Below are 72089 nucleotides of genomic sequence, written 5' to 3' on the forward strand. Positions count from 1 at the left end.
TGACACTGCGTTTGAGCAGATATGAATTGACTCAGTACCAATTGCTAAAGAACCCGATTGCGAAACTAAATTTTCTGAAACTGTTCGTCCACGTCCCCGAAAAACACATTTCAATTACGAGGCTGCAGGCGAGCCTCTGTTAGACCCGAAACAAAATTTTAAAGTTAACTTCTATTATTATTTATTGGACATTGACATTAATTGAAAAATTGGCAAAATTAAGTAACATATTTGAAATGTTGAGGGAACATAATCATAATTTTTCGTTCTTGGAAAATATACTGAGTTGGAGAAACTCAGAAGAAAACTAAAAAAACACACAATGTTTGAATTTACAAAAAAACTAGCGCATGGAAATAGATCTGATATAGGTAGATGATGAAGATCTATTCGGTGAGTTAGAATTGTTACCAATATTTTTATAAATAAAGACACAACTCCACTCGATATTTTAAGTTATAGAGGGTGTTTGGTAAAGAATGGGCCACAGCTTAACCTTAGATTCCTGAGCTTAAAATAGGTCGATTTAAGCTAACATACCTTAGTAGGTACGAAAGTTGATAATATCCAAAATACAGGGTGCCAAAGTTAAACTTTTGTTTTATTTATTCTTGAATATTTCCTGACGAGCATGAGCTATTAAAACAAAATTTGGTAAGCGGGGGTTTTGTTAGAGAAGAAATCTAAATTCGCTACCAAAAATGATGTGGCTGACAGAGGCCGCCACATATAGCTTTCAGCGCTCATTTAATATGTTCAATTTTTTTTATCCCCCACTCTACATACTTTTTGAATAAAATTTTTTATTCTCTTAATATTTTTACTTAAAAGGGATATACTACATTTATCTCGCTAAACTTAACCGTTTTCGAAATAAACGTATTTTAAATCTGCGATGCAACATAATTATTTGCATAATATCATTGTAGTTACATCCGAAAAAGAAACTTAAATACAGAATAATTTCCAAAAAGATATCTCAAATTTTTTCTAATGGAATTGGCGATGCAATAACAAAAATATGAGAACTTGCACAATAATTATGGTTCTAAGTTTATTTTTCGGGTGTAACTACAATGATAGTATGCAAAAAATTAAGTTGCATCGCAGATTTAAAATGTGTTTATTTCGAAAACGGTTAAGTTTAGCGAGAGTTTAGTATATCGTTTTTAAGTAAAAATATTAAGAGAATAAAAATTTTGATTCAAAATGTAAGTAGAGTGGGGGTTTAAAAAAACTGAACGTATTAAATGAGCACTGAAAGACGTATATGGCGCCCTCTGGGTAATACATCATTTTTGGTGACGAATTTAGATTTCTCGTCCCAAAAAACCACCGCTTACCAAATTTTGGGTTGTTATCTCATGCCTGTCAGGAAATATTCAAGAATAAATAAAATAAAAGTTTACCTTTGACACCCTGTATTTCAGTTATTATGAACTTTCGTACTAAGGTAAGTTAGCTTACATCGACCTTTTTAAGTTCAGAAATCTAAGGTTAAGCTATGGCCCATTTTTTACCAAACATCCTGTATAATCTATAGTAACAGTAACAGTAGCTGAAGGTGAAAAAAGGTCTTTTTCTAAACTTAAATTAATCAAAAATTATCTGCGCTCAACAATGGACCAAGACAGATGAACAAACCTGGCTTTAATAAGTATAGAAAAGCAAGTAAAAAGTATCACTGAAGAAATAAAAACTTTTGCCAACTTAAAAGCTAGAAAAGTTGACTTTGATATAATAGTGTTACAAGATTGATCTTTTTTGAATACTCAAACCATGTTCTTTTAAAATATAAATAAAGAAAGCAAACATAATTATTTTAATTTTTGCGTACCTATAACCTATGGCGAAAAGATGAGTCTCGCACCCCGGCGCCGTGTATGCTTACGACGGCCCTGGACACAACGAATAGTCTTCGTCGGTCAATTAACGACGTTGTTGTTTCAATGAATAGTGTTCGTTGGCTCAGTGAACAGTGTTCGTAATATTAATAAATGGATGTTCATCTATTCAATAAACGTAATACATTGGATCAACTAACGAACATAATGAATTGATGAACATCGCTTTGTTGTTCCAATAAAACCAAGAATTGGACAAATTTTAAGTATTGCTTTTGTTGTCTGAATTAACATTTTTATTAATATTACGTACCTTTTTCGTTGAGTGTAAATATGCAGAAAGAAGAAGGATTATACAGAAAGACCAGGGGCCTGATTCTAATTCATTTCGACAGTCGCAATTTCATTTCGACACCGCGCGATTCTTGGGGATATTAACCTTATTATGTTGAGACTGCTCAGAATTTGGGTTGGCGCTTCGGTTTCTTGGATTTTGTTGATAGTCTGGGAAAATTATCGAAAAAATACCATTTTTGGGAAAAATTATTTACCAGCTATTTTATTGCTAAAATCGAATCTTAAGATTGCATATATTAGTAATATGGGGTATGACAAGTCCGCAGAAAGTGTGTTATTTTATTTATAAACAAATTAGCACTCCTAAATCTTCTTTTTTTTTTTCAATTAGTGGTCTGTAACTCCTATATTTTTTCCTTTGAGCCAAAAACACTCAAATAAAAATTCACCGTAATTTAGTTCTGCACAAAGTTATTTTTTTCCGATTTCCTTCAACAAAAATTTTACTCAGAAAATCCGAGTTTTCCCAAAAAATCTGCCATTTTCAATTAAAATTTTAGGGAAGTACCTAATTATTTATCAATAATTAAATAATTGAAGACATGAAAGATTTATTATAGTAGATTATACAGAGGGGCTAAATTATGGAATAAATTCATTTCTTTAAAACGGACGATTTTGGAGCAAAATCCCGAAAGAGGTCGATTTTTATTTTTAAATTACAATTTTTTGGCATATATTTCATACTAGTGACGTCATCCATCTGAGCGTGATGACGTAATCGATAATTTTGTTAATGGGAATAGGGGTCGTGTGGTAGGTCATTTGAAAGGGCGTTTAATTCTCTATTCAGTAATATAAACATTAATATCATTAGGTATTTATACATGGTTGCCAAAAAAAAATTTTGAATTAAATTAATTGGCGCAAAAAGAAGAATGTATGTAATTTATTTAACTCAAAATACATTGTACTGCTGTCAGAAAATAGAAAAAAAGGTTTATTTCACAAATAAACATTTCTTTTCGCTTAAATTAAATCACAAACAGACTCCCTCCTACCTATTGGCAGTTTGAACTTTTAATTTAAGCTAAAAGCAATGTTTATTTGCAAAATAAACATTTTTTTCTATTTTCTGACAGCAATACAATGTATTTTGAGTTAAATAAATTACATGCATTCTTCTTCTTGCGTCAATTAATTTAATTCAAAATTTTTCTTGGCCTCCCTGTATAAATAATGAAACTTATGTTTATAATACTGAATAGAGAATTGAACGCCTTTGTAAATGAGCTACAACACGAACCCATATTCCTATTTAAAAAAATAATTACGTCATCACGCTCGGATGGATGACGTCACTAGTTTGAAATATATGCCAAGAAATTTAATTTAAAAATAAAAATCGACCTGTTTCGGGATTTTTCTCTAAAATCGTCCATTTTAGAGAAAATGAATTTATTCCATAATTTAGCCCCTCTCTGTATATCAGGAGACCGGCGACAATCTAACCAATAGTTTAGCAATAATTAAAATGTTAATTAAAAAATTTCGGTCGAAATAATAACCAGAAAGATTATGATACACCAGAATAACTATGATTTTCATATAAAAAAGCACTATACCTATTCAACGTACCTTACAGGATTGAAATTGGACCATTTGAGCGGTCTCGGGAATGTTATAAAGAAACAATTTTTTGGCTTATAAACAAATAGAACCCCTCAGAAAATATTAGATTAAATTAAATTAAGTTAACGCTGTTGAAAAGAGCACGGCTTCTGTGTCCTTTTCGAAGAAAAACAAATTGAATTGCGAGGAGTGATTCCAGGTATAACCGGTCAAATTTGACCGGCATTTGCGACAGAGTTATAAACAACAGGATTTTAATCTTTGAACCATTAGATACCTTTTAATTCCGGTCTTCTTTGTACATACAAATTTTCATATCTTCAAGACACTCATAACAAAAAAGATTTATGTCACTGTCACCAAATTATTTAATTATTGATAAATAATTACTTCCCTCAAATTTTAGTTGAAAATTAAAGATTTTGTTTGGAAAACCCGAATTTTCCGAAGAAAATTTCCGTCGAAGGAAATTGGAATAAATTATTAATGTGCAGAATTAAATTACTGTCAATTTTTATGTGAGTGTTTTGGTTTAAAGTTAAAATTTTCGGAGTTTTAGAGCAATAATAAAAAAAAAGATTTCGGAGCGCTAATTTGTTTATAAACAAAATAGCACACTTTCTGTGGACTTTGCACAGCTATATTACTAATATAGGAAATCTTGAAGATTTTATTTCAGCATGTCCAGCAATAAAATAGCTGGTAATTAATTTTCCTTGTTTTTTACTAATTTTCCCAGATTATTACCTCACATCTTTCATTGAGTTGATGATTCATGTTGTGGACATTCTCAATTATTATATTTCTAATTTAATACTATTCTATCTAATTCCTCAAAACAAGCAAATTTCAATTAAACCCAGCTATATTATAATACCTTTTGATTTAGTTTTCCTTGCAAGAAATAAACAAAACACATCTAAACTAAACCTAACCTCGCTTTTGGCCATTCATTCATCTCCGTGTCAAATAATTTCGACAGTCGCCATCGCCATATTGAAAGCGACTTGTTTAGTGTCGAAATTTGATTTAGAATCAGGGCCCAGTTTGGATTCTGAAAGGAAAGAGATTGTGAGCTGCAACTTACTTTCTGTTTTTTTGTCATCTCGTACTCATTATCAAATCTCTGTTTTCTTTTTTCCCTCCGGCTTTTACCCAATATTTCAACCGATTTCTGCAATGTAATTGCATTAAAAGTGTTAGAAGAACAAAATCTTGAAAATTGCGACACCTACGCGCAGATTGTTCTGTCTATCGTAGATTTATTTAACGTTTATAGGGCTTTCTATTCTATGTATTGTACCGTTCCACCATCACCAAACTGTATAAATATACAGAAAGAAGAAGGATTATACAGGAAGATAAATTTGTAACGGGTAGCTCTTTCAGGACGACAGACTCAGTAAAACACAGGTTAAAAACAAAGTAAATATATTTAAGGTAATTATATACAGTTTAAAACAAAAAAAAATAAAATATAATTCCGTCTTCTGCAAAGGGAAAACAATATTATACTTTATTACAGTCATAATAGCAACATTAAAATGATACTATAAACAATACAATATAATACAATAACAACCTCGCTACGTTAAATCAACATAGCCATATATTCTGATCCGGAGATACCGCATTTCACTTCAATTCGGCACGGCGACACGCAGTTACTCATTCCTTGCTACTACCGCCCACTGCGATAACGGTCATGGCAAGACTCCACTTCACCACGGTGGCGTCCGCCTAGGCATAGTTCCACCTCAAGATACGGTGCATCTTTGTCAATCGAGCTATTGCTATTTCAACACGCTAGCAACAGCTATCGAGCCATTGCTAGTTCAACACGCTAGCAACGACTGATTTTCTCATTCTCCTGGCTCGCCTTAAATATACTCTCGATGCCACTACTCCTTTTATTTCCCCCAGTGGTGCCATGCGCCACACGGATGCTCCTATGGTTGTCTCTGGTCGACCGGTCCATCGCTTCGCTCTAGCATCATATCGTTACAAATTTGGATTCAGCAAAGCAAGAAATTGTGACATGCGACTCATTGAGTAGAAGAAGAGGAACATCTTCTTCTTCTTCTTCTAATGGCGCTACAGCCCTTTGTGAGTCTTGGCCTGCTTAACAATGTTCTTCCATCCTGCCCTGTCGGATACTTTCATGGTTTTAAGATCCCCGTCTACGTCGTCTATCCATCTTTTACCTGGGCCTTCCTCTTGTTCTATTTCCTTGGGGCTTCCATCTCTGGATTACTTTTACAGCTCGATTATCTGGCATTCTTTCTAAGTGACCAAGCCAATTTAGTCTTTGAGTCTTTACACATCTAACAATATCTGCGCTCTGCATTAGTTCATCCAGCTCGTGGTTCATTTTAATTCTCCACCAACCATCGCTTCAATGTGTTGGTCCAAATATCTTCCTTTCCAAATATTCTCAGTTGATTTAAATCGGTAGTTGAGAGGGTCCACGTTTCACATCCATATGTGACCACTGTTCTTAAGATTCTAAGCTTAGGCTCACGATTCAGTAACTTACTACTTATTTTTCATTAAGTCTTTGTATGAATAAAAACACTTATGGACCAGTACGGATCTGTTTTTAGGTGGATGTGAGAGGTGGCATTCGGATTTTTGCGGATAAAGTTAGGTGATAACTTCGTTAATAATAATTGACTTATGCTCCTTCTCAAATATGCCCGGAACATTAATAAAAAAAAAATAAAATATTTAAAAATTTCAAAAAATTTCGTTTTTTTTCTCTTTCCTTTGCTTATAACTTTAAAATCATTTTCATATAGGAATAAAAGGAAAATTTCGTGTAGGAATAAAACAAAGATAATTAAATTTTCTATTAGATACGATTGGTTAAAAATGTATTAATTTAACATCCTTGCTGCAAAATAGCAATAAATATAAAATAAGGGGGCAAAACAAGCATGTCCTTATTCAATGTTTTTCCATCAATTAGGTTACACTTGGAACCTTCCTGATTCGCTTAGAAAATTTTTGTAATGTGCTAAAACCGTCCACCAAATTTCATTAAAATTGACTTACTAGATTTTGCATAATAATTTCGCAATCTACACTTTTTTTTTAAATTAAAATTTTTAAAAATCTTGCACAACAAAAACTAGAACATACAAAGATTTGTCAATTTTTTTTACATAATATAAAGAAGCACTCCACCTATCTAATGCACTTTACAGAATTGAAATCGGATTATTTAAGCAGCCTCAGCAATGTTTTAAAGTTATAAACAATTTTTTGGCTTATAAACAAATTAGTGCTGTGTCCAGGAGGGGGGCTACGGTCTTCTTTATTTAGATGGACTTACCCAAGTTTTTTATGTATTTTGACCCGTAGAACACGAATTTTTTGGGTAACAGTTGATCCGGATGTCGATGTCGATAAGATTATTATAAACAAAGAACTTGAGGAATTACATAACATCGATTTTTGGCAAAATAAAACATTTTTTTGTATATCTTGGGTAATTATAAGCAAAAAATGTTTTTACAAGTTTTTTCGTAGGATGCATAGTTTTCGAGATAAACGCAGTGAAACATTAAAAAAATCGAAAAATTGGAATTTTTGAACGAGAATAACTTTTGATTAAAAAATAAAATAGTAATTCTGCTGACAGCATTTGAAAGTTTAAGTCAAATTATACCGGTTTTAATTATTTGCATTGCTAAAAATTAATTTTTTTTTATTATTAAACAAAGCTATTTGTTTATAAGCCAAAAATTGTTTATAATTTTAAAACATTGCTGAGGCCCCTTAAATAATCCGATTTTAATTATGTAAAGTGTATTAGATAGGTAGAAAACCTCTTTATATGTAAAAAAATTAGCCAACTTCTAAATGGTCTACTTTTTGTTCAGAAAGATTTTAAAAAAATATGAACTTTTTTAAAAACATTTACATTGCAAATTTATTATGAAAAATCTATTAGGTCGATTTTAATGAAATTTGGTAGATCATTTAAGTAAGCTATAAGAATTTTCTAAGCGAATTGTTAGGGCATATTTGAGAAGGATCATAAGTCAATTATTATTACTGAAGGTGTCACCTAACTTTATCTGCAAAAATCCGAATACCACCTCTCACATCCAAAAATACACGTTTTTTACAGATTAGTCCTGGTCTATTATTACTGCTAAACTAAGAATACGTGCTTGTATTTCTTGACTGGTGTTGTTGTTGTCATTTATTATTGAGCCTAAGTAGGGAAAATTGGAGACATATTCGTAGGTATGTCTCCTTCCTAGTCTACCTTCAGATTTTCTATGTTGATTCGACTTTGTGCACTCCATATATTTTGTTTGTTTTATTCTCATTTATATATAGACCAAACGTAGCAGCTCGCATTTCTCTCGTTTCGCGTAGCAGAAGAAGAGGAACATATTAGACATAAAAATCCTACAACACAATTTGGGAAAATCCCTAATCTTCAACATGGGGAGAACAAGACTATTACTGCTCTTAACGTGCCAAAAATCTGATCTGCCTGGGCCTGGTCCAATTTTTGTTTATTTTATTAAATTTTATTAAAATCAAATTTTGAATGGGTTGCAAATGTGAGTTCATTATAAATGAAAATAAAAGAAAATAAAAGAGTCGTCTCTTTTATTTTCATTTATTAAAATCACTTTGTAAATGATTTACATTGTTATAAGTACATACTTCCTCACGAAATTATTTTGTTGGTTGTGCCAATAAAATCACCGTTATATTGTTACCACCCAGTGTAATCCTTACCTAAATATTCTGTGCTTTATCGTTTTATGACTATTTGGCGAATCTTCTGTATAAGTTCCCGTTATGTTTCGATTAACTTGCCGTTAGTTTTTGTTTGCAAATACATATACCTAGAAGCTAATCCCTTAAAAGGTTCTACCGAAAAATATGCTGTTAGGTAAGATCCTGTACATTCACGTTTTGTTTCCAAATATTCAAACAACCCGCAAAATCAATTAATAGTTATTTAACCAACAAGTGTATTAATAAGGGCGATTAACAATTGAGATATTTTAATGTCTCTCTGAAATTTTAATGTAATGTTAATGTTCGAGATTGTTAATCGCCATTTTAATTCACGAGTTCGTTACAAAACTTTTCCGTCGACCGTACTTTTCAGAAATAAAGATATATCCTTCTTTTGATTTTTCAAATACACAGAATTTTAAACAATAAAATAAATAATGACATACATTGACAGATAGAACTAACAGCGGCTACTCGATTTTAAATTTTTTAGTGGGAATATAAATAGGTATATGTTTGGTTGCCTACACCACAGGTCACTCGTCACTGTCAATCACGGAGCGTTTAATTAATTTATGCAACCAATGTATGTTGTGTTGCCTATAATGAAATTGTTCATTAATAGAAAATCATTCATTAATAGGGGTCATTAATCAATGATTTTGAGGGTGTTAAAATTGATCATAAATGGGCGGTCGACAGAAAATAATTTTAATGAATAATAATGTCAATTTTTCACAATTTCTGTTTGTTGCCATCTCGCACTCATTACCAAATATCTGTTTTCTTTTTTTGCTCCTGCTTTTATCCAATATTTCAACTGATTTCCGTAATACAATATCTTGTATTTTTATCCATAGCTGGTTAATATCTTTTTCAAGAGTTTTCGAAATCAATTTTGTGACCTCTGTAAGTGTTTAAATAAAAAAAGTGAAACTTATTCTTCCAACGGAACTTTATTGAACCTCCGTCTCGTCGAGTCCCCCATTGTTAACGAAATCCAGCTATTATATAATCAAAAGTGACTCCTAAATTCATTAATAATATAAAAGAAAGACTTTGTTCACTAATTCCGTGGTCGATGATATCACATCGTGTGATTGTACGGGCAATGTAATTTGTCTTGTCGAGTGTCGACTGCTTGGGAATGTACGTGTACGTTCAGTTTCGGTTCATTCAAATTTTCATACATGAACGTTTCTGCTGTTTTAAATTTTGTAAAATACCTCATGGAATTTAAATATTCTATAATATAAGAATTATACAGTGTGGGCCAAAGAAAACAGTCCACCTCGATATTTGGCAGTATTTATTGTATTTTAAGGAAATGACGAAACAGATCGATTTTTGATCTAAGGGGGCCACATCATAAGGGGGACAATCCATTCCACTTTCCCCGCTTATTTTTAAATAGAGAATAGGGGCCGTGTGCTAGCTCATTTGAAAGGTTATTCAATTCTCTATTTAGTAATATAAACATTAACGTAATTATTTATACAGGCTGTGCAAAAAAATATTTTAATTAAATTAATTGACACAAAAAGAAGAATGTATGTAATTTATTTAATTCAAATTACATTCTACTACTGTCACAAAACAGAAAAAAATGATTTTCGATAAATAAACATTGCTTTTCGCTTAATTTCAATGTTCAAGCTGCCACCCATCTGCCTCTTGGTAGGTTGAATATTGAATTTAAGCAACAAACAATGTTTATTTATCAAATAAACATTTTTTTCTATTTTCTGTCAGCACTAGAATGTATTCTGAGTTAAATAAATTACATACGTTCTTCTTTTTGTGTCAATTAATTTAACTCAAAATAATTTTTCTTGGACACCCTGTACAAATAATAATATCAATGTTAATATTACTAAATAGAGAATTGAATAACCTTTCAAATGAGCTAGCACACGACCCCTATTCCCCATTTAAAAATAAGGGTGGGGAAGTGGAAGGGAGGGTTTGACAAATGACAAATGTATGTACCTACCGTAAAAATTAGTCCCCCTTAGATCAAAAATCGACCTATTTCTTCATTTCCTTAAAATCTAATAAATATTGCCAAATATCGAGGTGGACTGTTTTCTTTGGCCCACACTGTATAGTAATCGCATAGAAAGAAACACATATAAATATGTAAAGAATTAAGAGAGATGAAAGACAAAGGTTTATTTTTTTTTGTTTTTTTTTAAATTATTTATTCGAACGCTATAATACACAAGTACCTCTAACTTAAATATGCCCAAAGTTATTCTGATCCTGAAACTGAAGTTTTATATGAATACACAAAAGCTATCAAACGCTATCACGGGCCGACTGAAGCCAGTTAGGATGGATCACTTCCATGGTATGGAGCTAATCTCTCGATATGAACTACCTTGGGTTTTCTTTTAGTCTAAAACTGGATTATGTAGGTTAGCCCTGGATTACTGGCCCTCCCAGTATTATCGTTGAAGTTTCGGTTAAAGTCACCTCTTTCGAAAGATTTCCCGGAAGAATGCATGTCAAGTCTGGCCTTCGCTGTATCAGTTTGAATCTTCAAACTTTTACGAGCAAATTCGTAGACTTTTTCCAATTTTTCTTTTAAATTTTCGATGTATATCACTGATGGACTAACTTATTAGCAGATGAATTGTTACATGTCGCGCAAGGTTGAGCACCTCTTGGTACCCACGTCTAAAATAAGCACGGTACTCAAAGAAAAATAGATAGAACTTATGGAACCTATACATACAGCCAATAGAAGAATGGAGGGCGATTCATTAAGCCCTATGCTATTCAATCTAATCATGAGGATACAGGAGCACAAAGGATACGTGAAGTCAGAAAGAGCGTTATTAAAGGAAGAGGATACAGAATGGATAACAACAAAAATAAAATTCTCTGTACGCAGACGATGTAATATTGATAGCATAAAATGAAGATAGTGTTCAAGGACTAGTTCACAGATTGAATACAAGAGCAAAACAATTTAACATGGCGATTTGAACTCAGAAAACAAAAACAATAGTAATCAGTCAAGAACCAATAAAGTGTAGAATGGAAGTCGATTGATTTAGTGTTAAACAAGTAATGGAACTAGTAAGTAAGAGATCAAGTACAAAGAGCAAATAAATTAATGACACTATGTAAACGGCGTAGCTAAGGCATTGACTGTGAGAAGAAATACTTACTTATTTTCCGTGTCCGGAACACCAACAACTTTAAATTCTATGTTTCCAATGGTTGGCCACATAGATGGCCCTGTCATTTGCTAAAATTAGTTCTTTTTCTGTGCAGGTCTCGCTCATCTCTGTGCATGATAGTAGATGTCGACTGGTCTGGACCGCCCTACAGTCGCAGGTACCGTCCTCCTGGTATCCCCATTTTTTTCAGGTTACTAGCACAACGTGAAACGCCGGTTCTTAGTCTGTTTAGCGCTTTCCAAGTCAGATACGGTAAATTGTATCCAGCAGCCATTTCCTCTGAGGGATGAAAATGTGTTGCGGTAGCTGACGCTTGCCATAGGTGTATTCGGCGTATCTTTGGCGCTTCGGGGATGGATCTTGATGTTTTCAGAAAGCTTTTCCGAGATCTAAGTCTTCTTGGCTGAGTTTGGTGGTCATATAAGGGGTGTGTTCGGTCCGTCTCCTGATTTTTTCGTTCTACCTCTGACGTGATATACTTCCTGATAAGTGGTGGAGCAATCCCAGCTATGGGGTATACCTCTTCGATAGGTATCGGTTTCAGGCAACCCGATATTATACGAACCGTTTCATTTAGAGCCACGTTAACGTTCTTTGCGTGAGCAGAGTTTGCCCATACCGGTGCTCCAAACTCCGCGGCCGAAAAATAGAGAAGACATAAAAAATTTATAACGTCAGTAAGTTTAAGACCAACAATGACGTTTTCATCAGAAACAAAACCCAACACTAGGGATGGCGGTTGTTGACAAAATACCGGTTTTCGGTTATTCCGGTTTTTTTACCTATGGTTTAACCTGCCGGTTATCACCGGTCAAAAAACCGGTTGTTCCAAAAACCGGTGTTCGGAATTTTTGGTCATGGCCAATACCCGATAGGTTACATTTACATTGCGCTTTAGGTTGCGATACTCCATTCGAATGGGTATCAGTCCATATCAGTATAACAATTAGTCATCAGTGTTGTGAAATCGGTTTCAGTCAGCTTAAAATTTCTCATTTACGCGCGGGACGAAAAATTTTCCCATTTTTTCTCTGAATTCAGTATTTTTTCCACTTATCCGGTTTTCACCGGTTATTACTTTAAAAATAAAAAACCGGTTATAACCGGGACAAAAAAACAGGGCAGTGTCTATCTCGGCCCAAGAAATAGGTAGGTTTTTTAAAAATGTCCCAAGTCGGTGCAAAGATTAAAACTGCCCGATATAAAATATACCAGCTCGGCTAATGGCATATTAATTGTTACTATCAAATAATTTTACATCTCAATGGAAAAATAATTATTTATGAAACAGTTCGTGAAGTATGTTTTTGCGAACGCACGCGATATTTAGAGCACGAGCGACAACGGAGCGAGCATACATCGCGTATGTTCGCAAAAAGTACTTCACACACAGTTTCATAGAATACTTTATCTACTCTTCGATAAGCAAATAAAAAAACTGTAACTCTTCGTCACTGGAATTGATTTCTATTCTACAATTTTTAGAACTTTGACATTTAAAAATCCTAGCTACTTTCAAACCATAAAACTGTCAAAAATGTTGTTGTAAGTCATTGCTCATATTGTCATCACCATGACAACGCGAAAGTTAAGGATATTTGATTATATGAAAGTGTGCCAAAAAACCCATTGAAAGTGTGCGAAAAAGTAAATCCCATTTAAATTACATTGTTACTTCACGCACACTGTAAACTATTCACGCACTGCTATCTATAATGACAGTTTTCACAAACAAAAAACTGATACATAATATGACATAGAGTAGATAAAATACATTTATAGAATAACTTTATTAAATAGATATAATTATCTATATGTATAATTATCCATAGCCCCAAAAGAAATAAAAACTAATTGTCGTAATGTGTTTTGTAATTGTAATATTTTTTCCAAAAGTTTTGCTGAAAGCTTTGAAATTATCCCTTACACATCTCCACTTTGTTTCACCTGAAGCTAATTTTCGTTTTTGTTCTTTAAATTTATAACGTTCACACATCAATAATAATTTTCCTCTTTGGAGGATGTCATTATACTCTATTTTGTCTGAATACTGAAGGAGTAGTTAATTGAAAGGTAAATTGATTCCACTACGAGGTGTCTAGCGAGTAACATCGTTCTATATTTTGTCGTGCTTTGTAGAACATAGTGCAAAAACAGTGAAATTGGTGTCCCTTCAACTAGAAATAATTGTTTTTGACAGTGTCGTAGCAGATAGGTACCTAAACAGTCAATATGTCTCAAACATCTAACCAAGCTTTATCCTATGTATCAGTAGCGAAATCGATTCCAGGGCCAACATTTCCAACCAAGAGAAACTGTTTCTTAAATTCGCAAAGAACCCAAAATTTCTGTAAAATATTGAAGAAAGAGGTATTGAGGGTAGATTTTCCATAATCTATAATTCCAAGATAAAAATATTATTATACCTACTAATGGGACTAAGCCCAACCTGTTAAACTTCGAGCCGACCTGGGACGTTTTTAAAATGTACCTGGGATTTAATAAAGGACTAAAGGATTGTAGTGAGAGATGGGAAGGGCGGAGGTAAATTCCTCACCAACCAGTAGAACCATATAATCCGACAGGTATTTTCCTCACCAAGTTTAAGGGTTCGTATTAATCCGGTAGGTATTTTCCTCACCAACTCACTCAGGTAATAAAATAAAAAATATAGATGTAATTTAAGAATGGTTATTATGAAAGCATCCGAAATCCGAATAAAAGACATTCATTTCCTTACGTTGTAATAATAGTTTATAATATAGATAATGTGCAAAACGTATAACTTATTATTTATTATTTACTATAATAAGAAACACACTTTACAAAATCCATTACAGTCATTTGATTAGACTGATAACTTATTATAGTTATTAAGGTACCAAGGGAATTATAAGGATAATAACGCTTGAGGTATATACGTTGACCGAAAGTGTTTGTATTTTATTATTATAATACCCGTGATGCCTTCAACGTTTAATGTCAGACTAAATTATTCTTTATATGCAAACAACTTGAATTAATTTTGAATTAATTAGTTTTCGAATAAGTACATTTACCAGAAATAGTCGTAACGTAATTGTGGTAACCATAGTTTTACTTAGAGTTTTATTTGTCAACTTGACAGTATTTAACTTGTTATTTAATTTAATAGGCCCTAGGGCGTTATTTTTCTATAACACCCCCTTGGGCGTTATATCGTACTTAATAGACTTCGAAATAATGTCATTACTTGTCAAATAATAGACCAGTCGTACGTAAATTTTCTACATTTTTCTCAGCTTACTTGCAGACTGCAGTAATAAAAAAAATTTATTTTATAGTTTACATGACATTAAATCAAACACAAAACAATCTGATACGTCTTCCGGTTTTATATTATAATGTAAGGCCAAAAGTATGTTTGAGCCTACTTCAGAATCATTTGTATATTCTGATGTTAAATCAAGAGACTGAATTTTCTATACCAAGTTTGGTGTACTTAGGTGAAATCTTCAATCATGTATTTCAGTGTTTGGACACATTTGAATGTTTGCATTATGTATAAATATAGCCTTTTCAAAATCTACACAAACTTTACTAGGATTAAACTCAATTTCGAGAGCTTTAAAAATTTCTGATTTTAACAAATAGAAAAGATTGTTTTAAGTTTCTGTTTTTTTTTTGTTTGACAGTAAACAGTATAATAAAGAAATATAATGCCCATTAATTGGCCCATGAATAGTGAATAATTGCAAATAATATCTGGTACGGTAATTGTGCCATACATATAATATACGAGAGGGACAAACTTATGGAATAAATTAATTTTCTCTAAAACGGACGATTTTGGAGAAAAACCCCGAAACAGGTCGATTTTTATTTTTAAATTACAATTTTTTGGCCTATATTTTCATAGTAGTAACGTCATCTAACTGTGCGTGATCACGTAATCAATGATTTTTTTAAATGGGAATAGGGGTCGTGTGGTAGCTTATTTGAAAGGGTGTTATATTCTCTATTCAGTAATATAAACATTAACGTAATTATTGATTGATTGATTGATGACGTCACTAATATGAAATATAGATATGCCAAAAAATTGTGATTTAAAAATAAAAATCGACGTGGTTCGGGGTTTTTGTCCAAAATCGTCCATTTTAGAGAAAATGAATATATTCCATAATTTTGCCCCTCTCTGTATAAAATTCAATGTTGCTAAAAATCTTATATTTGTTTCATATTCACAACTAAATACAGTTATCTTACTTTTGACACAGTTTATAAAGAGAAATTTTTCCTCCTTGGTTGTTTTTTGAGCACAGCTCTTCACAAATTCTTGAACCTCATCAATATTGGAAGGAAGTCGACCAGGCATTATTTTCGTCGATAATTATATATATTTTTTCTTATGTAACAGACATCAATCGTAGTAATTGTTTCAGGCAAATTAGCTGCAAGCTCTTGGCGAATGATTTTTGGCGGTTTTTCAGTATATTCTCTTCGGCTTTACGTTTACAAGAGTTAGAAACAATTTTTCGATCTATCTTCTGCAGATCTGGTTCATGATTATGTTGTAGGCTACTTCTAGTTATTGTAAAATTTGTCCCATTAGTATTCAATTTCGCACTAAAAGTTATTTTATTGCCTCCAGAACACTTCTTCACTTTCTAAAACTTTCACCTTATAAAAAATAAAATTTTCAAATACCGCGATTACTTTCTATTAAACATGCCATTTTTGTCAAAATTCCAATTATGACTAAAAATAAAATACTATTAAATTAATTAATAAATTATTATAGGTACCTACTGTAATTTTATAGTAGATCAATAATTTACTTGAATGCCTTTTAGTAAAATCTACCTGAAACAACCATTTCAGTTTTGGTGAGGAAAATACCTGTCGGATTATGACATACCCTTCCAAACTCAGGTATAAGATTATTTTGGTGAGGAAATTACACTCGCCGGATGGGAATACCCCAAAAAAACAACAGGAAAAACCGATTGTTGCTGAGGAAAAAAACCGGTTTTAGGTTATAACGGGTAGGTTTTTCCCATCCCTACCCAACACGGCCAAAACACAGAGAGTGGTGGAAACTAGAATTACCTACAGGAAACACGCTGAGAGACCGCATAAAAAGTGACAAAATTAAAACAAAATTTAATTTACAGAATATAAGCGAGTGGACGCTAAATAGAAAAAAGAATGGAACATTCACATCAGCTGAATGGTGAATAAAACAGAATACCAAGGGACAAATCGACCAAGTGGTAGAAGAATTATCAGCCGACCGTGCACGAGGTGGAGTAACAATTTTTCATAGTGGTAAACAAGCCGTTTAAAATGAACAAGAAAAATTGTTGATATAGAGGAAGAAGAAGAAGAAGCACAGTGATATTTCTTAAAACCCTATTTTCACTTATTTTGGATAATACTACAAATCCTTGTAGAATTGACTATTATTCATTTCAGCTATGTACAATTTGAGCCGATCTATCCGTACTAATGTTGACATCGGCATTTGTATGTTTGCCAAAGAAAGTGAATGCCAAAGAATGCAGTGACTACCGAACCATAAGCTTAATGTCACATACCTTGAAAATTCTATTGGAAATCATCCACGCCAGAATACACTCTAAACTGGAGCTGGATATTAGTGACACTCAATATGGGTTCCGCAATGGTACGGGTACCAGAGAGGCATTATTCTCCTTCAACGTGCTGACACAGAGATGTTTGGTTGTTAACCGACCTCTTTGCGTCTGTTTTATAGACTACAATAAAGCGTTTGATAAAGTAAAACATGATCGACTCATGGAAATTCTATAAAATAAAAACCTAGATGAAAGAGAAACATCTGAAGAGATGGCAATAAAGAGAGGAGTCAGGCAAGACTGCATACTATCACCTCTATTAATTAACGCTTATTCTGAAGAGGTAATGCGAGAAACTCTGGAAGATGAAACAGTCTGCATAAGAATAAATGAAGTCTTAGTTAACAACATCAGATATACAGATGATACAGTAATAATTTCCGATAGTTTACAAGACCTGCAAAGACTCATGAGTAAAATAGTAAGGTGCAGTAGGGAGTACGGACTCTCTCTCTCAATATCAAAAAGACGAAGTTTATGAAAATTAGTAAAGACAACCATAATACTAACGAGGACCTGATAGTAGAGGGCCAGCAGATCGAAAAAGTAAAAAAGTACACTTAGCTAGGAACACTTATAACAGAAAATAATGACTACACCGCAGAAATCAGTCAGAATCGAAAAAGCACGTTCTAATTTTGTAAAAATGAAAAAGGTCCTATATGTAGCAAAGATTTAACATTAAGTCTTAAAGTACGCCTAACAAAATGTTACGTATACAGTGTACTTACTATGGAGTGGAATCATGGACGTTAAATGTAGAGACAATGAGACGACTTAACGCCTTTGAAATGTGGACCTATAGAAGAATTATGAGGGTTTCCTGGGTAGATAGAGTTACGAACAACGAAGTACTAAGAAGAATAGGTAAAGAGAAGGAAGTTGAACTTACAATTAAAGAAAGAAAGCTACAGTATCTCGGACATGTGATGCGGGGCGAGAAGTATAGCATCCTACGACTAATAATGCAAGAAAAAATAGATGGCAGAAGAAGCATCGGAAGAAGACGAATTTCATGGCTGAAGAACCTGAGAGAATGGTTTGGATGCAGCTCAAAACAACTATTTAGAGCTACTGCCTCAAAAATTAAAATAGTTATGATGATTGTTAACCTCCGTAGCGGAGATGGCACCTGAAGAAGAAGAATCCGTACTAAATCCAAAACGGTCACAAATCTGTTTCTCTTATTCTACCTATCTGTCTATGATCGTAAATCTGTGACTAAAAAGTCTTATGTAACTGTAAAACAAACTAAATCTTACAAATCTCTTCTAACAGCGACCATTTTTTATATGCACGGAATTCTAATCCACGTTTCGAAGCAATTCTCTTAAAATTATGTAAATATCTGGGCAATAACTGTCAAAAAATGGAATTTTAATTGTTAGGAGAGGTGATATGTTAGATTTCGCTAAATCGTCTACGTCTATAATATTTCCTGTTCTTTATAGAACTTTTATGCTAAACTGTATAAATCTATGAGAAAAATCAGAAATTGAATCGTTTTAAGCAATGCATGAGTTTTCAGTGGTGTAGGGCAGGGGTCACCAATTATATTTCCTGAGGGTCCGTTTCGAAAACATACGACACTTCCGGGGTCCGGAGTTAACACTACCTGTCTGGTTGTTCCAATTCGGTAAACAAATCAGAAGGGTGCAGTGCGACATTTTTAGGCAGAAATTGTTTTTAACAGTTTTTAATAAATCCAAAACATTACCTTTTTGCTCCAGAAAATATAATTTTTAGGGGAGTGCATTTAGATTTTCACTTCGGAAAAAATCAAACAAGATAAAACTTTTTGTAATTTCATTAAGAAATGTTTAATAAACAATATATCAAAAAGTTCTACTCGAGAAGTGGGTGCTTCATTTTTTATTAAACAAATGAACAGCGAAGTTAGATGTTTTTTTAAATAACTCCGAAAATATAATCTTTAGAAAAAAACTGACTTGACCATTGAAAAATTCAGAAAATTTTCATTCAGGAAATTCACAAAAAAAACCTTATATAAAGATTTTTCTAAAATTAAATCTCTAGCTTCTGTAATTTTTTATTTATAACGCTAAAGTCACCCTTCTCACACACATTGGCGCACTGTAAACTAGCGTTGGAAGAAGTGCACGGTTGAGTTTTTTTAACGTAATTCTTTAACTAATGGATCAAAAGAAATTTTACAAATTGGACATGAAAGAAGATGAAATAAGCTATCTTATGGTTGCAATAAAAAGAAATAAAATATATGGACATAAGTACGGTGTGGGCAGAAAATGAGCCTTACATGAATTTTGTTTAAAAATGATTTAAAAATGTGTAACTAATACAATTTTACTTATAAAACTCTCAAATTTGCATAACTTACCTCTAAATCATCTGACTAAACGATGTTTCATTCAAAAAAAATCTAAAAAATTTAATTCAAATAATACGATGTCTCAAAAAATGTAATTTTTGAAAACTTCGTAGTTTTACAGAATTCCCACCAATTTAAGACGGTATTACTCAAGTTTGAATAAATCTAATACAATTTTTTTGATATTTTTTTAAAGCTTAGGATGTAATCTTAAAAAAAACTGAATTATTTTAGTTTAAAAATGAAATAAACAATTTCTTTTTGAGAAAACTAAGAAAGATAACAAAAATGTAATACAAAAACCGAAAATTACCAGCTGAAAAAATGTATATACAGAGTGATCAAAACTTTTTTCTGTAAAACTTACCTAAAATACATTTAATAATAAGCTTCAACAATAATAAATGTTCAACAAAAAATTTTTTTTTAGCTCTTATACAGTATGTCTGCGTAACTTGGAACTTATTGATAACTTTTTTAATATCAGTTTTACGAAAAAAAGTTATTCTTTATACAATACTCTGCATCGTATATAACATAAGATGCAACCATCAAATATCAATTTTTGTTAATTTTGTACGAGGTTTGTCAAAAAATATGAATTTCACTCAAGAGTAAAGTACCTTTATATTTCACAATATCGAAAATTTTTATAAAGAAAAGTTGTTTGGAATTAAAAACTATGTTCCAATATGTAATTATATCCTTCTAATCGAAAATTTGTTTTTTTTAATATTGTTTCAAATTAATTATACCCAACATCATTAAATTTTCACTTATTATTTATGATAATTGTTTTATTATTAATTTTATGAAGAAAGTCATTCGTCATAAATAGCTGTGCATGGTCTAACACTTAATGTGCAAATATAAAATATTATATTTTATCAATATTATTCTCATTGTTTCGGACAAGACTGTTTGAATTGTCCCGTTTTAAATGAACAAGAAATTGAAGAAAGCGAAGATGTCAGCGTAGTTGGAGGTGATATTGAAGAGATAGATTTTGAATAATTTGTTCTTTCTTTCTAATACATTTTAATTTTTAATATTATTGTGAAAATTATTTGTTTATCTTTTTTTTAAGAATGAAATTCCATATTTGTTTGATTGGATTCTACTTGTTTTTCATTTAAATATCCGCCATTTTGGATCCGCCATTTTGAAATTTAAATTTTTAGTCTTTAATTCAGATTCAACAACCTATTAAAAATAAGGACAATAAATGTTTTAGAAAAATATTCCTTTTTATGTTCTTTTTAGAAAATCCGCATTTTGGATCCGCCATTTTATAGTTTATAATGTTAACATTTCAGTTAGGTTTATCAAAGCTCTCAAAAATAAATATATGTAGAAATAAATACATTTTGTAAAGAAATTATGATTTTACAACTATTTTTTAAGTAATCCGCCATTTTGGTTCTGCCATTTTATAATTTAAATTATCAAAATTTGATTCAGGTTCAGCAACCTCTCAAAAATATCCACATATATGTAAACAAACACGTTTTATAAAAATAAATCGGATTTTACAACTACTTTTTAAGGATTTTTAGGAAAAAAATCCGCCATTTTGAATCTGCCATTTTGAATCTGCCATTTTGAATTTGCAAATTGTAATGTCAGATTCGGGTTTAGCATAATAAAAACTAAAATAAAAACATTTTTTATCAAAATACAATGTTGAATTCACCCATATTCTTAACATTATTTATACAAAACAATTGTTTTTGTTTAAACAATTAATAAACAATTAGCGGCGAAATTTGTGAGTAGAACTTTTACCTTTAAGATATTTTTAAACTAACAAAAAAAGTTTTAGAAAAATATAACCTTGTTTGATTTTTTCCGAAACATTGTATCTTTTCGTTCTAATTGCATCCCCTATTTAGCATTTTTGGGTCATCTTAAACCAAAAAGATTTTCTGTCATTTTTCTCAAAACTTGATAGATTTCAAGTTTTAAGCGATTTATAAACTGAAAAATGCAAAAATTATCATTTTTGAAGCTTGAAAATTCATGTGTACATTATTATTTTTGCGGTTGTTAAGCGCCTAAATTGAAGTTTAAACATTCAATTTCAAGATTCTGATGAGTTATCGGGGTTTATTTCAATTTCGACCATTTATTTTTATTGGCGTATTTAATGAGCACATTGGCAATAATTAATTGAATAAATAAATAAATCATTAAGAAAAAAATATGTTAATAATAAATTATACAATTTTAATAAATGTGGAGTATTTGTTGGGCATTTTTTGAATAAGTACGTATAATATGTATAATAAGTGCGACAGAGACGCACCATAAATTGCGATGTGCGGAGACTTAAAAGTCGAGTGGACTCGCATAATTAAAAATTAAAAACAACGGTATATATGGAAGTAAGCCACGATTACTCGTTAGAATCTTCAAATTGAATTTATAAACTTCAATTTAAGCACTTGGCAACCTGAAAACTAATAATTTACATATGAGTTTTCAAACCTCGAAAATGCGTAGGTATTTTCACATTTTTCAGATTTTAAATCGCTTATAACTCGAAAACCATCAACTTAAAAAAAAAATGAAAAGAGACCTTTTTTTAAATACAATTTTCGGGGCTAAAAGGTAATTTTGAATTTGTATAAAAAGATTGTTTTGCCCGGTATCCCGGGCCTCTTCTGATTTGTTTGAGAGGACATTTTTTAACAGGAATCCACAAGAAAACCGAATCAGAAAATTTGTCATTCTTTACAAAATTAAATTATCAGTGAGAAAAATTACATTTTTTATTATGTACAACCTGTCTGAAGTTTGGAGTGAGTTTGGTGCAACTGGTTCTCATTGGGGAGTTGAGATATTCATCTGTTAGCTGAGATCTGTCTTCTTCTTAACGTGCCCTATCAAGTCCCCTTGACGTTGGCGATTAACATGGCGAAACTGTCTCTGTCTCGAGCTATTCTAAATAGGTGTTCTGCTTTCTTTATTCCTGTCCACTCCCGGATATTCTTCAACCAAGAGGCCTGCTTTCTACCAATTCCTCTGCGTCCTTCGATTTTACCCATCATAATAAGTTGAAGAATATTATACCGGTCTCCCCTTACTACGTGCCCAAAATAGGCCATCTTTCTATATTTGATGTTATCAAGCAGCTCGCGGGTAGCATTTGCTCTCTTAAGGACTGCCACATTTGTCAGCATAGCCGTCCATGGTATTTTTAGAATACGTCTGTGCAGCCACATTTCAAAGGCCTCCAAACGGTTAATGGTGGATATTTTTAATGTCCATACTTCGACACCATACAAGAGGACTGACCAAATGTAGCATTTAATCATGCGCTTTCGAAGTTCAAGTTGCAAGGTATCATTACAGAAGAATGACCTCATTTTTAAAAATGTCGTGCGGGCTATCTCGATTCTACATTTTATCTCTTTATCTGGATCTAGTTGTTCAGTAATATGGCAACCAAGATATTTAAAACTGGGTACTCTTTGAATCATATGACCATCAACATATAACCGTGAATCTTGATGGGCCAAACGGCTAAATACCATGTACTTTGATTTTGAACAGTTTATATTTAGGCCAAACTCTCTTCCCACTCTGTCAATGGCATTTAAAAGGTGTTGTAATCCATTCATATCATCACTTAAAATAACTGTATCGTCTGCATATCTGATTGTATTTATCAGAATTCCATTAAGCTTCACACCCCATTCCAAATTATGCAGCGCTTCCTTAAATATTCTATCTGAATACAAATTGAACAACAGTCGGGACAGTATACAACCCTGTCTGACGCCTCTTTGTATTTTGCATATTTCTGTTGATTTTCCATTTATGCAAGCTGTCGCTGTTTGACGCCAGTATAATTTTTCTATGATTCGTACATCTTGACTATCAACTCCTTTATCCTTTAGTATTTTAATTAATTTGTGATGTTGTACTCGATCAAAGGCCTTCTCATAGTCAATAAATACAGCAAAGACGTCTTTCCTTTGATCTCGGCATTTCTGCAATAACACATTTAGTGCAAAGGGTGCGTCCCTAAGATCTGTACCGAGTTTTAATAAAGTTCATTCTTGATAAAGCGGCTTCGCACACATAAGTTGGGTTAAACGAAATATACAATTTCATGGCCAAACATTTTCAAAATTGCCAAACGCTATATTCTGAATTTAATGACGGTCCGTACAAAAGTAGCTCACGGTCCGGATGCGGACCGCGGTCCGCTAATTGGTGATCCCTGGTGTAGGATGTAGGGATAATCGTTGGGCTGAAAAGTTCGTAGGCTAACATAGAAACAAATACAATATACATGTAGTTACCTTCGAGGGCGATATAACGATTATAGTGATCTTACAACTTTTCAATACCATTTTTATAACACAATTTGTCTTTAGCCTCAAAATAAGCCTCAGTTTCGGCGATTACCTCTTCATTGGTACTAAATTTCTTTCCAGCGAGCATTGTTTTGAGGTCAGCGAACAGGTGGTAGTCGCTGGGAGCCATATCTGGTGAATACAGTGGCTACGGCAGCAATTCGAAGCCCGATTCATGAAATTTTGCCATCGTTTTCATTGATTTATGACACAGTGTGTTGTCTTGATGAAATTGCACTTTCTTCTTCTTCAAATGGGTCCGTTTTTCGCGATTTCGTTCTTCAAACCTCCAATAACGCAATGCAATAGTTGCTGTTAATGGTTTTGCCCTTTTCAAGAATGCGCATCCTAAATTACTGATGCCATATCCGTGTTAGCCGACTTTTGCGTCTTTCCACGCTTTGTAGGCGGTTCATCACTTTCAGTTCACTCGGCTGACTGTCGATTGGACTTTGGTGTGAAATACTGGAGACATTTTTGCGTGTTTATTATGACTGAACAGCTTCAAACTCTTCTCAGTATCATCAATTCGTTGTTGATTTTGATTGATTGCGAACTCTCGCGGCACCCACTTTGCACAGAGCTTTCACTTTCCCAAATCTTTATGTACTTACAATACAGGGTGAGTCATGAGGAACTGTACATACTCCTATGGGGAATAACAAATGACCATAAAAGAGTGTCGGCTCCCCTTGTTTAATAATATACAGGGCGAGTTTCGCATTTTGACAGAAATTTATATTCGTCATAATTTTTGAACGGTCAGATCGATGTGTCTCTTATTTTGGTCAATCGTTACACTATTACCACCTAATCAACTGATTTATTCAAACTAGAAAAAAATCAGGTCCGGCTTCAAAAAAATTAGTTCGTTTGGGTGTTAGAAAAAATTTCACCCTGTATACGCTTTTTGAAAACTCTAATATGAATGTTACAACTTAGACAAATAGGCAATTAAAATGGCTTATTTATTTTTCCCCACATGATAACTTAATTTTTTATAAAAAAAATCAAATTTGACTATGAATAATAATTAAAAGTTTGGTAAAGTGAACCATAGATTTAAAAAATTTACTTTTGTTACAAAAATTAATTTTTTTTGAACAAATATTTAATTTATGTTACCACCCAATCAACTGATTTATTCAAACTAGAAAAAAAATCAGGCCCGGATTTAAAAAATTATTTCGTTTTAGTCTTCGACATAAATTTTACCCTGTATACGCTTTTTGAAAACTCTAATATGCATTTTACAAATTAGATAAATAGGCAATTAAAATGGCATATTTATTTTTCCCCACAAGATTTTTAATTTTTTATTATAAATCAAATTTGTCAAAATCGGAATTTTAACCTAAAAATGAAAAAAAAAGATGAAATCACGGTTTAACTCGCTACAACGTTCCATTTTAAATTTTTTTACTGAAATTTTTACAGCACATATCTCTTACCATTGTGAAGACTATGACAATTGTTGTAGACTTTCAGTCTTCTTCTCGTAAAAGTTATGAATTTTTAAAAATAAAAGGTGCAGATCCGTGAATTGCAAAGTTAAATCGAAAAAATTAAGTGAAAAAATTTAAAATTTATCTATTTGATCACGTCTATGTTAAACTATAGAGTCCAAAGAGAAGTGTTATTAGTGCGGCAGATTCGTGCAAATATTATTAAGAATTGCACATTTAATGATACAAGCATATAATTTGGTCCACATATACTGCACATATAAAGGTTCAAATTTAGATATGAGGCCATCTCAGATTTTGCCTTTTACAAAAATGGCGGTAATTCAAAATGGACGACTATACATATGTGACTAATAGCACGATATCTTTTGAATCGAAAGTCCGATTTTAACCAAATTTGGTATATAGGTTCTTTTTGTGATTTACAAGATCGTTGTCGTGAACTGGAAGAATCGGTTTACTAGAAGTTGTGTTTTCCTGGTTTTTTATGTAAAACTATTTTATATTATGTAAATAATTTATTTCCAATTTTTTCACCCTGTATATAGTATTTTTTCAAAATTGTTATACCACCATTGAAAAGAGCGTAAGAATATGTTTTAGGAAATATTTTGAACTTTTTAGTTATGTGAATTACCATTTAATAAATGCATAACTTATCTGCACATGTACCTATGTGTGGCAGATACGTGCAAATATTATAAGAATTATTGTGAATTTAATAGTAGAAGCATATAATTTGGACCACATATACTACACATACAAAAGTTTAAATTTAGATATGAGACCATCTCAGATTTTGCCTTTTACAAAAATGGCGAGCATTCAAAATGGTGGCTATACATATGTGACTAATAGCACGATAACTTTTGAACGAAAAGTCCGATTTCAGCCAAATTTGGCATCCAGGTTCTTTTTTTTTATGGATAAGATTAAAGTCCTGAACCGGAAGAATCGGTTTACCAGAAGTTGTGTTTTTACTATTTCTTATGTAAAAATATGTTGTTTTTTTTCAATTTTTTCACCCTGTATATATTAATTTTTCAAAAAGGTAATACCGCCATTGAAAAGAGTGTAAAAATATTTTTAGGAAAGATTTTGAAATTTTTAATTATGTTAATTACCATTTAATAAATGCATAACGTATCTTCACATGTACCTATTACCTAAGTGCGGCAGATTCATTTTGAATGCCCGCCATTTTTGTAAAAAAAAAACAAAATCTGAGATGGCTTCATATCTAAATTTGAATCTTTGTGTGTGTAGTGTGTGTGGTCCAAATTATATGATTTTATCATTAAATGCACAATAACTCTTATATTATTTGCACGAATCGGCCGCACATGGGTGAATAGGTACATGTGAAAATACGTTATGCATTTATTAATTGGTAATAACATAACTAAAGAGTTCAAAATATTTCCTAAAAAATATTTTTACGCCCTTTTTAACGTCGGTATTAACTTTTTGGAAAAATTAATATATACAGGGTGAAAGAATTGGTAAAAAAACAACATGCTTTTAAATAAAAATCGGTAAAAAACAACTTCTGGTAAATCGATTCTTCCGGTTCAAGACCTTGGTCTTACACATCAAAAGAAGAACATATATACCAAATTTTGGTAAAATCGGAAATTTCGTTCAAAAGTTATCGTGCTATTAGTCACATATGTATAGTCGCCATTTTGAATGCCCGCCATTTTTGTAAAAGGTAGAATCTGAAATGGCCTTATATCTTAATTTGAACCTTGATGTACTTAGTACATGTGGTCCAAATTATACGCTTGTACCATTAAATGCACAATATTTCTTATAATATTTGCACGAATCAGCCACACATAGGTACATGTGAAGATACGTTATGCATTTATTAAATGGTAATTAACATAAGTAAAAAGATCAAAATATTTTCTACAAAATATTTTTACTCTCTTTTCAATTGCGGTATTACCTTTTTGAAAAATTAATATATACAGAGGGAAAAAATTGAAAAAAAAAAACATATTTTTACATAAACAACCAGTAAAAACACAACTTCTGGTAAACCGATTCTTCTGGTTCACCACATCCATCTTATAAATCAAAAAGAGAACATATATACCAAATTTGGTTGAAATCGGGCTTTTCGTTCAAAAGTTATGATACTATTAAACACATATGTATAGCCGCCATTTTGAATGCCCGCCATTTTTGTAAAAGGCAAAATCTGAAATGTCCTCATATCTAAATTTAAACCTTTATATGTGTAGTATATGTGGTCCAAATTATATGCTTGTATCATTAAATGTGCAATTGTTTCACATATCGGCCGCACTATATGGGGAGTTTTAGATCTAGAAGCGTTATAAAAAAAATGGTGAAACTTTTAATTTTAAGAAAAACGTTGTTTAATTTTTTTTTATTTTTATGGTAAAATTGCGATTTTGACAAATTTGATTTTTTAATAAAACATTATGTAATCGTGTAGGGAAAAAATAAATATGCCATTTTAATTGCCTATTTGTCTAATTTGTAAAATTCATATTAGAGTTTTCAAAAAGCGTATACAGGGTGAAATTTTTTCTAAGACCCAAACGAACTAATTTTTTAAAGCCGTACCTACCTGATTTTTTTCTAGTTTGAATAAATCAGTTGATTGAGTGGTAACATAAATTAAATATTTGTTCAAAAAAAATTAATTTTTGCAATAAAAGTAAATTTTTTTAAATCTATGGTTCACTTTACCAAACTTTTAATTATTATTCATAGTCAAATTTGATTTTTTTATAAAAAATTAAGTAATCATGTGGGGAAAAATAAATATGCCATTTTAATTGCCTATTTGTCTAAGTTGTAAAATTCATATTAGAGTTTTCAAAAAGCGTATACAGGGTGAAATTTTTTCTAAGACCCAAACGAACTAATTTTTAAAGCCGGACCTGATTTTGTTTTAGTTTGAATAAATCAGTTGATTAGGTGGTAATAGTGTAACGATTGACCAAAATAAGAGACACATCGATCTAACCGTTCAAAAATTATGACGAATATAAATTTCTGTCAAAATGCGAAACTCGCCCTGTATATTATTAAACAAGGGGAGCCGAGACTCTTTTATGGTCATTTGTTATTCCCCATAGGGGCCTCTATACGAGGTAGGAGTATGTATAATTCCTCATGTCTCACCCTGTATATCCAACACGTTCCTTTGATATCTTTAGAGTCTCAGCTATCTCAAACACCTTTACTTTGGAACGTCCACTGCGTGCATAGTCCTTGGTGCTCATTTCGCCTCGTTTAAACTTAAACCAAATCGTCCGCAAAGGAGGAAAATACAACAAAAGTTTCATACACACTCTGTATATTTGTTTACTTTTAAAAAAATGTATATACCGGTATGTCGAAATAAGGAATAATTTTTTTAAATTTTATTGGTGATTAATGTTAAAAATTTATAATAATAATCCATTCTGTCTCCTATTTTTAACCAACTTTCTTGCACCCACCTTCCTGCTATAATGCCATATATCATTGACACCCATTTTTTGCAAACAATCTCGTAGACTTTTTAAATTGTATTTTAATGGACTCGTAAATTCATATTTATCTCGTTGACTGTTTTTAGAAGAGATTATCGATTCCATCCAACATCTTAAACGCGTGACATCCATTTCACGTGACACACTTGGCACCATTTCCAGTATTTACACATCCCTGAGGCTAGTGTCTACAAAAGTGGACTAATAGCGGCAGATAACTATTGATTTATTACAAGACAATTGATTTTTCGGCACACCCAGACCCAAAGTGAGTTATACCTTATCTTTTTTCAAAAAGCATACATTTTAAACCATTCTAACTTATTGAGCATAGAAATAACACTAAAATAAAAGCTATTGTAGAATAAAAACGGTACACTACTGTACCAGTGCCGGTTTAACCTAACTTCGGGCCCTGGGCACTAGAGATTTAGGGGCCCCTTCATTGCTATTCGTTGTCAATTTTTTTAACAAAAAAACACATGCATTAACCTGCATTAACTATAAACGTTTATTGTAAAACCCATACATTTTTAAAAAGTTTAAAAAAGATTTTTAAAACCAACGAGGAAAATAGCAAACGTAAAAGATATTCCAAAAAATACAAAAAAAACAGTTCAATAACAAATCAAAAAACAAATATAAAAAAAGTTCTACAGAACAACACATGACAAACAAAAAAACATATTCTAAAAAATATGACATATTCTAAGCCTAAACATATTCTAAGACAAAAATTAGCTCACTTTTTTTCTTGACTAGGCAAGAAGTTAGTTAGGCTAGTTAGCAAACTGCCATATTAATACTATCAAAATATAGCTGATCCACTTCTACATTTTTTACAATAGGATAGTGATAATGCGTCTAGGTTTTCTTGATCCTTTGACCTTCAATATATGTATCTTTATTCTTTTTAAAGGCAAAAAAGACCGCTCGCCTGACGCATTAGAAATTGGTATCGTCAAATAAACTTGCAGTAAAGTTAATTGGCAAAAGTTGCCTTTACATCCTGGCTGGATGACACCAAATTTTCAAATGTTTATTGAAATTTTGGCGTAACGTTATATTATAATGAATAATTTTATTAGGCAAGTTCTCTTTGGTTTCATCAACATCTTTTTTATATTCCTCGCATAAAATATTAATTCAATTTTTGATTTCTTTTTTATTTAGCGTAAAAAAAATCTAACAGCTGATGTAACATCTTTGTAGCATTATATTCTCTTTAAAAGACCGTAAGAAATATTGTGGCATGTAACATTAAATAGGTACTTCAATTCTGAATATCTCTTGCCCCTTTAAAATTTTTTCACTTTCAACTGCTTCATCGAAAATTGTTTTTTTTTTTGTTTTTTGAGGGCCAATTCTATAGAATATATTTGAGATTATTGCCTTCCCAAAAAAATATTTTTTGGCTTCAATTTCGCTTATTTTATTTCTTACGTCTCCAACAAAACTCAAATGTCATTAATTCTACTCCAATTGACACGTCCAAGTTCACAATTTCTAATGTTTTGCTTGTTGCATTGACTCGTTTAAAATCCTTGCCCAAATCAGTGTCAATAGAGTATCCAAGTTAACCTATCTCAAAGGTATCCATTTTATTATGCAGTGTCTTGGCTTCACTTCTAACTGCTGATTTTTTGTCTCTATTATTGCGTAACTGGAAAAATATGTTTGATGCATCCGTAGTTTTTAAGTAAAGCATTTACAGCGTCACAAGTTTCTACATGTTTTGTTTTCATTGCTTCCAGGAATTCATTACAAGTTTGGTCAGACAGATAGCTAACTGAACCTTTTTCTTTATTCGCATTCCGCTGTAAATGCTGAGCTAAGAAGTTGTCAAAAGCAAAGTATACAAGACAACTTAAGTAATTTCCCTTATGACGACTCTTTAAATTCTCATGGGATCAACGAAAAGCTAGTCCTTGAGAAGCAAGTAATTTAATGGTGACAACCACTCTTCTCAATAGTCAGCTTCGCGTTCTACTTGCTCTTTCAAGCCAACGTCGAACGTCTATAACTCCAATTTAACTGATGATCCATCTAACTCCAACTGATGATCTTGTTATTAATGTAACAATAGAGTTCAGATGAAATTTAATTTCTTCGTGAGATTTGAGTAAACTATTCAAATATTTCTAGTGGGTAAAATATGTATATCCAAAATCAGTTAAACTATTTTTTTTTCAATCGAAAATAATTTGCACGGGTAACAATAAACAGCTTTAACACTTCTTTTCGCCTCCATTGGATTTTACTCTATAAGAGTTGCTTTCATTTAATCTTCTATAATAAGCTTTGTCTCCAGCTTCATACATTTTTTACAATTTTCTAAGGAATCGCTCTTTGGTTTAAAAGTTGTCACAGTTCTTATCTATCAGTCTTAAAATCAGACCATATCGAAATCGCAGGTATTTCGTAGTCTTTTTCTCTATTTAAAAAAATATGGTCCTCGATTATTTAGCGGTTTTTAATTTGTTATGAATAAAAGGAAGCTTCCCCACGGGCCCCTTCGGGGTCCGGGCCCCTGGGCGCCCGCCCCAAGCGCCCAATGGATAAAACGGCACTGTACTGTACACTGTAAAGCTGTACACTAAAATAAGAGGTATTGTAGAAGAAAAAATCTAGAAGACTCCAATTTGGTTTTAGAAATGCTATGCGCTAAATTTGCTAAACGTCCTATTACAAAAATGCCGTGATCAAAGAAAAGATGTATTTTCATGCTTGGTGGACTTCGAAAAGGCATTCGATAAAGTACAGCATGGAAAATTGGAAAAGCAACGAGTTTTGTCGGAAGGGTGGACGCTTTAGTACCTGTATGTTAAATTCCTTTGAACCGTGTTATTTTACCGACAATTCGCAGGAAAAAGCCGCTCCACATGGCAATAAATATAGGGTTCCGTTCCGTATTAGTTTAAGGATCTTAAAAATACATTTTTCTATTTCACAAAGCGTGCATCAACACGCTCTGTCTGAATTTTTCTTGAGCTATTTACATATCCCAGATGCTGACGTCTACAAAAGTAGACTAGTAGCGGCAGATAGTTATTGATTTATTGCCAGACAATTGAATTTTCGGCACACCCAGATGGTAATAAGTGAAGAAAGCTCGAAGAGGCATCGAATGACGTCAAAGCAGATAGGACACCACTGACTGCTGTGGCTTCGGTGTAATAAAAATAATATCATGTAACGGTTACGAAACGAAATGTTGGATCCTTCAAAGTTTTATTTCGACAACTGATCCATAAATTAGCCGATTTCCACCTGTTCGCGTGATAGGTTTATTAATTCTTTGAACGGTGACAGTGATTAGACATGGGAGAACAGAACCGTATGCATTTTTTTAGATTTTAGATAGATATGTTTCTAGCTTCTGTTTAAATAGTTTTGTCTACAACCGTGTTAAAAATGCAATTTTTAGCACTACATAGGAGATAGGAGCGTTAAAAATGCTAGTTTAAATCACTAGTGCTTTAAAAAGTTGTTCCGTCGACCGTCCACTTATGATCAATTTTAACACCCTCAAAATCATTGATTAATGACCCCTATTAATGAATGATTTTCTATTAATGAACGATTTCATTATAGGCAACACAACATACATTGCTTGCATAAATTAATTAAACTGTATTGTGTATTAAAAATAATACACAATAAATAAGTTTTTATTAAGAGGTTACAGTAGCGATCAACAGGTAGCAACAAACGACTTCCAAGATTGCGGCTCTAATTTTGAATATTTTGTCGAGATATTTGGCACACATATTCGTAATATAATAAAGAATGGCGGTACAGAGCCCAATTTTAGAAATATGTTAGTACGTGGAAATTACTCTATAACTAAATAAAATATTGAAAAAAGGAGCCTGTAGCGCCATTAAGAAGAAAAAAAAACTTTCTTCAAATAAACTTTTTTATCCCATGCCTAGATTTTGTGTAATCTTGGAATTACTAAAATTTTTTATTTCTAACAAGAAATCGAACATATTACAACTAAATAACTAATTAGGCAACATAGAGAAATTATCACTGTCATTTTGACAAACCTGCGTCAGATTTTCTCTAATCTGTTCTGTCATATTTATCGATATCTGTTCAGTGCAGTAGTGTGTTAATTTAAGAATTCGTTATTGTTGTTGCATAGGAAAGTAGTGTTTATTGATAGTTAATTTATTATATATTTGTTGTTATATAAGTTGTTGGCCTCTTTGAAAGAATATATTGTTGTTAATTGTGAGTTTGAGTTATATGTAGGTAGGTAAGTATATTTTACGTAAAAATAATTCGAATTCTAATGCGAGTATATAAAGTTTTAGGAGGATTTTTTATTCTAAAAATATTATCAATAGTTTAACAAAATGGAAAAAGTAAATAAAACGAAAAATAAGGTGAAACCTTCCAAGAAAAAGTCCATTAAAAACCGTGCCAAAATTATGCGAAAATCGAAATTTGTTTCGCTTCACAACAAAAAATGATTATTTATCATTGTTTTATTATTAGATATTTCATGCAAATACCTTTCTAAATACCTACCTCAACATAAAATTTTCACCCATTTTGGTTTATTTTTACAAATACCTATCTATTTATTAATAATAAAATCGTTTTCTATCACTTCCATTTAGCGCGACTCTGATATTGTCAAAATATTAATCTTAGATAATGTCAAAGAATACCACTGTTGCCAAAGTTTATGATACTATCTCCCGAAGTTATATTTTGTTGCTACCTGTTGATCGCTACTGTTTACTCTTAAGTGTACGTCTTAAATCAATTATTTATCAAATACACTATATATCAATATTATTGTTTTGTGGCAAATAGATTTTGTCTGATGCCAGGATCTCTCACAAACACACATCAATATTATTTAATCAACAACTCAAAATATTCCCGATGCCATGTCAAAAATTTAAAATTGTCACTGATTGTCACTGTCTGACTGACAATATGCTGACAATATTCTATTCGACTGAGTGCGTTGTATGACAAAGATAGATTTGGAAAATATTACCACGGACATTGTGTTCATTTTTTTCATATTCTGAAAAAACCAATAAATATTTTTGAAAAATTTAAACGCAGAATGAAAGACTAAGTTATTACCGAGGGCTGAAAGTGTCTTAGAATAAATAAAAAGTTTATTTTGAATCAGATATTTGAAATTAAAAATCACACTAAATTTTCTCTTAGTTTTTCATCCCTGTAACTTTTTAAAATAAACATAGAAGTTCTCAGGGACTTTCGGCCCTCGCTAATAACGTAATCTTTCATCCTGCGTTTACATTTTTCAAAAATACTTATTAGTTTTTAACTAGTTTTGATGGGAAATAAGCCACAATTTTACTAAAAAAAATGATTATATTAACGTTTCGACGCCCAAATCGGGTGTAGTTGTCAAAATCGTTGTCGTTGTCGTTGATTTTGACGACACCCGATTTGGGCGTCGAAATTTTAATAAAATCATTTTTTTAGTAAAATTGTGGCTTATTTCCCATCAAAACTACTTAGTTGCAAAAATGCCACAAGAAAATAGCTTCAGAACAATAGTTATTAGTTTTATCAGGATTCGAAAAAAATGAATCCCCATTTGAATAGCATTGCAGCCGAAAGTACGTACCCATCCCCTTGCTTATTGATTTAGATTGTAACTTTTGAAATTAGATTATTCAGTAATGGTATACAGAATTACTCTGTGTAGAGTTTTTGAAATTAATTTATTAATTACTATTTGCATGAAATATGATCTAAAAATAATCCCAACCCACGCTTCCACCCTTTATATTACAATCTTTCGCCACTTGTTAGATGACTAAAGTCGAAATAAACATATGTTGCGCTTTAAGCAGGTCCATTATTCATCTTTCTTTCCAATGTAAACGATAACCACGTGTGAAAACTGTTATTAATGCGGTTTAAGATTATTTTTATTTTTTGCTCCTGTTTCTATGTCGTTTCGTGTCGTTAACTTGATAGATTTCCTGAGGGTTTTTATATATTCCTTGCCGGCTTGGATCTCGAATTGCGCTGCTGTTCCCCGTCATTGACACAAGTAATTAATTTCCCCCTCAAACTGGGTGCGTCTAATGGGATTCTATAATTAATATTAGTGGTAGTTGGAGTTAGGGCTGAATATTACAAGAACAAACTAATAAGATTGTCAATATCGTATTTTATATCTCAATTAAAGGATGAGTCGTTGGAGGATGTGTTCAAGAAACTACACGAGAAGGAATGAGATATCAAAATAGCAATAGCAAAATGAGACCTTACCAATTTATTTACTCTTTTTGCTGATGATACTACTATTACTTGCAAAGATTGGGATTGTAATGCAGCAATAGAGGCATCAAAGCGAGCACAAGATAAGGCAGAACAATGGTTTGCAGCAAATATGTTGCTACTTAACCTCAATAAAATCCAGTCTTTGATTTTTTCAACAAGACAGCTTCCATCCGGAGATGCAGACAAACATATAAAATTTTTGGGGGTTTACTTGGATGCAGGACTATGTTGGAAAGCTCATACAAGGTCTCTTGTTGCTAAGCTAGGAACTGCAACTTTTCTGATTAGAAGACTTTCTGAGTGTGTATCTCAGTTCACTTTACAGCAGGCCTATTTTGCACTGTGTCATTCACACATCTTCTATGCAAATTTGGTATGGGGTCACAGTGATGGAGCCAAATATGTCTTTCGTATTCAGAGAAGAATAGTAAGGACAATTGCTGGCCTGTCCTTCTGAATAAAGCAGAAGAATAAAATACCATGACGAACAAGGGGATCAAGAGGGACAATAATTTGGCATCACAAAATACAAAAGCAAATGAGAATGAACAGAAGAAGAGCAAATACAGTATAGAGAACGGGGAGAAAGGAGAGATTAAATTGGGAACATCGAGCGTGAGAATTAGTAGAGAAAAGGCTGAACTGGCTGAGGAAATACTATGAGTCAAATTACCCCAAAGAATCGAAAGGAAATAAAGCAGAAGAATCAAATACAATGACGAACAAGGAGATCAAGAGGGACAATAATTTGGAATCACAAAATACAAAAATAAATAAGAATGAACAGAAGAAGAGCAAAGACAGTACAGAAAACGGAGAGAAAGGAGAGATTAAATTGGGAGCATGGAACTTGATCAACCAGTAGAGCAAAGGAGGCAGAAATGGTTGAGGAAATACTACTAGTCAAAAAATAGAAATACTAGGAATAAGTAAAACGAAGATAAAAGGAAAAACCTTAAAGAAAATGCACAAAGGATACTGGTTATTTTGGTCAGGAGTTTACATATAGGAGATGGCAAAAGAAGTGGGGCTAATAATAGCACCAAATATAATAAAAGATAGTGTAGAAAAAAATTATGTCAACGAGAGAATACTAACAGTGAAAATAAAATTAATGAAAGACCTGATCAATAATAATAGTTTACTGCGAAAACGAGGACGCAAGAAAAGAAGAAAAATTTTTTGAATAGCAACAATGGGCCACTTAAATGGGAGAGTTGAAAATAACAACAAAGCACTAGAGGAATGCATGGGAAAGGAAGGCGAGAAGATAACAAACAAAAACGGGGAAAGAATAAAATAAAAATGTAAAGAAAACAGACTGATCATAACAAACACGAAATTTAATTATAAAGATACACAAATAGATAAGAGTAACAGCAAACAAAAACGAAAAATCAATAATAGACTATTTTCTGGTGAGCGTTCATAAATGGAATAGAGTACAAGGTACAAAGGTAAAAGGAAAGGCAGATATTGGAAGCGACAACTACTTGGCAATATTGAGACTAACAACAATAGATCTTCTTCTTCAAGTGCCATCTCCGCCACGGAGGCCGGCAATCATCATAGCTATTCAGAATTTAGAGACGGCTGCTCTGAAAAGTTCATTTTATGCATATCCATATCATTCCCTCAGGTTACGCAGCCATGATATTAAAACAGTAGATGAATAGGAATAAAAGAGAAGAAGAGTAAATTAAAAAATAAAAATCTATAAACTAAAAGAACACAGGTACAAAAGAATATACCAGGAAAAATTAGATAACATGTTAAAAGATAGAGAAAGAAACACACATATAGAGTGTGTGTGTGTTTATGTTTTATTGGCACTGGTTTAAGCAACCAACTGGCCAGTCAATGTGTTTTGAATTCTCTCTTTTACAAAATATATGCTTAGTATCTAAATTTAAAACTATTAGTACTACTGTTTTTTTTTACTCTGTTTTTTTTATTATTTTTTTTATTATATTTTTTAACTTTTTTTTTATTACATTTTTTATTTTTTTTTTTTTTAGTTTTTTTTTTTTTTTTTTTTTTTTGTATATTTTTTTATCGCGCTAAGACCTAAACCCCACACATATAGAGGAAAAACAGAAAAATATGCAAAAAGCATGATAATAGCAGTGAAAGAAACATGCGGTAAAACCAAAACAGAAAAAATAAACATGAGAAAAACCGAATGGTGGACAGAGGAGATACAAACAAAAATAAACAGGAAAAAAGAAAAATGGAAGATATAATTAATGAAAAAAAGACTGGAGGATTATGAATCACAAAAAAAACACGAGAAAACCACAGAAACCAAAAGAGTTCATGCGGAGAAATTTGGAGAGAAAATGACAAGAAACTCCAGGGTAAATCAAAAACTTTTGTATGGTGCTCTAAAACAACTAAGACAAGGAGCAAACAGAACGACGAATATAAAAGACAAAAACGGAAATATAATAACAGAAGATGAAAAAATAAAGGAAAAATTACGAGAAGATTTTAAAGAACTAACATACAGGTATAGAAAACCTAAATGAAAAAAGACATAAACGAAGAGCAAGAGATAGAAGCTATAACAAGAAAATAATTAGAGAAGGTAATAGAGGTGGTTAAACTACGTAAAGCAGCGAGTAAGCATAACATCACACCAGAAATGATAAGACGCTAACAGAAACACGGAAGACGTCATATTCCAATAGGACAAATGAGTTCTTCTTTCTTCTTTGTGTGCCGTGCTTGTTTTCAAGCCTTGGCTATCGTCGTATTAACAAGCTAATGAAATGTTTCTCGGTCCGCAGCTATATGAAACAAATGAGTTAACAAGTTAACAAATGAGTAGATAGAAAAAACAAGGAGATACATATATTATACTGCATAGACTTAGAGAAGGCGTTTGATAGAATTCGAAGAAAGGACATGTAGAAAACATCAGGAGAAAGAAGAATGATAGGAAGACTTCCGAAGAGGTGATCTGACAGCTGGACATCAACATCACATGAATAAACAGGATCATGGCCTACAAGAAGAATAAAAAGATTTAAGTCCTCAATTTTTGTTAGCACTTTTGAATTTGAAGTACACATAATTTCTAACCGTACTATTATATTTTATTACATTAATAAATGTAGTATCTAATTATTTCACAACAAATCCCACCTCCAAAATATCAGAATCGTAAACATTTTCATCAAAACTAAACCTCTGGCATTATAAATGTCTTCTACAAAGTATCTTTATTTTTATAACTCGTGTATCTCTGGCACAGGTTCAAATTACCAGATGATTTTGAACTGGGGCAACTCGAGAGAATATTTCGAGTTCCAAATGAGTTGGAATATTTTTTAATTCAGAAAGCGTATCCATCAGAAAGTTTTTGAAGTTGGATTCTAGGCTACATAAATATGTTATTTAATATGTATATGACCCAAATTTGTCTATTCCGCAGATAAGAAATGTTGCTAAAAGAATTAGTAAAGGTAGTGAAGAATCCTTGAAAATGGCAGTCAAACACAAATAGTTTTGTATTACACAGTGCTAGTCAAAAATCCGTACCCCCTCGTATATTTTGAACGGTTATACCTATAATACCAGTGGCGACGCGTGACTTTTTCTAAAGTGTTACCAAACCCAGATGTAAAAAATCTTGTTTAAAAGAACCTCGCAAATATAAGTTTTGTTTATTTTATCTGGAAAAATGTTAATATCAGAATCGTAGAAAGAGGGTTCTGTCATTAATTCATTTAAAAAGCGTTACTCAATGAAAATAAAAAAAATGACGAAATTCGATCTTGCAATTGGGTATTTCTTTGGCATGTTTTAATCCGTTTCGTTGCTGAAAAACTTCTTTCAACGGATGCACTTGTAGCCGGAATTATTAAAAATAGGTTTGCCAATTTAAAGGGTCCCTGAAATGCATTATCAAATTCTGAAGACGTTAAATATTGATACAATTCTTGTACATCTCTTTTTGAATATAATCTGGATCATTATAAAGAACTGTCAATTCTGTTGTTCTGTTTTTTACTGTCTCAAATTAATGAAATATAGCTGTACAAATTGATGAAATATCTGAAAATTTTTTGCTTTAAATTAGAAAACCTATTTTTAAGTTGGATACTCATCTTCTTCTTCTTTATGTGCCGTCTTCTACCGAAGGTTGGCGACCATCAAACGATAGGTTTCTCTGTTTTGTGCCGCATGTATTATGTTCGCAGCTTCTGGTATTTGGTATTTGGATACTCATAGTGTCAAAAATTAAAAAAAAAGTCGTCAACGACACTCATCCATGTTTAATTGCACGCACACTGTAATAGGTAAGTAACCATTGTAACCATTCCAAAAAGTGGTAACAAGAGTACTAATATCCACAGCGCGCTTACGCCTTCGCCTTTCAAAATTTTCAGACACGAGCCGTCTTCGACCGTCCGACCGCGATAGCAGATGAACCTTCATTTGTATTCACATTTAAAAGTGGTAACATTAACCTGCAACCGAGTCGTATAAATTCGCCAATATTTTCGTGTGTGTCTGTTGGCTTTTTAGTCAATTACTAAAAATTACACTCATATTTCTATTAAAAAAAAATTTTTTTATTTGAAACTTGCAAATTTACAATCTACTCTGTACAAAGGAGTATTAAGAGGAAACAGTAGCGATCAACAGGTAGCCAAAACGCGTTCCAAGATTGCGGCTGTAATTTTGAATATTTTTTCGAGATATTTGGCACACGTATTCGTAATATAGTAAAGAATGGCGGTACAGAGCCAAATTTGAAAAATATATTAATATGTGGAAATTACTCTGTAATTAAATACAATATTAAAAAAACGAGCCTGTACCGCCATTAAGAAGAACAAAAAAATACACTTTCTTCAAATAAACTTTTTTATCCGATGCCTAGATTTTGTGTCATTTTGGAACTACTAAAATTTTTTATTTCATTAGTAGTTTCAAAATGACACAAAATCTAGGCATCGGATAAAAAAGTTTATTTGAAGAAAGTGTATTTTTTTGTTCTTCTTAATGGCGGTACAGGCTCGTTTTTTTAATATTGTATTTAATTACAGAGTAATTTCCACATATTAATATATTTTTCAAATTTGGCTCTGTACCGCCATTCTTTACTATATTACGAATACGTGTGCCAAATATCTCGAAAAAATATTCAAAATTACAGCCGCAATCTTGGAACGCGTTTTCGCTACCTGTTGATCGCTACTGTTTCCTCTTAAGTAAAACTGATAAATTATATAATGTTTTGTAAGTGTTGCCGGCCAGTGCCGGTTCACCTTATTCACCACTGTATTCACTAACACAAGTGTCACTCACACAAGTCTTCTGGCCACTGTCTCTTGAGTCTCCGAACTGGTAATGGACGATTGGTAATCTGGCGTGGAAATCAGCTCGTTGTTGTGATTGATACTTCTTTTTCTATGTTTGGTCGCATGCAGTCCTATTACGTCCTTTATGAATGGTATTTTTAAGTCCTCATGTAATGTTTGGTTTGAAATATACCAGGGTGTATTTGCAATGATTCTTAAAGTTTTTGATTGGTATGTGTGCAGAATTTTGGTGTTTAATGGCTTCGTATATCCCCATAGTTCAATTCCGTAGGTCCATATAGGTTTTAGTATTATTTTGTATATTGCCAGTTTGTTTTCTATGGATAATTGTGATTGTGATGTTCTACCAAGAAGCCAATTCATTTGTCTGGTTTTTAATTGGAGTTGTTGTTTTTTAGCTTTAATATGCGCTTTCCATGATAGATTCTGATCAAGATGAATACCTAAATATTTGACTTCGGTCTTCATTGGGATAACTTGGTGGTTTATTGTAACATGTGGACATTTACATGTCTGTTCTGTGAGCCGATTTTTCGTGGATTACTTTGATTTTCCATTTTTGGAGCCAGTTTTGTAATCGATCTAAACGTGTTTGTAGTTTGTTAGAGGCCACTACTGGATCATGGTCAAGCGCAATTATTGCTGTATCATCGGCAAACGTGGCGATAGTTGTTTCGTTAGAAGTTGGTATATCAGCAGTGTAGGTATAATAAGTACAAAAATGGTCCCATAACACTGCCTTGGGGTACTCCTGCCTTTATGAGTTGGTAGCTTCTGTTTTTGCTTCGAATTGTTTCATTTGCTTCATTTTGACATCGAAATGTCTGTTGGAAAGGTATGATTTTAGAAGTAAGTTAATTTGACTCGGCATGCTTGTTTTTAGTTTGTATAACAGCCCTTGGTGCCAAACCTTATCAAAGGCTTGCTGAATATCTAGAAATGCTGCAGTGCAAATGTTCTTGTTTTCCAAACCGTCTCTTATTAAATTTACTATCTTATGGCATTGCTGAGTTGTGGTGTGTTTTTTCCTAAAGCCAAATTGATAATTTAGTATTAAATTATTAATCGAGGTGGTACTATTTATTCTACTTTGCAGTAGTCGCTGAAATATTTTAGAAAGTATAGGCAGCAAGCTTATAGGTCTGTAAGAGTCAGCTTCTGTTGAAGGCTTTCCAGGTTTGGCGATCATGATAATTTCAGCAAATTTCCATTGCGTTGGATAGTAGGAAAAATGAATAATTCGGTTGTATAACGTAGTGAGAAACACGATAGAGAAAAAAAATAAAATGGAATTATTTCACGGTAGTCATAAATATTTATTTGCAAGATTTTTAGCTGTTACCAATGGTAACAGTGGTTACATGGACGCTTCGCCAGTGTATAATAGTGAGATTTGGAGGGAGAAAATAAACGGACGTAAGCTTCCTAATTAGTCATGACAGGTGACGTAATAATGACAGATGACATTACAGAGCCACTGTGACCGATAATTTTAAATGGAACCTTATGGGAAGTGATACCTCGTTTGAAAGGTATTCAAAATATCTATTTAGTCATACTAATTTTTTTGGGTTTTGGTTAATTTTAATTTTGGTGGATAAATTAAATAAATATAATATTGTAGTTACGCATTTAATTAATAAAAATTCAAATGTCCGCCTATGGTTTTTTTGTCAAAAAATTTGACGTTTTTATTAATTAAATACGAAAGTACAATTTTATATTTATTTCATTTATTCATCAAAATTAGCTTAAACTCAAACAAAATTAGTATGACTGAACAGGTATTTGCAATACCTTTCAAACGACGTATCACTTGCCATAAGGTCCTATTTAAAATTATCTGTCACAGTGGCTCTGTCAAGTCATCTGTCATCTGTCACCTGTCATGACTAGTTAAGAAGCTTACATCCGTTTATTTCCTCCATCCAAATATCACTATTATAGGTATAACCGTTCAAAAGATACGAGGGGGGGGGGTACGGACTTTTGACTAGCACTGTATAAGCAATTTAACAAAATGGCAAGAAAGTGTAATAAATCCTATCCATAAAAATGGAGACAAGACAAAACCAAGAGCTCCAATTCTAGAGGAATATCCCTCGGGGGATACGTAATACAGCGTACAAAATCTTATTCAATATCATATTAAGCAGACTAACAATTTTCGTAAAAATTTCATAGTACCAAGCCAGATTCAGGAAAAAAATGGATCAACAAACTATCCAAAATCAACACATCATGTGTCCAAAATTAATAATTATTCCATCGATTTGTTCCTGTCATGTATGTCACGCAATGGCCTCGAGTAGAGATGCCATGAAAATAACACCAACTCCTGCAATGGAGTTGCATATTGGCATCACCCCTCTAGTCATATATATCAAAGAGGTGGTGCAATGATACGGATACGATTGAGATCAGCGGGTCCAAACTTTGATGTAGGAATAGGACAATTGTCACATCAGGGTTAGTAATGGAGTGTCATGAGTGCAAGCAAGCAAGCAATTTGATTTAACCCAACCTGTGGGATTTGTTCACCCTCTCGAAGGAGTACATTCGGGTGTAACAAGTCATTGGGGCGAGGTGTTTTGACCCGAGTTATACAGGGATCACCCCACCTCGCTCCAATGCCCCAGGCCATCCCTTTCCCCCCCATAGCACGCTGATGCGCGATGGAGGCACAACTATCGTAGCCAAATGCTCTTCACAATGGAACCCTGGGTAATAAGATTCCACTGTGGTATCCTAATCGAATGCAAAAAACTAGGCCCAGCGTGATGCGCTCTATGCCTTTATCTTCTTAATAACTTATCCGCGGTACTAAAAATTGCTTGCTTGGGCCCCGAGTCATCGTGCCGAGCCCCACTGAGCCCTGTTGGGCCCTGCTGGGCCCCGCCCGATGACTCGATGCTCTAATTTTTTTTTGTGTTTTTGGTTTTTTTTAATTTTTTTGGGGGCTTTCGCCATTTTTTTATTTTATATGAATTTTTTTGGGGGCTTAAGGCCCTTCTAATTTTCTAATATTTGCTTACCTTGGAGGTGGTCGTGGTACTTGGACTTCGTGGGTAACGCTATCTTCGGCACTTGTTTCGAGCTACGAACACACTACTATCACTTATCACTTTTAGTTTATCCTATAATTTGTTGTTTCGGGCGTCTGTGCTTCCATCGGTGGAACTCGTCGTATCTTAGCGTCTCTCGCAGTATGTAATTTGGGTGATGTTCTAATTCTGCGAATTTGACCCTTGCCTTGTCTGTCATGGTTTCTGTGACTCTCACCTGTTGGAGTTCTCTGAACAGGAATCTTTCAGCTACATATCTTGGGACTCTGACGGCCTCCCTCAAGCTGTTGTTATGGACTGCTTGGATCTTCTTCTTGTGTGTATTACATACGTGTCCCCATGCGAGAGACGCATAAGTTAATACCGGTAGGATTATACTATTTATCAATCTTAACCTTGTTTTGAGTGTTAGTTTACTTTTTCTGCCTGTGAGTCCTCTTAGATTCGCTCTTGCTATGTTGGCCTTCTGGACTGTGGCTTCTACGTGTTTTTGGAAGGTTAATCCTTTATCCATAATGACTCCTAGGTATTTGGCTTCGTTTTTCCACTCGATGGGCCTGTTCTGCACCCTCAATTGTTCCTCTGGCTGCTGTCTCCCTTTCTTGTATAGAACCGCTTGTGTTTTCTCTGAATTTATGGCTATCTTCCATTTGATACACCATGCTTCAATTTCTTCTAGTGCAGTTTGTAGGTTGGTCACTGCTATATCTGCGTTTCTATGCTTGGCCGCTATTGCTGTATCGTCGGCGTAGAGGCTCATGAGGGTACCTGGTGTTCTAGGTACATCTGCGGTGTATATCGTGTACAGCAGGGGTGACAAGACCGCTCCCTGTGGTACTCCAGCCTCCGGGATTCCGAGTTCGGACAGGACTTGTCCTATCCGAATCCTGAACCTCCGGCCGCCCAAGTACGACGAGATTAGCCTCGTCATCGCTCCGCTGTACCCGTAATCCCGCATTTTGAATAGGAGCCCCTTGTGCCAGACTCTGTCGAATGCCTTGCTTACATCCAGGAACGCTGCTCCAGTGTACTGCTTATCATTGAAACCGGCTGCTATGTACTCGGTTAGCCTGAGGACTTGTAGTTCGCTGGAGTGCTCTGCTCTAAATCCGAATTGAGCCTCTGGGATGATATTTAGTCGGGTTGTTTCCGCTTGCAGTCTGCTGAGGATGACTCTTTCCACTATCTTGCTGATCGCTGGAAGTAAGCTGATTGGCCTGTAGTTCTGTGGGAATGTGTGATTCTTGCCAGGTTTTGGAATCATGATGACACGGGCCTCTTTCCATCTGTTTGGGAATGTCTTGAATCTTAATATTGCGTTTATAATATTTGTGAAATACACTATAGCTTTTCTGGGCAAATATTTTAGGGCTCTGTTGGTTATTTCGTCGAGGCCAGGCGCTTTTCTCGGTGAACTATTTTTGATATGTTCATTGATTTCTTCCGGTGATGTTGGGGGGATGAAGTCCTCTGGGTCTTCTGGTCCTTCTTCTTGTTCTTCGACTTCTTCCAGGAAGTCGTCGTCTTCATCTTGGTGGAAGTTCAGTCTGCATTCATCTTCGAGTGTAGTCCTCATTGCCTCTGCTTTGTCTTCTATGGTGTATACCATGCCGTATCTTCCATGTAGTGGGGGGATGGGTTTCCTGTCGCTTCTCAACATTTTCTGGAGCTTCCAGACATTTCTCATGTTTGAGTCTTGTTCTTCCATCTCTTGTACAAAGTTGTCCCATTTTTCGCTACGGTGGAGTTTTAGGGCCGTTTGGACCTCCCTATTTAAAGTATTTGCCCAGGATTTATCTACTCTGTTTCTTGTTCTTTTTGCTGTTTTCTTTGCTCTATTTTTTTCCCTTATCAACTCTTGTGTTTCTTGTGGTATGTCTTTGAACCTTCCCATGAATATCTCGACATCTTCCTCTGTTGTGCTGTTTCTAATTGCCTCTTGGATGATATTTTCGAACTCTAGGACTTTTCCTTCTATTTCTTCTGGATTGTTTATTACTGGCACTATGTTTATTCCTTCACTTACTAACCTTTTGTAGTTAGTCCACTTTATTTTCTTTTTTGTTCTTTTTGGCGGGTTTGTCTCTTCCCATGTTCCGATTTCTAATAGGATGGGGTGGTGGTCAGTTGATCCTTCGTCCAGCGTGATTAATTCTGATTGCAGTCCTAGGTTTTTGGCTACAACTAAGTCGATGTGTGTCGGAAGTGCGTTTCCTGGGTAGTGGGTAGGTTCTTCTGGGCCCATTGCTATTGTGTCTTCGTTATTTTCTATGTATCTGTTTAGTAGTCGTCCATTCCTGTTCGTAGCTCTGTCGTTCCAGTTGGGGGATCTTGCATTCAGGTCTCCTATTATGATGGATGGTTCGGCGATGTTTAGGAACGCATCTAGGTCATCGTCCATTAAAGGGTCTTGTGGTCTTACGTAGGCTGATGTGATCCTTATTGCGCCTTGCCTCATGTTAACTTCTATTGTTGTGGCTTCCATGTTGACCAGTGGTGGAGTAGTGTAACTGGTGTGTCTAATACCCTTCTTTACTAGGATGGCCGTTCCTCCTGATCTTCTAGTGAGGTCGTTCCTATATACGTCGTATCCAGGAAACTTTAGGTTGAAGTTGTTGGTCAGTTTTGTTTCCTGAATTGCTACGATGTCCATCTCGTATCTGTTGGCGAGTTCATCTAGTATGTTCTGATTTGTGGTTATGCCGCCCGGGTTCCAGGAGCCTATCCTCAAGTATCCCCTCTCTGCCATTAGTTCTGTGCCTGCCTGGTGCTGAGTATCACCTCTTGGACTACCTTAGTCACGATGTTTGTGACCATCCTGACTAGGTACTCTTCGTCTGGGAGGGTTGGTCGGTTGGACGGTGTGTTGTTCTGCGCTGGTTGGTCTCCCTGCGTGGCTTGCGCGTAGGATACCCCGGTTGCCTGCTGTCTTCGGTTTGGTGGTGGTCGCTGTTGTGACCTCTGTGGTGGAGGCCTCCCCCAGGTTGGGCACCTAGGACATCCTCTGTAGTTGGCTGGGTGGCTCCCATTGCAGTTGGCACACGTTGCCTTGACTTCTCTGGCTCTCTGGCACTGCTTTGAGTGGTGTTCTTCGCCGCACTTCACACATCTCGGGTCCTTGTGACACGAGTTCTGGGCGTGATGGTACCCTTGGCAGTTGAAGCACTGCGTCGGTCCTGCTGCCTTGTGTAGGTCCTCTACCACAACTTTCATGTGGCACAGGTTCGTTACCCGCTTTGCTTTTTCCACGTCTTCCTGATCCAGTGTCATGACAAACATGGGTAGTGGCCTCCTTTTCCCTACTCTCGTAGACATGTTACGTGCTGTGTGGCAGGTTATTCCATATTGGTTTGCCATGTCTTCTTGGATTGCCTTCTCGGTGGTATTCGTGGGCAATCCTCGTAACACTAATTTTGGTTTCCTGTCTTCGTCGAGTGGAAAGGCTATCCATTGTAGCCTCTTTTTCTCTTTGGCGGCGTATGCTTCTGCATATTCCTCCACTATCCTTGTCATCTTTCTGTAGTCATCCGGGCTTTTAGCCTGGATGAGCGTCTCTCTGCCACTTCTGGAGATTTTGTTTGTGGTGATGATGCCTTTGCCCTGGGCTATGGTAAGAATAGCCCCTGTCTCGCTGACACTCTGTAACTTAATTACAGGCGGTTTTCTGTATGGTGTTACCTGGTTTTCAGGTAACACGGCTTCTTCGGCGTCTTCTTCGTTTTGGTTTGTTTCCATTGACACTGTATCAGTTTGACTGGAAGCGGCAAGCGCGTCCCTATCTGTGCTCGTGGATGGAACTGGTTCTTCGGGGAGGGGTAGCTGTACCTGGGGAGCTAGTTTCATGGCTTTTTCTTGGTTGGACGTCCATGTGGCGTCTTCCTCGTCGGTTAGTGTCACCAGGGGTGGAAACTCTTCCTTTCTCTTTTTCCTCTGTTGGGTGGACGCCTCCTTCGTCGAGGTGGTAGCCTTCTGGCTGGGTGGTCGAGTCTGCTCGGTGGTCATCTTTTTGGTGGCAGGCTGCTCTACTGGTGGTTTTTTGTCCGTCTTTTCGGGGTTTTTCTTCTCCGGTTTCTTTGCGAGTTGTTTCTGGAGAGCTATCAACTCGTCGAATCTGGCATCCATCTTTTCGCTCATTCGTCGAATCTCCGTATTCAGCTCTTTGATCTCTGCCTTCTGTTGTGCGATGACCTCTTCATATTTTTTGTTGTTTGCATCAACGTTTGCTGCAAATTCTTTCATCAGGGTTCTGAGTCGGTTGATTTCTTCGTTGGCCCTTGTCAGCTCGTCTTCGCTGGCGGCATCCTCTTCAACCCGCTGACGTTTGGTAGTGCCCCCGCCTTCGGCGCCTGGGACGTCTTCGTCCATGTCCTCGACTTCCTGGGTGGCCTCGATGTTCTGGGAATCCTCGACTTCCTGGGTGGCTTCGGTGACGTTCTCGGTGGTCTCGACGTTCTGCGTGGAGTCCTTGCCTTTTGACTTCTTTTTCTTTTTTCTTGTTCTACGATTTTGGATCGTAAAACCGTCTTTTCCATCTTCCTGGTCGCTCGAGTGGTCATCGCTGCTCTCTTCAGGGTGCTGTAACAGGAGGGACTCTTTAGAGTCTGCATATCTTGGCGGGGAAAGCGCCTTGGATCTGGGGGGTGACCGAGATCTGACTCGTGTCATCTTTGGTTGGGAGCGGTAACCTAACTTTTTAGAAGAAGCCTTTTTTTCAGCCGATTGGCCCGACACCACATCGACTTCAGGGTTGGCTCCCTGCACAACAGCGCGGTAGTTCTCGTACCTAGACAGAACTAGGTACGGGATCCTCTTGATTTTCTCAACTCTCTGACCTTAGGGGCCGGGGCTGCAAGATGTATTCTAAATAACTACACCTTGCAGTGTCGAGGCACAGTGTTTTAAACTGTACCCATTCCTAACGGAGGCACAGAGAGTATCCCGTAGCGGGCTCACGTCGAGCCCGCTATTGCTTATTCTGCTTTCCAACCCTTGTTTGCAATGTCTCAGAAAATTCAATGAAATCAAACTTCCTGAGTTTCACCACATCCAAGAGGTTGGCTTTTGCCTCTGCTTCCACGTCTTCGCGTCTAGCGAGAGCGAGCGCTCTAGTGTTGCTGTGCTTACATTCACAGCCGTACTAAGAAGTACGTTACACCAAAGCACTTCCCTCTCCTCGACTTGTTGCGCTGCTACTGCTGCTCGTCCGCACTCTGCACGTCTTGTCTCTTCGGCGGCTACCGAGAGACTTACAGTGTCATGAGTGTCGACTTTTTATTTCTATTTATTTGTTCTTTTCCTCTCATTGCGAGAGTTTTACTGTATGTGCTGACTTCCTTACTACATACTTCTTCCTCTTCACCCTGTTTGCATCCACTCCTAGACAAAGGCTCTTTATGGAATTGGTAGAGCATGTGTCCAGAATGTAGTATTGTATATTGTTCTTCTGGTAGCCTGACTTCACTTAGACCAAGGACAACTCACTTGATTCTAATTAGTTCTTCTTCCAGTTCATCCATTCTTTCTGGTGCTTTGAGGGTTCTGGCATTGAAACTAGCAATATAAATATGTTGCTTTCGGTGTTTTAACGAGTTTTTGCCTCCCCCAGAATCCACGAGGCTGATCTCTTTAGAGGTGTGGGATTGAGCACTCATTTGGAGACCAGAGCCTGTCGTTTTAGGAGACCAAACTCATTTGGGGTGAGTTGAGTTAGCCATAACAACGCTGGCATGACGTGTTGGCGAGTGTGAAGGGGATATACGGAAGAATTTTGGGATTTAGCTGGGTATGGGCCTGGTTTCCTCTAAGTAAGGAGTGAAGGAAAGACCAGGAGCTCGTGTGGGCAGGGACGCTTCCTTCCTGAAGTAAGTCTACCCTTTATCGGGATCATAGATATAATCATACCCATTACCGCGTACTACAGACTACTATACAAAAATTTAGAAATCATAGATTTTACTATGTATTATATTTATTATACTTTTCATATAAGTATTAAGTATATTTGATTGTTCCTCGTATTTGTATTGATCGTCCTATATTATATCCTTTGTATAGCCACTCTGAATACCCCGTATAAAACGTTACATTAATTTTCACCAGCCATTATATCAATTTCTATTCTATAACACCCAATTCACTTGGAAATGATAAAGAAAAGTCCCAATTTCGTGAAAGAAAGCAATTTGGCAGCTCCTCCAGTGCCTTTACGGCCGGTGGAATAGAGACAGCCGTGGTGGTGCCAAAATCAATAATTCTTCCATCGATTTGTTCCCGTCATGCATGGCACGCACTTGCAATGGCCTCGACTAGGTGTGGAGGACGTAAGATATAGCTATACGCAAAAAATCTATTCATTATGATTATCACCTGTCTGTCCGTGTAATGGCATTCCTCGTTCTTTCCTGATTGATCGCGAAACAGCTTTTTTGTGCTGAGTGAAATGTTAGACTGTTAGACCATCGAGGTGTGGGCTTTTATTATCTGGCTTTATTGTTTCGAGTGAGTGGCGGAAACTAAACAAATTTTTCGAAAAGGTTCACATAAACTCTTTATAAATGATTACACTGCTTAACAATGTAACTCCTATTTATTTTTCTTTTTTTGAAGACGTTTGCACGTCTCTCTCTCTCTCTCTCTCTCTCTCTCTCTCTCTCTCTATCTTGTCGTTTCCCAACAATTACTGAGGATTGTGATTTCTTCCAATATTACCATAATAATAATAACAAAGGCATTCACCAGTCTTATCTTGACATTTTGAAAGATAGAGATCTACCTTTTCAAACTTTAGTTAATCTACTCGTCGCATTTTTTGCCATACCAATACGTCTCCGAACTTCTGCTTCACAGTTACCATCGTTAGTTATACTAGACCCGAGGTAGACAAAGCTGTTTACTATCTGGTATTCCTGTAACATGTTAGATGTTCGTCAGTTGAATAGTGTGGAATCTGTCGACCACCATTATTTTTGTCTTAACTTTATTGATTTTCAGACCAATTTTATTGTTTTCGTACTCAACTCATCGCAGTAGATCAAACATTTCGTGCTCATTTGCTGCTATACGTGTAGTGTCATCAGCAAATCTTATCCGGGGCAGTGCCCCGGGCGCATATTTACAGATGCTAGCGTGTGTAGACACCAGGGTGTTGAAATCGGTTAGGGTTTGGAAAAACAGTACATTTACAAATAATACAAAAGAACAACATAAAAAATAATGTTGTTCTGAAGCTATTTCCTTGTGGCATTTTTATAATTAACTATTTAGATGGGAAATAAGCCACAATTAAAATGAAAAAAAATAATTTTATTAACGTTTCGACGCCCAAATCGGATGTCGTTGTTAAAATACAAAATATTACTAAATTAAACAAAAATGTTGTGGCTTAGTAAAAAATACTTTAAAATGTATAATATATGTCTGAATTGCCAATATAAATGAATCAGATTAAATAAATTGAAGACCCAAGTGGAAGAAGGAGGTATGTAACATTTTGTAAAATTTTGTGTTTCTTAGTGAATGAAGGTGGTATGTAACTTAACTATCATATTATGCCACTTTTGCTGTACGTCTAAAAAGCTTAATAAGAGATATTCTAGTGGATGAAGGAGGTATGTAACATGTAGAATACAATTCTTGAATGGAAGAAGGAGGTATGAAACATTTTCCGTCTTTTCAGGTTTAAATTGTTTATAACTCGAAAACTATTAACTTTAGAGAAAAATTACAAAAGGTTGTTTCCAATGATCAAAAGAACCTAAAATAATGTACACAGGCTAAAAAAATTGATTTTTTAAATTTGTTTAAATTTTTTTATAAATGTAGCTAAGGCTAGGGTAGCTATTAATAAAAAAGGCAAGGTAGACGGAAGAAGAAACGCCAGGTCGAGGAAGAAAGGACAGGTCGCAGAAGACCGTCATGGCTTAGACACCTGTAAGAATGGTTTAACAGATCTTCTGCATCCCTTTACTGAGCTGCCATTAACAAAATTACTATAGCCAGTTTGATAGCCAACATGAACATAGCAACATGAAGAAGAAGATTATTTTGTGTTCAGTTACATAAATTTCTGTAAAACTGATTATAGAGCATTATTTCATGCCGAAGAAGGCGGTTTGTACAGTTTTTATTTATTTTTACAAAAAATACTCAAAAAACAAAACAAATTATCAACATTATATATGTAAAGGAATGCTTATAGCAATATAAATAAAACCAAATAACACAAACAATATTTTCATGATAAAAGTAGATGAATAAAGACTTTAACTGCCCATATCTAAAAAGGTAGGCTTTGTAACATACCCCCTTCTTTCACTTATGTCTTCAATTATTAGAAGAATGTTTTACTAAGCAACAACATTTTTGTTTAATTTAGTAATATTTTGTATTTTAACAACGACATCCGATTTGGGCGTCGAAACGTTAATAAAATTATTTTTTTCAATTTAATTGTGGCTTATTTCCCATCTAAAGAGCATCTAAAATAAAATTTTTATTATTTTTTGTTTTTTATTGTATTTTTTATTTTGTATAAGCTTTGTCCACAAATTGTAAAAATTTTTTTGACGATAAAGCTTACCTTACTTACCTTAAATAGTTAATTATAAAAATGCCACAAGGAAATAGCTTCAGAACAACATTATTTTTTATGTTGTTCTTTTGTGTTAATATATTATTGTTTATATCCCAACAACGTTTAAATATTTATTAATACCTAAATCGCTTAAATATTTTTCCACAGCAGTAGGTATATAAAATCAATGTCAATAGCCGTTAGGATATGCATGTATAACCACTAAAATAGCTAGGTGTCCTCTATAGCTAAAATAGCTTTATAAAAAATAGCTAAATAAAAATAGCTAAAACACTCTGGTGTCCAAATCTGTTAGTATTTGTAAATGTACTGTTTTTTCAAACCCTAACTGATTTCAACACCCTAGTGTCAACACACGCTAGCATCTGTAAACGTACTCTTTTTCCAAACCCTAACCGATTTCAACACCGTGGTGTCAACACGCGCTAGCATCTGTAAAATACTGTTTTTCCAAACCCTAACTGATTTCAACACCCTGGTGTCTACACACGCTAGCATTTGTAAATATGCGCCCCGGGCCCCGATTGGTTGGCCGTACATAGATTGTAACGACGTCAAATAAACTTTTTAAAGTACTTTCAGTAAAGTTCTACTTCGAGTTGTCCGATTGTAATAAGCACAAGGCATATTAATTCTAACAACTTCAATGGTCGATTTTAACCTGTTTCACCTGCACCATTATAAAAAAAATTTGTATCAACATTTATCACTGAAGTCACCTCACTTTCTTTGCTTTCAAATCACAAAGCCGTCTTTTAGTCTTTTATATGGCTTCTTATAATTTCTTTGCAGTCTTCGAATTTTTGCATATGTTGGAATTTGTTTTTAAGATTTTAATGAAAGGTGCTGGATGTCGTTTTCTAATATCCCCGCCAAATTGGGTTCTGCTCTCATTAGAGCTGTATACAATTACTTTTCGACGGGCTCCTCCTTTTTGACATTTTTCTATCTCCTTCAATTTTTCTTCCACTTTTTCCATATCGAATTTTAACGCATTCTCTAATTTTTCTTCCACCTTTTCAATTTTCTGTATCTTCTCAGCAATCTGGTTTACCTCTTTCTGTCCTGCATTTTCTCTAAATAAACTTTCACATCTTCATATTTTTCCAACTCCCAACGAACAGTTTCGTTCGTTGGGAGGCACTGAAGTCCTCATACCAATTTAAAAGATGTTCCTGGAAAGTCACTCTAAAACCTCTCAATCCAACACGCTGGGCTGGAAGATTTGATGCAGTCAATACATTGAAACACAGATTTTACGATGTTTTGAAGTGCCTTTCAAGTCTAGTTCTGACAAGTAACAAAAGAAATGAAAGAGACGAAGCAACACAACTAAAAAAAAAAGAAACTAGAATCATTCAAATTTGTTTTGTTACTAGTTGTGCAAAATAAAATTCTTGAAATCCTCATCAAAGTCTCGAAATTACTGCAATTAAAATCTTTGGACCTTTTAACAGCTTACATTTTACTTGAAGAGAGCCTCTGAAAACTAACTGAAATGAGAGGACAATTTGAAACCTTCTTTGAAGAGGCTTCAAATATGTGTCAACGTTGGGGAATACCAGTAGGGTTCGCTCCAAAGATAATGCAGAAGACGAAAAAACATTTCGATAAACTGTGCGAAGATGAAACACTTCAAGATCCCAAGTCATGCTTTAGAGTAACCGTGTTTTACTCAATGATCGACACATTACGCCATCAGTTAGACACTCGCTTTCAAATAATGAAAGCAGTGTTAGATACGTACCGAATTGTTCAACCTGATTTTATTTTGAATGTGCAAACGAACAAGACCTTCAAAACGAAGCAAGCAACTTCGTAAAACGTTTTTCAGATTATTCCAGATGAAAGAGATGAGGGGTTTACCCCCCTCCTCCTTCCGATGGGGTTAAACCCCCCGAGATCTCCCGGTAGGGGGCCCCCAGATCACGATTGCACCGGGGCCCCCAACATCGTACTTACGGCCCTGTCGTGTCTCCTTGGTAGTAGATTCGATAGGTAGATATTTTGTAAAAACTATAATTTATTTTAAACAGAGTGGGTCAGCTTTTGATATATTAACTCTTTTCAATGTAGTCGGATATCAAGCTGAATGATATAGTTTTCAACTCATAAATAAAAGTACCTAAACATTTTTTTCGCGGTAAAAATAACACATTCTAATCCGAAAGTTATCGATAAGCAACTGCGACAAAGACTACACGATACAAAAAAAATCGAGGACATAAAAATATGTTAATTACACATATACAGTGAGCTTGATTTGTGGCATATTAATATTCATCAGTGAATATGTATATTTAAATTTATTTATACTACCAAAGTGAGGTTAGGAAAGGTATAAACTGCATAAATTACTACCAATGCTCATAGACGGGTCGAAATGTATAAATTAATGGGAATTTTAATTTTTCGGTTGTTTTAACTGGGTTAGCAATGTTTCGAGTCGACATTTTTTACCATAAGTAATGGAATGTTTTGTTCTTACAGATAGTAATGGTTCTTAATTTCAGGTTGTTAAAAGCTTGCTCAGACAAGAAAAAAAATAGAGAGAGAGAGAGAGAGAGAGAGAGAGAGAGAGAGAGAGAGAGAGAGAGAGAGAGAGAGAGAGAAAGCAAGCGAGGGAGGAAGTAAAGAATAACAATCATTTTACTTCCATCTTCAAAATGTAGAAGTATACCGGCACTCAAATTTATTTGTTTGTCCTTCGTGTAAGGGAGCGTTCAAGTATTACGTAACGCAATTTTTGAAGATTTTTAACCCCCTCTCCCTATGTATCGCATTATATGGGCGTTCAAGTATTAGGTAGGTAACGCAATTTTTGAAGATTTTTGACCCCCCTCCCCCCAACCTGCGTTACGTAATACTTAAACGGCCCCTAATGTATTTGTTGGATATATTAAAGTTGCCACCAATCAGAGAATAAATGACATTCGAGTATACCTTCCTTTTTGACAAAATGCCCCTGAAGATGCTATAGGAGCGAAAAATTCTTCTAGATTTTAATGATGCTTATGAAATTGGTGCAGATGAGGTAGACGCTGATCTTACTGCTTTTAGGTCGGTTCTAACTTCGGAAAGAATTATTCACCTGCAAAAATCAAGGGAATCCCACCGAAACTACTATTCCGCTGCCTCTCCAAGACGAATTTTTTAAACATCACGACGTGTTCTGAGGAACTAGAATCCTCAAATTATTTTAGTGATAACAACTTTAGCATGGTTCTGATTAATATTCGTTCTATAAGATATAAAACTGATGAATTATTTCTGTTTCTAGAGGAATTAGAAACTAGAGGAATTTTTGTAGAAAAATATTCCACTATTGCTAGGTATGACCGTCCAAGTTCAGCTCATGGAGGCACCCTAATTCTTTCTACAAATAATGATTTTTCTCTGGTAACAAAATATGACTTTCTATTAAGTGAAGCATTCTTTGAGTTTTCCTTAGTTTACAGTAAGAACCTTAATCTTTATATTATTTGCATTTATAGATCACCTGACTCTCCGTGCAACTATTTTTTCAGAACCTGCTTAATTTGTTAAATGACCTGCCCCATAAAAGCAGAAAAATTTTATGCAGGGACTTCAACATTAATTATGCTGCTGCTGGTGCTACACAAATATCCCTGGTCAACATATTTGAATCATATGGTCTATCAATGCACATTGATTCTCCTAGAAGGATCACAAAAACTTCATCTACCATAATTGATTATATTGTCTCAGATTTCTCACCCCGTGATGTCTGCGCTACAACTGTTAATGCGGGACTATCTGATCATGAAGCGGTTTATACGAAGTATAACATTTTTAGCAAGTCCTCCTCGAAAACTCGACGTTTAGGCAGGATTTTTTCCGGGCGGAACTTTCGTAAATTCCAAAATGTATGCTTAACCTCTGATTGGCACTTTCCTTCTATGGACGTCGATTATAATTTCAGTGATTTTTTAAATAAGATTGTCTATATCTTCAATAAAGCATTTCCTTTAATCACAATTAAGCCAAAACATCGCAAACCTTTGACTACCAAAGGTGTCCGCATATCAGCCAAAAACATGCGTTCACTACTCTATATCAAGAAATTTACTACCAACGTCTCTGTTACTGAATATATCACCAAGTACAGGGTAATCTTCTAAGTGAAAGGGCAATCTATTTCAAACTTATAAAATCAGCTAAAAAATTGTACTATCAAAATCTTCTCAGAAGCTCTAAACGTGTTGCAAAAGAAACTTGGTCCATAATAAACGATCTTCGAAATAAAACTCACACATCTCAAACATTTCCCCTTCCAGCCCCAGAAAATCTAAATGAATACTTTGTTAATGTGAGTAAAAATATAACATCAACTATGGTGTCACAACAAGATCCCATTTCCTATCTCCCTAATTCAAGAAAGGTTTCGAATTCATTCTTTATAAGACCGGTTGATAAATCTGAACTGATTCAGACAATCAATAGTATCAAAAGCAAATCTTTCTGTAGTACCGATGGACTATACATAAAAATTTTCTCAAATCTCCCAGACAGTGTGTTGGGAGTCCTCATCTCTCTAATTATTGATTCTTTTGAGAAAGGTAAATTTCCAGAGTGCCTAAAGACGTCCATCATTATTCCTCTTCATAAGGATGGTGAAAAATCTAATGCCTGCAATTATAGACCTATTGCTTACTACCGGTACTCTCCAAAATTATTGAGAGACTAATAAAAGCCCGACTTATGTCCTTTCTCGTTGATAACAAGATTTTATCACAAAATCAGTTCGGCTTTTTAAATAATAAATGTACCACCGATGCCATGTTTTCTGTACTACATGAGGTTTATCAAGCATTAAATAATAATCTGCACACTGTCACTGTTTTTTGTGATTATGCCAAAGATTTTGATTATGTAAATCACGACATTTTGATAAAATAACTAGATTTCTATGGAATTCGAGGTATTTCTTTGAACTGGTTTCAATCTTACTTGGATAATAGTAGGAAACAACTGGTTAGAGCAAATGATACAGAAAAATGTTGTATGTGGGGTACCACAAGGTTCAGTATTGGGTCCTCTACTTGTCCTTATCTTTATTAATGACATCACTAGTTTAAAAATCGATGGAAAATTTTTCTTTTTGCTGACGATACCAGTATCACTTGGAGCAACTCAAATATCGCAACTCTTCATGCTACTATAACTTCTGATCTACTCACAATAAAATCCTGTTCCGATTCTAATTTACTCTCTTTTAACGTAGATAAAATGGTAGCACTATCCTATAAAGGAACTCTTCAACCCTTACCTCTTCATAACAGCCAGATCAGTATCGTTGCTTCTGTAAAGTTTCTTGGTATTTTTTTAGATAGCAACCTTAAATGGTCCTTTCATATCGATGTGTTAAGCAAGAAACTATCCTCAGCTTGCTTTGCAATAAGATCTGTTTCGAAGGAAATGAATTTAGCATCTTCCAAAATAACATACTTTTCATTGTTCGAGTCCCATCTTCGATATGGTCTGCCTTTTTGGGGTTCTGGTACAGCTGCCCAATCCGATGTTATTTTTAAATTACAAAAAAGAGCAATAAGATATCTGTTTGGTCTCAGAAGAACAACACATTGCAGAAGCTACTTCAAAGATCACAGGATTCTAACACTACCTTCTTTATATATTTTAGAAACTGTTTGTTTAATTCGTAAACATCTACATGTCTTTCCAGCAAGACCTAGACATGACTATTCCACCAGAAATTCTACCTTTGGCATCTATTTACCGATCCCGTCCAGTGAGTTAATAAAGAAATCTATATAATATTCTGCAAAAAAAACTATACAACTATCTCCCTCTACAACTTAAATCTGCAACATCTTTCCCCAAGTTCCGTAAAATGACAAAAGCCTATTTATCTGAAAGACCATATTATTCAATAGCAGAGTTTCTTAACCAATAACTGAGAAATTACAGTATTCTTATGTATAAGTAGAATCTTAATCTATATTTGAGTGTCATATGCAGCAGCATAACTTATTCAATTTCTTAGGATAGATTACGCAATTTGCAATTTTTTTTTTAATTTTGCAATAGATTGTTACTGATTTTTATTTCACTTTATTATGTTTTATTTATATTGAAGATTTGTATAATTTTAGAAAATTGTATTTGTTATTGTTTTTATTTATGATTCTTGTAAGCTTTGTCTATAAAATTGTTAAATTTTTCATGACAATAAAGCATATATCTAAAGTATACTTGGGCAAGATTAAATAAAATTCAGTGCTCCATATCTGCCTTTCATTTCGTAAAATTCATATATATTCATATAATATTCGAGCATTCAACCACTTCCTATTTTAAATTAATAATTATAATTTATGTATGCCTTCCTTATATACAGTATGATTATGATCATCAACTCGTTAAATACCCTTTAATAGTAGTATGACACTTCATTTCAATAATCGTATGTTTACTTTATCACGTAGTTATTACTTGCCCACTAGAATTCGACATATTATCTAAGTCTAGAAAATATCATTTTCTTAATAACTTTTTTGATCATTTTTTCTCAATAAATAACTTTTTTTTCGATGTTCTCTAATCTGTACCATAATACAGTATGTATACAGTTATCGACTAGTTCTATTTTTTTAGTTCTACTGTTGTTCTACGTTTTCATATGCGGCTTCGGCTTACTAGAATACGTCATTTTATCTTTTTGAATGAAACGAGGGGTGTGGTTTCATCTATTCATTTTCACCCTTGTTGATGAGGGATGCTGCGCGATGATGAGTTGCGAATTTGTATACAGGGACACCATTGGTCGCTGGACCCCTTTCGTTCTGATTCGCGAACATTTGTCTAAGGGTAGTATTTTGAATGTCATCTAATTTTATGTTTGAATCCATTGCCTACATTTATGTCGTATAACTCTTTTGATAAGTTTTTAATGCACATAAATTTTTGATTTCGCCAATAAACTGCCACATGTAGTAGAATGAATGAGAAGAGTGATCAACATAGCAACAAGGGTGTCTGTCAATGAGCAAGCTGAATTTTCTTATAGAAAAGAAGAAGAAACGAGTTTCGTTTTGATTTCGTTTAGTTTTAATACTTAATACTCCTAAGTAAGTACTTTTAAGGAGACCTTTAACCTTAAAGGAAATGAAAAATGGGAAAGCCACAGGATCTGGAAACATCTTGGAATTAATAAAACTCAATACTAATAGAATTGTCGGTGAAGATTTTTATTAAATATCTAATTAACCAATCAACCAAGAAAATATTGTAAAAGATTGGAGCTTGACTTGTTTAGGTCTATCCACAAAAAAAGAAGACAAAAAGAAATGTATAAATTATAGAGGTATAAGCGTTATTAGCTCATTGGAGAGGCTGCACGGTCGATTGATAAAAGAATAAATCGAAAACCAATATGAGGAAATAGAAGATCAGAGTGGATTCCGTGCTGTCAGATCTTGTGTTGATAACATACTTGTACTTCAACAAATTACAGAGAAAAGAACAGCCAGAAATTTACACTCATTTAGCTTTTATCCTTCAACGCTGTACCTCCCAATCGGAGGTTGACTATCATCACCACTATCTTTACTCTATCTACCGCTGCTATGAAGAGTCCTATGGAACTGCATTTAAACCAATGGCTTGAATTTTCCAACCACGACAATTTCCTTCTTCTAATACTCCTTCCCTCTCTTATCTTTCCCTGTATTATCGATCTTAGCATTCCATATCGCTGTCCCTTCATTACGTGTCCCAGATATTGTAACTTTCTTATTTTTATTGTGTGTTTATTATTTCGTATTCTTTGCCCATTTCTCGCAATACTTCGGTGTTCGTTTTCTTCTATGTCCATGCTATTCTAAGCATCCTTCTGTAACGGGTGTCCCAATAAGAATGGTACTCGGCCATATCTCAGGAACCGTTTATAGTACAGCTTTGAGAAAAAAATATTTATAACAAAAGTTGCCTCGGGAAAAGCCTGGAAATTATTTTCGTAATTGTAGGTCCACCGCTAGAGGGCGTAATTGAAAAATTAAAAAATCAAAATTTTACAAAATTTACCTAATGAAAGGACACTGGAAATCCAATCATCGTATTCTTCATAAAATTCTGCGCATATTTGATTTCACAAGTTTAAGTCTACCTTTGCAAAATAGCCTAATAAGTAATATGCCAGCTAGTAGGATTATTTAATTATTTTCGGAAATCAACTTTTCTTTGGAGAATGTTAAATACAAGTATGTATTTTTAATCCTGTATTACAAAACTAGATCAAATTAGCAACATAATAACGAAAGCCGCATGTCGATACCTTTTTTCTATCTCGAGATATCTTAAGAAACGTGTAAATTTTAAACAACTGTTAATGTCACCGGTAAACGAAGTTAAGGAAAAGTAGTGTGCTATGGAAAAAACAAAGAATCATTTTCCAGATGTAAACGTATATCATTAATTAAAACAACAATAAGACAAACAACACTATAAAATATAACAAAGAAATAAAAGCAACTACTTAGTGACGACCTAAATGTTCAATTTGTTACCCATCATTTTCGATGCAAGAATTTACTCTATCAAGAGTAGATTGAACAGCAGTCTCAATTTCTGCTTTCGCAATGCTTTGAATGGCGTTTCGTATTCTCTAGATTCTAGATAATGTTTTCTCGAGTAGTGGGCCTATCGGCAAAAACAAGATCTTTAATCAGTCCGCATAAACAAAAGTCTAAACAGTTAAATCTGTTGCTATTCAATCTAATGTTTGCATCGAAAATGATGGGCAACAATTTGAACGTTTAGGCAGACACTAAGACTAAGTAAGTAGTTGCTTTTATTTCTTTATTATATTTTATAGTGTTGTTTGTCTTATTGTTGTTTTAATTATTTATATACGTTTACATCTGGAAAAGGTTTACTTCTTTTTTCCATAACACACTACTTTTCCTTAACCTCGTTTACCGGTGACAGTAACAGTTAGTAGGTATGTTTAAAATTTACACATATCTTAAGATATCTCGAGATAGAAAAAAGGTATCGACTTGCGGTTTTCGGTAATATGTTACGCCCTCTAGCGGTGGACCTACAATTATGAAAATAATTTCCAGGCTTTTCCCGAGGCAACTTTTATTATAAATAATTTTGTCTCAAAGCTGTACTATAAACGGTTCCTGAGATATGGCCGAGACCCATTCTTATTGGGACACCCGGTACATAAGCGATCATGCACATAAGTGCAAAAAGTGCCGTTAAAATGAAGAATGAAAATTTCAGTCGGATTTCAGGTAAACAACTGGTGGAGAAAATGTACAGGGATGAAAATAGAGCTAGGGAACTGTACATAACAAATCTTCTCTTCGTAGACAATCAACTGATTATGGAAAACATTAACACAACGGAATATCTTAGAATAAAGAACCAAGATTAAAGATATAAAACCACCCACAACTCTCGATTAAAGATATTAAAAAATGAAGGAAGGAATATCGAAACGATAGGTATATTCAGCAGAAAATACAACAGAGCCGAAATGTGATACAAAAAGTAAATCCATTACTTTGGTTTCCTAAAATTAGTTTACGAACAAAAATGAAAATCTACAAGTTAGTTCCAGAGCCAATTTTGTCGTAAGGATAAAACTGGAAGTGGTAGAAATAGACTATCTAAGAAGAACTTGTCCGATATCCAGACTTCCCAAATGAAGAAATATGAAGAAAAACAGGAAGAAGTTTTTAAAATGTCTTAGATACAATGGAATCCAAAAAACTTTTATGGTATTGTTCTTTGTGTGCCGTGCTTGTTGTCAAGTGTTGGCTATCGTCGTATAGACGATATCAAGCTGATGAAATGTTTCTCGGTTGGTAGCTATATGAAACAATTCCTCGACCGTTCGATCTGTCCATTGTCTAATGTTACGCAGCCAGTACAGTTGTTTTTATCCAACCTAGCGTTTTCCTTCGATTTTGTCCTGAATGATCAACAGGAATAAGCTATATTTAGGTTTTCTCATTATGCCCCAAGTATTGAACCTTTCTTATTTTTAATGACGTTGATCAATTCTCGCTCTTTGTTTATGGTCTCCAGCATACCTTCGTTGGATATTTGTGCTGTCCATGGGATTCTGAGCATGCGACGGTAACATCACAACTAGAACGCTTCTAATTTGTTGAGATTCTTCATTTTTGTTGTCAAAGTTTCACATCCATAGAACAAAACGGACCAGACGAATAATACAGAACGCCAGCTAATAAAGCTTTTTCGTGCAAGTTCTATTCCTGTAGAAATTAGAAATTTTCTTATCACTTTCAACCCTGAAGTCAATCCAGCTACCCAGATATCTAAAGTGTTCTACCCTTCCCAGGATTTTGTTATCTAACTTTTATGGTAAGGATATATAATGTGAATGGAAGACGAAGGATGGTAAAAATAAGCCTTAAACTGTATTCCAAGGAATAGAAGAAGGAGAGAAAGACTAGCATTAGAATGTGGACTAGAGGAATGATGACCGATAGTGCAATAAATGAGGAGCAATGGACCGACCGAAATAAAATGGAGATCGAAATGCTGGATGCAGCAGAGAGAAAGTAAGTACCTACTGCCTGTGTTATTTAAGTTCCCCACTTTTTACAAAACCATTATGAGAAAAACCGGAAATTAATTTTTTGAAGTTATACTTCTTTACGCGCGATATGAGGGTGAATTTTTATATGTTAAAACCTACGATCCCGGCGCATGCGCATTATAGCTTTGTTCTGATTGGATGTTCAAATGACATGTCAAAAATTATCCAATATGGCAGCTGTAGCACAGCTGTGGTGTGGACGGTTGACGGTTTGGTTATGTAATGTATGGTTGTTGCGTGTTAAAATTTGTGGAAATAGAAACAACAAAGGTTAGTTAATAGTTATACTGCCTTTTTGAAGTTATACTTCTTTAGGCGCGATTTCATTGAGGGTGAAATTTTAGTAATCTGCGCACACAGGCAGTATGGAGTTCGTTACTAAATGTTTTAATTTATGTATTTATCAGTCCAGAAAAGGTGTGGAAAGAATATATTAGAGTTTTTAAATATATTTTTCTACGAACGTGTTAAAAATGCAATTTATAGCACTCCATAGGAGCGTTAAAAATGCTACTTTAAAGCACCAGTGCTTTAAAAATTTTAAGGCACTGCAGTTAAAAGTGAATTGTCAAATTGTGAAACGTCAAAATATTTATATTTCATTTAGTAACATTAATAGATATTAATAATACCTATTTACGAATGTTTCTTCTAAAATTTAGGAATATATTAATTTTATAATACATTTAAGTATGTAGTAATTTTCTTTACAATTTTTACTTACCAATTTGTTTTGTTTATACCTAATATCGCCGTTGTCTAGAAAGTGTCTGCGTAGATTAGCGGTATGTGTATTTAACTACGGACCTGTTAGTACTTGGGTAGATTCCCACATAAGGAAATTTTTTTTGTTTATTATTAAGGTGATACAGTAGCGATCAACAGGTAGCCAAAACGCGTTCCAAGATTGCGGCTGTAATTTTGAATATTTTTTCGAGATATTTGGCACACTTATTCGTAATATAATAAAGAATGGCGGTACAGAGCCCAATTTGAAAAATATATTAATATGTGGAAATTACTCTGTAATTGAATACAATATTAAAACAACGAGCCTATACCGCCATTAAGAAGAACAAAAAATAAACTTTTTTATCCGATGCCTAGATTTTGTGTCATTTTGGAACTACTAATGAAATAAAAAAATTTAGTAGTTCCAAAATGACACAAAATCTATGCATCGGATAAAAAAGTTTATTTGAAGAAAGTGTATTTTTTTGTTCTTCTTAATGGCGGTACAGGCCCGTTTTTTTAATATTGTATTTAATTACAGAATAATTTCCACATATTAATATATTTTTCAAATTGGGCTCTGTACCGCCATTCTTTATTATATTACGAATACGTGTGCTAAATATCTCGAAAAAATATTCAAAATTACAGCCACAATCTTGGAACGCGTTTTGGCTACCTGTTGATCGCTACTGTTTGCTCTTAATGGTTATTGACATCTTAGACTATTATTATATGGACTTATAAATGATTAAAAATAATTAAAAATAATTAAAATAATTAATCGGGATGTTGCCCAACTATTTACCGGGTTGCAATTTTATAATAATTGCCTATTTCAAAATGCACTTTTGAAATGAATTTTTATTATGCACAAATTCAATTTCAGATTTCTTATTCATTACAATAGTTCACAAAATTTCCTGACATTCTCACGAATTCAACGCACCAAACTCCATTAATATCCGTCTTACTGCGCCAAAAATCGAGAGTAAGGCCTTTTTTTGTGCTTCAATGCCTCGGCTAATTCGGCCAGAGATCGAGAGGTCGTGAGTTCAAATCCAGTGCAATCCTATACTTTTTTTTTATTTTTTTGAAAGCGGTAAGCACAAAATTAGTTTGGTGTTTAAAAAAAAATTAAAACAAACTGTTTAAAGTATATTTATTTTTAAGAAATCATATAATAGAAATATAACTTCTTACGTGCGTACAAAGTACACACACATTCTTTTTTTTATTTTGTATTATATTCTACGACAGCAAAATCGAATATTTAAAGATGATGTGCATTTTTTCTATATCTTGTTTCTATAACGTTGATTCATAAGCATTAAAAAATCATAAAATAATTCCAAGAACGAAACATTTAGTGTAGAACTGTGTAATTATTAAATTAGCATCTGCAAAAACTCGACATTTCGAAGCTCAAAGCACAATAAAACAATAGAAATAAAGATGTTAAAACTGGAAACGATTTGAGTAATTTTTGTTATGCGTCATATCAGTGTCTGTTGGCTGTTGTCTGTATAAACAACGGCAGCGGCCAGTCTACGAATCACAAATGCTTGTATTCTCGTCTCATATTTATTTTTAATTTGTATTCAAATGCAAAGAATAGAATGGAGAATGGAGAATGCAGATCTAGATCTAGATAGAGGTGTTATAATTGGGTGCGGGAGTTTTGGCTCACACACTCGTCCAAGGGCGTAGGTAGAAATCTTTTTAGAGGGGTTTCGACGCAATATGAGGAAAATATTCAAAGGATGAATATAACTAAATAACTCTAACAAAGTAAGTTATCAATCGAAGTAGCACAGAAAACGACAATAAATATCGTCTCCCTACCACCAGATTGACAACAAGTGGATAACCTGATAACTTACTTTGTTTTTCGGTAGATGGCCCTAGTTCATCCGTGACATTTCTATCTTTGCAATTCGGAAAGGCCCAAAGCAGTGGCGTGCTGGCCATATAAATGAAACGGTGTAATCACCGAGAGGCTGCGGCCTCTCGAGGCCGGTTAAATAAGTTTCTTTCACAAAAAATTTTAGATGTAATTTTAGATGTTTGTTGGATTAATTTTAAGTTTAGAAGAGATTAACAATAACAGTGCTAATGACAACTTGTTATTTATCTGAAGCTCACTTGAAAAATATCGCAACGTTCGAAACAATCCTGATTGCTACAACATTTTTGAGGATATTTACTATCACAACTCCTCTTTCTGAAGATCTGTAAACAGATGGTTTGAATATTTTGGCTACGTATGGAATGGTTAAAAAAAGTCTTGAAAAATTAAAATGTCTTAGGAATGATTTTCAAACTGAAAAAAGCTTCGGTTTCATTTATTATATGGGCGAATTCAGAATTAGAAAAGAATAACTCTACCACACTAATAAATAATATGTTAAAAGAAAATCGACCAAGAAAGAAGAAAAGACTAGGTGGTGACTTTAGTGATGACCAACCTATATTAAATTCAGAAAAAATTTGAAGTTGAAGTCTATTTCAAAATTTTTGTCCGAATTATTGGAAGTATCGAAAAACGATTTGATCAAGACAAATCCCTCTACATTCTAGAAATTTTTATACAATAAAAAATGGTATGCCCTTAGCGAATCATTTGCTGAAAAATTCAGAAACTTTTATTCTACCATATCTGTGAGTGGACTGCAATTTAGAGAAGAATTCAACTTTGCTGATAAATGGATTGTATTAAAAAATAGGATTTTTCAAAATATGTACTGAAATTATAGAAGAGAGCGTTAATGGTGAATATGTTCAGTTCAGGGAAAATATGAAGGATGACATTATTAATCTAAGTGATAATGAATATGAAGTAACAAATGACAATATTGTTGATACAGTGAAAACTTTACCAACGTGTTGTACTAAAGTGTAAAGATTGTATAGCTTGCTGTTAAGCTGTTTTACAAGTACAACTTATATCAGTGCGCTCATCCAAATTTAAATATAGTATACCTTGCGAAAGAACCTTTTCAACGATGAAATACATAAATCGGTTAAGAATTATTACTTTAACACAACATCACTTGGAAACATTTATGTCAATGGCTATTGTATGAGCTTAAAAATGATGAAATTATCAGTAGTAATTGCACAAGAGCTCTAAAATTATTGAGTTTTTCCCGAGTGTCACTTTGGCAGTTTTAATTTCACGAGCCGAAGGCGAGTGAAATTATGTCAAAATGTCACGAGGGCAAAAATTCTATATTAATTTTAGAGTTCGAGTGCAATTTGTTGCGATTATTTCATGAATAAACCTGTTCAAAACCAAAATTTTATTGTAATTTATATATGTAAGTACCAATTAGTGAAATTAAACACACAGTTGTTATAAATATGTATTTGACGGTTGAACGTCATCACTTTTATAATTTTTAAAACATTTGTCATTAATGTCACTGAATGTATTTTTTCGTAGCAACGAAGGGCATCTGACGTAATATGCTTAACGACGGGAGATTATCAAAAATTATCACTATTCTTGTTCTCATGATCATTTTTCAGTGCGTCACAGTTTTTCGATTTCTCTCTAATGCATTAAGTTAGATGAGACGGAAAAAGCGGTAGCTCCGTGATTAAACACAAAAATAATGCAGCATTACAATAGTTATATACATAAGGTGTCTATTCCTAACCTACGTTTGATTCGTTGATATTTAGAATGCGCGTTTTTTCTAGCCAATCAAATACACGTATTACGAACATTTGACGAAAACTTTGTCCATTTTGGCCATTTTTTAGAAGTGTCAAAGAGTCAAGTGACGGTTATTATTCAGGTCAGTATTTTGTGTACCTGTCATTTTGAAATTTCGAATTCGACTTCCCTTGTGTTTCACAACGTTTTTGTGCATTATTTTGTGTTTTGGTTTAGAATTTAGTTCGTTAACAGTTAGTCATTGGCGTGAGGAGACTAGAGACATTCGAGATGTACCGAAGAGTGCTAAATATCTCAAGAGTAGATAGAATAGCCAACGTGGAAGTAATGAGACTTACGCATAAGGAACGAGAAGAACTAACAAATAAGAAGAAAACTGAGATATATGGGACATGTGATGAGAGACGTATATCTAATACTCCAGGTCATTATGCAAGAAAAAGATCCATAGTAAGAAGACGTAACTCATGGCTGAAGAACCTTAGGAACTGGTTTGAATGTAATAACAATGAATTATTTAGAGCTGCGGTTTCAGAAATAAAGATCTCTCTGATGATTGCCAACTTTTGAAGCGGAGACAGCACCTAGAGAAGAAAATAAAAACAATTTATGGATAGTTTTGTGTCACTTTTTAATGTTTCCATATTTATAAATTTAATTAACAATATTGTTTACTTTTTAATTTTATTCCCCTTTATAAAAAATACCTACGACACGTTAACATATTGTGTAAAAATCAAATCTACTAAATTACTAATTAGTTTAATTCCACAAGCTTTTCACCTATGGCTAAGTACGATTCTAGAATCTGTCAGATTCGTCAATAATTACATGAAATAAGTCTCGACACGCCCAATACAGTATATGACGTCATAATTAATGACGCACTGAAAAATGATCATGAGAACAATAATAGTAATACCACTAGAGGTCAAATTATTTCCGGAAATTTTTTTGAGATCATGAATATTTTGAAAATTTCCCGAGTCGCAGATGAGGGAAATTTTCTAAAAATATTCATGATCAAAAAAAAATTTCCGGATATTAATTTGACTTCGCGTGGTATTCGGTAAGAAAATTCCACACCAAATTTGCATTTGAAAATCCAAAGCTGCATGAACAGATTAATAGCGCGCCATAGCTTTGTCAGCAATTATTTAGGCTTTCAAATTCGTAATTTCTACTCATTGTAGTTGCATGGGAATACCATTTCAAGATAGAAAATAGTATATTCTTCAATTTTACATAAGTTTTGAGTAACTACAAGTGATAGAAAAACAAGTAAAAACCAGTCTGTCAAAAATGTTCTGTTATTGTAAACGTCAAAAAATTTCCACTATAATTCGCTGTTGGGTACCCCACGAGCAAAAAATTTCCAATAAAATACCTCCGTTGCCATGGTGATCTGTCAAAATAACGTATTTTGATTGGTTCAAAATTACAGGTGTGGAATTTTCACCTTAATTTGCATGTCTGTAGCTTTCTATTGGTCAGAATCTCCTATGAATGAAATAATCGACGAATTTGCTCAAAAATCTACTCTAATGCGAAAATTATTGACCCAGAGTTAATTATTTTATAAAATAATTGCAAAATAATCTGTAAATTATTGCGCTGTATTAACATTTAAATATTGTTAAATTAAACTATTTGTACTATACTTGTATTTGTACTCTCTTGTATAATTGATTTACTAAAATTAAATTGTGGCTTACTTCCCATCAAAACTAGTTAATTACAAAAATGTCACAAGAAAATAGCTTCAGAATAACTAAAATTCAACTTAATACATAATTAAAAAATTTTCAAATATTTTATTTAACTTTTATCTTAATTACATTAAATTCATATATAACATTTATTCAAAAAATTATGGTTTCTGCCTTTTTTTTTTCTTCTTTTATGGTCTTTGGGAACTGCCCATTTAGCCAGCAACACTTGTTAAACACTTCTTAAAATCAACGCCTGATCATACACCAAGACCATTACGAATCAAATCGATCAAGGGTAGGGAACGAAAAAAAAAAAAAACTTTTCGTACCCAGGTCGTTCAGGGTGACTAACCACAGACTAAGTAGGGATAATACGGGGTATTATTAATTTACACGACTAATTTTATAATCTAAAGTTTCAATTTACACGACTTAACATAATCTAGAACAATCCTAAAGATTGACGGTTTGTTCAAAGCTAGTAAGGTCATCAGATTATATGGGGATAAACGTTTTTCTGCCTTGCTGCAAACAATATTGTCATACATTTATTATTTGTAAGATTGCTTATTCTTAAATAAAAAAAAACAGCAAATTAAAAAAAAGTCATTAAATTCAAAGTTTTATGTTTAATTAAAAAATAATTTATATTTTTGTTTTATTAATAACGAATAAAAATCCTGATAATAGAAGATAAAATGAGGATGGGAGGCCGCTTTTCTATAAAATCACCGGGCCGCTTGAAAAGTTCCAGCACGCCACTGGCCCAAAGTGTGGTACGTGGAAGAATCTGAGAGAAGAGGATATGAGACTATTGATGAGGGGGAAACAACCCCCGAAATCGGTATAGACTCATCCTGCACTCCCGAATTTGACCATAGTATTATGCAGCTGCTGCAATTTCGTGTTGCAAAGAAATTAAGAATGTTTATAAATTTTTAATTCATTTACTCTTTTGTTTGAGTATTAAGGAATCTTTCTTGTTGGAGCTTTTACCACGCTGAGCAGATGAGTTCTGAATTATTTAAAATTCTCTCATCTTAATTTCTTCGGCATCCTATATGATTTATAAATTTTGAAAATCTCAGGAGGTGTAGCCAAAGAAAGTATTCCACCTGTTGTCAATCTGGTGGTATGGAGACGATATTTATTGTCGTCTTCTGTGCTACTTCGATTGATAACTTACTTTGTTTTTCGGTAGATGGCCCTAGTTCATCCGTAACATTTCTTTCTTTGCAATTCGGAAAGGCCCAAAGTGTGGTACGTGGAAGAATCTGAGAGAGGAGGATATGGGACTCCTGATGAGGGGGAAGCAACCCCCGAAACCGGTATAGACTCTTCCTGCACTCTCGGATTTGACCATAGTATTATGCAGCTGCTGCATCTTCGTGTTGCAAAGAAATTGAGAATGTTTATATACATTTTTAAATAACTTTAGATTGCATTCGTATAATACGTAAATACAACCTACAAAAATAGATGTTATGTCTTTTTCTTTATTTTGTTTAATTATTGATGCACAAACCATCAATGTTTTAGATGAAAGTATTTTGATTTATGATAACTAGCATGTCAAACAGAAAATAATAAAGGAAATCAAAATAGCAACAAAGAAGCCAAATTGGGCTGAAAATTACAAGAAACTTCTTCTTAAAGTGCCTATCCGTTCTGGATGTTGGCGATCATCATCGCTATCTTAACTTTGTTTAAAACAGCGTGGAACAGTTCCGTGGTAGTCATGTAAAGGTACGTATCCATACAAGGTTGGACCCCGCTCCGTGTAGCAGCTCCACATATTGGAGCTGCGAACTTTGATTCAACCGGTTTGCGGTTTATATGTGCGCATGCCGTATCCATTCGAGCTGTCACACGGAGCGGGTTTTACCCTTGTATGGATACGTACCTTTATACCACTTTCGTAAGTTTTGAAGCCAGGAAATGCGTCTTCTTCCCGGTCCTTTTTTTACCATTTACCTTACCTTGGGGAATCAGTTGGCGAAGGCCGTAACGTTCTTGATTTCTCATCACATGTCCTAGATATTCTAATTTTTTGGTTTTGATGGTCATGAGGATTTCACACTATTTCCCCATTCTACGCATAACTTTCACATTAGTAATTAAGTCAACCCAGGATATACGTAAGATGCGCCTATAACAACACATTTCGAAAGCTTCGAACTGATTTATATATGCAACAGTTAGTGTCTACGTTTCCATTCCGTAGAGCAGAACTGTGAATATGTTACAATTCAACAGACGATATTTTGATTTTAATGATGTCTCGACTGTTGAAAACGGGCCTCATTCTAACGAATGCTGCTTTTGCTTTTATTATTCGCTGTTTAATTGCTGTTGAGTGGTCCCATTAGCTATTTAAATTGGTGCCCAGATATGCATTACCGGATTTATACTCAGTCCTGTTCGGCAAGGAATTGGACAGGGAAGTGGACAGGGAAGTGGACAGCGTGAATGTGTAAATAGCTCACTCGCGCTGCTGCTCGTCCTGCTATTGCTATTGCACCTACATACCCCAAGAGTCGGTTTTCTGTGGCGGAAGTCAAAGGGAGGCAGCTCGAGGACGAGTGGGTATTCACATTCAACTACTTTCTCTCTCACTTGCCGCCGGCAAAGCGTCAAGTGAGTAAGGGAGCAAGACGATGCTGTCATCACATTCCTTTCTTGTCCTTTCTTGTGAGTCATTCGGTAATGAGTTGTGAGGACATTGACGAGGAACGGCGAGGAACTGATGTAAACACCTCACTCGCATCGATATCGTATTTCGGGCAATATTTCCGTCAACGATAGCAGCAGTGGCAATAGCTGAGTATAAATCCGGCATATATTGCTCAACTATTTTGATATTCTGTTGGTTGATTGTAAGTTGAGCGTTTAGTACCTATTGTTCTTTTTACTAATTGTCATAAATTTGGTTTTCTTTATGTTAAGGTGATACAGTAGCGATCAACAGGTAGCAAAAACGCGTTCCAAGATTGCGGCTGTA

General features: G+C 34.1%; 1 protein-coding gene across 1 annotated transcript; it reads right to left on the reverse strand.

The window, feature by feature from the left end:
* Nucleotides 1–11144: 11144 nt before the first annotated feature.
* Nucleotides 11145–48416, reverse strand: LOC126883847 (uncharacterized). Its single transcript, XM_050649523.1, has 2 exons — nucleotides 47778–48416; nucleotides 11145–11219 (listed from the first exon to the last, which is right to left on the reverse strand). Exons 1-2 carry the CDS (start codon nucleotides 48414–48416, stop codon nucleotides 11145–11147), a joined length of 714 nt encoding a protein of 237 aa, XP_050505480.1.
* Between the last annotated feature and the right edge of the window lie 23673 nt (nucleotides 48417–72089).

The sequence above is a fragment of the Diabrotica virgifera genome, chromosome 4, assembly GCF_917563875.1.
Source record: "Diabrotica virgifera virgifera chromosome 4, PGI_DIABVI_V3a".
Lineage (NCBI taxonomy): Eukaryota > Metazoa > Arthropoda > Insecta > Coleoptera > Chrysomelidae > Diabrotica > Diabrotica virgifera.

What these genes read in the sequence shown, in the direction of transcription:
- LOC126883847 (XM_050649523.1), bottom strand. Translation starts at nt 48,416, where the DNA reads ATGACACGAGTCAGATCTCGGTCACCCCCCAGATCCAAGGCGCTTTCC. An exon ending in AGACGGACAAAAAACCACCA is followed by an intron (nt 11,220 to 47,777) that starts GTAGAGCAGCCT and finishes TGCTTATTTTAG; the next exon opens with ACGTGGGTACCAAGAGGTGC.